General features: G+C 40.4%; 3 protein-coding genes across 4 annotated transcripts in view; 2 read left to right on the forward strand and 1 right to left on the reverse strand.

Moving 5' to 3' along the window:
* LOC131233941 (uncharacterized) overlaps positions 1–6,815 on the reverse strand; it is an 8,019-nt gene extending 1,204 nt beyond the window's left edge. The window contains exons 1-6 of one of the 2 annotated variants that reach the window (XM_058230822.1): positions 6,178–6,417; positions 3,407–3,449; positions 3,238–3,312; positions 2,611–3,157; positions 727–1,112; positions 1–135 (exon numbers count right to left, since the gene is read on the reverse strand). The exon at positions 1–135 is cut by the window's left edge and continues 92 nt beyond it. In XM_058230822.1, coding sequence (XP_058086805.1) covers positions 1–135; positions 727–1,112; positions 2,611–3,157; positions 3,238–3,312; positions 3,407–3,449; positions 6,178–6,275 — 1,284 coding nt within the window. In that variant the 5' untranslated portion in view covers positions 6,276–6,417. Of the gene's footprint in view, positions 136–726; positions 1,113–2,610; positions 3,158–3,237; positions 3,313–3,406; positions 3,450–6,177 lie in introns of both variants that reach the window. The other variant, XM_058230821.1, reaches the window with a different exon arrangement.
* A 3,865-nt stretch (positions 6,816–10,680) lies between these two features.
* Positions 10,681–24,665, forward strand: LOC131233073 (histone acetyltransferase MCC1). Its single transcript, XM_058229659.1, has 6 exons — positions 10,681–10,843; positions 21,881–22,137; positions 22,266–22,410; positions 22,502–22,601; positions 22,683–22,911; positions 24,280–24,665. Exons 2-6 carry the CDS (start codon positions 22,031–22,033, stop codon positions 24,461–24,463), a joined length of 765 nt encoding a protein of 254 aa, XP_058085642.1. The 5' UTR covers positions 10,681–10,843; positions 21,881–22,030; the 3' UTR covers positions 24,464–24,665.
* Positions 24,666–34,503: 9,838 nt separating this feature from the next.
* On the forward strand, positions 34,504–40,445 carry LOC131233708 (uncharacterized). The gene is made up of 2 exons (XM_058230494.1): positions 34,504–36,798; positions 40,252–40,445. Exon 1 carries the CDS (start codon positions 34,504–34,506, stop codon positions 36,763–36,765), a length of 2,262 nt encoding a protein of 753 aa, XP_058086477.1. The 3' UTR covers positions 36,766–36,798; positions 40,252–40,445.
* The last annotated feature ends 23,170 nt before the right edge of the window (positions 40,446–63,615 follow it).

Here is a 63,615-nt window from a genome sequence, read left to right on the forward strand (position 1 = left end):
TCGGGAGATTGCCATCTTGCAAGATGGGCATTGCTTTGCATCACGGAGTATTTCCTTGACGCTTAACATCTCATTAATGATTTCACGCTCTCTGCGTCTTTGGTCACCCTGAAGCTGAGATGAGTTCTGGCGCTCCTGCGATGTCCTTAACATCTCATTAATGCTTGTTAATGCATTCTCCAAAAATTCATTTTAAACGAAGATGGTGATTTGAAGGACGGCTTCTTGATAACAGAGTAAAAACATAAAAACTGGAATTTTATTTTCTGTATAAAGATCCAGTGTGATCAATGAAGTGGGCATACAAGATGTATTATAGGGAGACATGCAGATTGCTGATGCCCTCATTTCCATACACGTGGGGCCCATGATTCAGTGATCCACCATTGAATGATGGCCTGTAACTGTGAAGTGGGGATGCCCCTAGAAATCCATGATTGGGAGACTATGGCCCTTCAACCAGTGGCCAACAAATAGATGGTTAAAACACCACATTCAACAATGAAATGGCCGACATTGAAAAGTTAGGGCCTTCCAATGTTGGAATTCTTTGGGGCATCCTAATCCTGTGGAGCTCCATCAGGCATGGATCAGAAGACCATGGGCCCCATATGACCAGAGCTCGGAGCATAGACAATCTGTACGTTTCTTGAGGCTCGTGACAACCATAAGAAGGTTAATACAATCATTTTTTTTCGAAAAGAATAACAAGATCCAATTTGCTACCTGCAAAATACGAAGCTTTGCCTCTGGTGACATGCACATTACTCCTACATGACGGCGTTCTCTGCAAAGGCTACAAAAGCTGAAGTAGCACTTTGCGCATTGAGCATGGTGGTCTTCATCTTCTAAGCAGGCCGTTTCACACCTGGGGCAATAGACCACATCAGACATCGAATCCAGTGTTCTCTGTAATAACAAGGACTCCCAACGTTCAAATGCTTCATCTCCAAGCAGTAGCTTCAATAACCCTGGGGGAACAAGACCTTCACATTTTGCACCGGGGCATAGCAACTTGTTTACTGAACCTTCCTTTACATGCATGTTTGTGTAAGTCTCCATGCATGTCCGGCAAAAGAAATGCTGGCATGGCAATCTAATGAACTCTGTGCCTGGCAAGAATGAAAGAAATAAGTATTTCAATAGCATGCCAATAATCTTAGTGCTTCCATACATTGTCACGCAGGGATGCAAATGGGTTGGGTCAGGATGAGTTGGGTCAAGGGGGGCCACGGAGCCAACTTGTTTAAGAACCGGGTCAGAATTTTGGACCCAGACAAACCCATTAAAATTCAGGTCGGGTCTGGGTCGGTTCCAAGTAAAAAATAGCCAACCCGTTTATCACATGGGTCGGGTGCGGGGTCAGGTATGGGTCAGTTTTGGATCAGGTGAAGAAATTACAATTGATTTTTCACACGAATAACGTTCTAAACCATCCAGATGGCGGTCATCAAATTTGATGGTAAAGAATAAAATGACGGAAAATCTGAATTCAGTGGGTAAAATCAGATGGTTAGGTTAGCCCAATTAGTGAAATTTTGGTATATTCTCCGTTGACATGCAGCCCATGACTTCCACGTTGAAAGTTGTCACAAGTAGTGGATGGGTAACCATGTTTTAGAAAAATGTGGTGAACCATTCTTGTAGCCAAGACCAAGGGGGACTCCACATGCTTAACTAATTTTCTTTGGATCAAGGTCGGGTCCATTTTAGTATGACCCAAATTGGACCCATTCAAAAATTGGGTTAGCATCGGGTCAGGTCAGGTTGGTTTTGAGAGGATGCAGACCCACCCAATGGCACTAAATTTTGAACCCAAACCCTCCAATTGTAGGTTGGGTCCAATGACCTGTCAGATTGACCAGACCCATTTGTACCCCCATTCTCATTCTATCTTAATGGCTAGAAGAGCAAGAAAGAATAAGTCAATAACCTAATCACTGAATTCCTTGGGAAATCAAAGAGCGAAATGGGGATGGTAAACATTACCCCTGGAAAAGGCAAATACCAATCTAATAAAAGAAGATTTAAGGAATGTCTGGACAAAGGGCTGCCTGTGTGGCAGCCCTCTCCGAGCTCTTTCCAATTTCCTCAATTCCTCCACCCCCCCACTTCTCTCTCTTTGGGTGTGCGAGTAACCAACTTGGAGTTCCGGTAAAATTAGATGGACTCCTCAAAGAATGATACTCTGCCTCTTGCCCATGCACACACTTCAACACAATACATGTGTAGATTAATGTCCACATGATGTTCAGCCTTGCTTGATTTTTTGGGCCAGTGCATGCCAAGAGAGAGGTCCACATCTTGTTGAACAACTTGGGTCTTAAACAAAATTTCAACAGTAGCATGTGTTATGCACCACGCGTCACATGGCTTCCTGCTAGTACAGGGTGAATGGAAAAGAAAATTCTTCACATACAGAACTAAAAATTACGTGGTTAATTGTCTATTGAGTGAAAGAAAGTTCATGCATTTGAAAGACAGTTATGCAGAAATAAAAAAGGCAATCACGATTCTAAACAAGGTTGCAAGGGCTCATTGAAAGTTAGTGTACTTTTACATCATGAAGAAAATGAGACTGAAAGCCACATAGCAGAGAAAGATAGTTACCAGCATACTCGCCAAAACAGATATTGCATTCATGTAGATTTTTACGGAACACTTCGAGGCATTTCTCATCATTGTAACTCATGATCAAGGGAATATCCAAATCTGGAGAGATACTTCCCGTTACTGCACGCCTATCTCCAGTATCTGGAATACCATATGGACCTAGCATCATTTCTTTATCAACTCCAAGGTACGGAAGAGAAGAACTGTGAAGCCAATCTACCCACTGATATAAAACCTCCTGGCCTGGCTGTTCCATCCAAATAGAGTCCAGCATGCGGCAAAGATTGGAAATCCTCAAGGAATCCAACCACTGAATGCAGATAGTGAAATGAGGAGGCAAATGGCTCGGATATGACTGAGGTAGTAAGCAAGTGAACAAAATTGGGGGCAGATACTGAACTTTGAAAGTGTACACAAACTCGTCTGAATCATTGCTTCCTGTCATGGGGTATCTGGAATTTTCTCCAGATTTGAACTTTCCACTGGATGAATGGAGCTTTGCTGATATCGTAAAATCGTCAGGAACTTCAATATGTATGTAGATCTGCCAAAAAACCCGGTATACAGATGTTAAATTGCTTCCATTATATGCTGTATATGAAACTGGTCATGTTATAGATAAACCTGAAAAGATCGTTGACCTCCTTTTCTGTCAAGTATAAAAATGTTGTCCCCATAAATAGCACCCAATGCCAGTAACTACAAACACAGATCAGAGAAGAGTTAGAAGCGGCTGGAATTGATGTATTTGATTGGTACATGAATATAAGGGCCTGTTTGGATTGGGAATTACCACGGTAATGTAATGGAAAAGTGCCATCATTACGATTTTACCACTGAGAAATCAAACGAGGCAATCGTCAGTCAAATGGAAATGTTTTTAGGAGAAACGTAAAGGAATTTGTAATCACTATGCTTTTCCATTGCATTACCGTGGAAATTTTGAATCCGAACAGGCACATCAATGCTTGGATTTGATGTTTTGACATTGAAGTAATGGAAAAATGCCATCATTACGATTTTACCACCGATAAACCAAACACAACAATCCTTGGTCAAATGCAGATGTTTTCTAGAGAAAAGTAAAGGAATTTGTAATCATTGCACTTTTCCATTACATTACTGTGGTGATCTTCAAAATAGGCCCTAACTGAGTTCTTGCCAAGTGCTAGGTCAACTACTACCATCGATGAACGTTTAGAAAGCTGAAGGCAATGTCATGACCAGAAGTTCTACAAGAGAAAAAGAAAATAACAGAGAATATCCAACAAGGGACTTAAATTGGAATTGGAGATGGCAAGGCAGATGGTCCCAACTGAGAAGAATGGGTTTCAGCACGAATGTGTAGCACAGGCAAGATACTTACAATATTCCGTACAATATTCCTCAAGCACTTGCAGCCAGTTTACATAAGACATGTAAACTCGACCACCAAGATGGGGCTATTTCAGTAACCTCTGTCCAATAGATCTGTAGTGAAATAAAAGCGCCAAGGGAAAAGATGATGGACTCTAGACCAATGCGCTCGGTATCACGGATTGAAAGTCAGTTTTGGTGTACTGTATTGTTCACCACTGAGACCTGGTTGTATCACCCCATGTCGCTCTATTTCAGACCTGTCCGTATATGGCGACACATGCTGGTTTCTTCCGACACCTCAAACCGTGATCAGTATAGAATTGGAAGGATATAGTTCCTAGGAAAAAACAGGTGATGACCCATATTATATCCAACAAATCACTAAGTTGAATATGCATTTTGTTCTGAATGTAGTACATAGTGAATGATCCGACAGCAGTTGTCCCTTTGCAAATTGGCAAAAAAATAAAAATAAAAATGAAGGGATTTCTGTTTAACCACAGATCTAGTCTTTCACAAGCAAAGGTAATGTAGCGGGTGTGTCGAGAAAGAGAAGAGATTGCTGTCTTCTTCTCAAGAATAGATAGCCCTTGAATACATGAGGAAAGAGAAAATCTCTAAGAAGGAAAATAAAATGGATATCAATGAATGAAAAGTGCTAATTACAAGAATCTAATGGCCTTATATAGAATAAGAAGATTTCCTGAAACAGCAAAAATTACTAGAATTGATAAAGATACTAAACCCGGCCAAACTCATAAGCAACCCTTAGATAACCAAAACAAAGACTCTGGACAATAATCGGACTTTTAAAACCTTAAATTAGCAAAGAAGAGAACTTACTACAAAATAACAAGTTTTAAATTAAAAGTCTATTTTGGCCCCTAAAATAAGAGAATTTTGCGAAGCCATTTGAAGGTCAATAAACCTTGGGTGATTGGTCAAGGTATAGAGCTTGTCAATAGCTTTCCAATAGTATATTATATGCACGGAATAGATAACTAATCTCAAAGTTATGATTGTCGGAAACTATAGTGCATTAAGGATGTTTTTGCCCAATCAGGGCCCCTCCAACCCGAATTTGTGCAATTCAGGCCATCCACTGAGTCATCCTCCACCCGTCCTATGTGAGAAGGGCACGTCTGGATGTTTAATCACAATGAACTGCAATAAGTAAACTCGATAAAGTGTAAATGGTCAATGTGGAGCTAGTATCACTCCATTCACAATGTGGGAACTAGTCTCCAAGTTACCATCATGATCATTTTAATTCCAACTTGACACCACATGGAAATGCAATTACGCGTTTAGTCATAATCATGAATTAAAATGGCACCACTCCCACTTGGACATTAGCTCCTTACTGAGTTGCATTTACTGCAGTTCAACTAAATTGAGCACCCAACCACCCGGCCCTAGAACTTGCCATTTCATTGGAACAAGAAGATAAATGAAGGAAAATCAAGATGGGCTTTAGAGCTCTGTTAATTGCACATGCGTGTGGGAGCTGTCCACACCCACATGCAAGCCCATGTGTCACAATGTGAGGGGCACATGAGGTTTGAGCTTTTCATCAGGGGAGCTGAACACATTAATGGCTACAAAAAAGTTTAACCATCAATTTACTTTGCATGTTGTGCCCCACCCAAAGATTGAAATTATCTAGTTGTTTAGGCAGAAGATCTAATCATTATTTCCAGCATTAAAGAAAGCTCAGATCTCATGCATGTGATTCATATTTGCACGTGTGCCCGCCTGTGGATGTGTTCGGTTCGACGTGCATGTATAAAAACTCAGATCTCATGCATGTGATTCACATTTGCACGTGTGCCCGCGTGTGGATGCGTTTGGTTCGACATGCATGTATAATTAGCAAACCTCCGAGCTTTATTCCCACTACCTTACAGCTTGCAATTGCACAAATCTTTCCAATCTTCCAACTCATTGAAATGTCATTGCCATATATGAGCAATTACCCAATAATACTACCGAGGACAGTGAATTGAGTGCAAAAATTATTACGAAGCATTGAAGCAGATAGATTCAAATTCTTAATAATTGAGATAACAAAAGATCGCAATTCAATTCATCACATGACCCACCTACCAATGTCTTATTGTCATAACCATGCAAACAAGTTCCCGTTTGGTATTTCACATTGATTGAAAAATCATAAAAAGAAAAGGGAAGCTCAGATAAAAATACCTCATCCTCCTGCAACTGGTCATTGATTCTCCGTTGTTCTTCCGACAATTCAGGTTCTTCAACGCCCAACTTAAGCTCTTCCAATCTACCAACAACATGAACAGTTTCCTTACACGAATCCGAAGCTTCTGCCGGCTGTGTCTGCAAACCCGTTGTGGATTCCAAGAGGTACACCTCACTCAATTTCTCCTCCTCTTTCACTTCCTCGCCACAAGAAGAAGAAATCACTTGGGATTTATCAATTTTGGGAGACTCGACGACTTGGGTCGGTTGATCCGAAGAGAAACCACCAGAGTTGCGACGCTTCGGGGGTGTTTGTGGGGTTTTTTGGATGAACTGAGAGATCGGTATTGTTCTTGAATTGGGTGTGAATTCATGAGGAGAAGAAGGAGAAGAGAGAGATGGAAATGGGTTTTCGAGGTGTGGCTGTGGAAGATCTCTGTCCACATCGAGGGCCTTGACTGTCCAGCTGTCGTCTAGCTGCAGACCCTTTCCTTGCTTTGGTTTTCTGCCCTTTCTAATGGCGGTTTTGGTAGCGTCTGGGCTCTCCATCAATTTCAATCCGGCGGAGAATCAGATTGCTGTTACAGCTTTGGAAGTGAGACGGTGACTGTATCATATGCAAAGAGAAATTCGTCCAAATGGAGGAGTTTCTGACATATTCACCCTCTCTTATTGCTATATTACAAATAACTTCATCTCTTTTCAGTATTGCCAAATAACTCCTTCCCTTTTTATTTACTGCCAATAAATACTCAGCGCTTAATTTCTATTAGACTGAACAATTCACATTAAACTTCATTTTTCACTTTGTAGAAATGGGAGAAATTTTTATTATACTCCTATCAAAAAATAAAAAAAGATTGTCAACAGATGATTTATATCGCATGCCATAAGTTGCTTAATTACCATTAGATGGTTTGGATTATATGACTAATTTAGGGTTTATATGATTTAGATGTTACCTCAAATCAACAATTTTTGGGTGTCTACATGAAAGGGTGATACGAGTTATTATAATAAAAAAAACCCTAAAAATAAGGATCCTTATGATAGTTTACCACCGTTTAGAAAATGGCAGTGATTCATTATCCTGAGATATATATGGCTCCCATGTGTGGCTCTCATGACCATTCAAATTGTTGCCAAACTGTTAACAGATAAGAAACATATTGAAAATTATACTTATCAAGAAATCCTAACCATTAATTTGACTTCTATTCAATGAATGGTTACTAATAAAATTAGCGAGTGGTCCAATAACCCAGTGCAAATAAGATGGTTGATATCATCTTCTCTGGTTTATCTTTTGGGCTACACCCGACTTGAAGCTGCATCAACAATTTAGATGACTTGAATTGCCAGACAATTGTGACATGCATGCAGTTACAATCTTCGAAATGGTGGTGAACCAGCAAAGATACTCAGTTCTCCCACTAGATAGGGGTCTGGGATCTAAAATGTTGCGTATGTTAGATAGATATAAATGATAAAATCTTTTTGAAAAAATAAAATGACAAAAAATAAAACCTAAACCTTTTATAATGAAAGTGTCATTTAAATAGGTAGATAGTTTACTCCCAAAATAAAAAGGTACAACTATCTAAAATAAATTTCAAAATGGAAATAAAAATTCCTATACCAATTAAGAATAAAAAGTCTTTTAAGATAAGATAATGCCTCCAATTATAGCTCCACTAGCTCCAAATCCTTTCATTTTGGCCTTAGCATCAATGACAATTACTGGTACTTCTCTCCTTCATTTGGCATTCTCAACTCCTTGAACATATGCATTAGACTACAAATATGAGTAATGGCTCTTGAGTCCACACACTAGGCGTTGAAGGCGCTGTTGATAAATAAACATTCAATCACTAAAGTTTGAAGATCATCTGATCCTTATCCTTTTTTGCTTGGCCATTTGTGATTTACAATACTTCTTAATTTGGCTAGGTCTATTACAGTAATAATATCATCCTCATAATTAGGCTTTTAGACTTAACTAATCATTTAAGTGCCAGGTGTTTTAGGGTTTGCATTAGGAAGCTTATTCTCCTTGTTCGTAGAATGTGGGGCCCTTTTTTTTTTTTAAAAATAATTTTAATAGTGTTGTGCTTTTTCATAATTTGAACCTTTTGTATATTTTTTCTTTTCATAATTAGTTAGATCATCAGTTGGTGATATTACAATCAAGCTTGTCTATATTATAATTTAAACTAAAAAGTTTTGAATGATGGTGCAAGTGCATTGAGTATGGTATTAATATGAATCTCTCTATCAGAGGTGAGTTGTAAATAGTTGAGTCATCAATAAATCCTATAATTTCGAGACCATATTCTTTCGAAGGGCTTCCCTTTGCCTTTTTTTATTTTTTATTTTTTATACCATTAACCTTTCTAGGTTAATTGATGAGACTGTATAGATTTTCTCCTGTCAAGAATATAACTTATTGCTAATTTATTTGTTTTTTTTTTCTTTGTTCTTTTTTATTACAATTCTTATAAATCTCATTTAATTTTTTATAGAGACAAAATCATTAGGAGCTTGAGATATGGCCTCAACTATGAAGTACTCAATATCCTAAGCCCAGCATGTATTGTTCAACTTAGATCCAAGCTTGGCCCAAGCTCATGATGAGCCAAAATGGTCTAGGCCTAGATGCATATGCTAGGCCAACATAGGCATATTGGGCTGCGTCAGGCCTAGGCCAAGATGGGTCCAATCCCTGCATGTATTGTTAAACCAGACCCAGGTGTATGATGAGTCAAAATAGTCCATCTCAACATGCATATTGGGCTATCGCCTCAGGCCCGCTCGAGCCTGGCACTTGTTGGGGAGAGAGAGTTGCACCCAACTACTTTTTTTATTTTATTTTTGGTGGTCGAACCTTTAACTGTGGGATAAAGGCTCTTTGGCAGAAAGCAGTTGCCACTCTATTCTCACCCACCCCCTAAAAGTTCAAAGCGAGTGGGACCCACATATTAAAAAAAAATAAATGGGGTCCCCCTCTACCAGCCCAGGTTTGAGCGGTACTCTTCCTCCACACGAGCATCTCACACTTGCATTGGACACCTCGGCTCATCATAAGGTGGATCCCGTATGCAGGTGCTGTATGGGGCCACGTCAATCTCACCGTTGGTCCCCACTTATGGCTGAACGGTCTTGATTTCTGGACAATTCCATACAGATGGTGGGACCCACACGGGGAGAAACTAGGAGTCCAGCATCTCAAGACGGTCAAGTTTTATGCATGGGAGGGTTGGTTTGGCGAGTATCCATCGCATCTAACGTAAGGTTAAAATCCACACGTAGTTTTTCTCACACCCTTTGTAATTGTAATGTCAGGGATTCGGATGCGGATTTCTGATAGTCCGCGGACTACTGAAGTGAGCTCGTAATACGCTCCACGTGCCAGTCGTGCCAGATGTAGGGACAGAGATCTTAAGACGAATTGGCCATGGACAAAGTATGAGCTGCCACAAGATCCTACCCGTTCCTTCTGTGAATAGATGAAATCACGAAATGGTCGATGGCCCACTTTCAACTCTATTTTAAATGCTTATATATTTACCGATGGCCCACTTTCAACTCCATTTTACATGCTTGTGCGGTCCACAGGAAGACTAGGATGTACGAACACACAAATGTCAGCTTGATCCACAACTCGTGTGGCTCATGAGAAGTTTTTAATGGTCATTTACCATTGTTTCCTGTGCTATAGTCCACCTGAGATTTGGATCTACTTCATTTTCTGAATCATGCCCTAAAATGAACTGTAAAAACGGATGGACAGTGTGGATGTAAGGAAAATATATCCAGGTAGGCCCCACAGTCAGGGATCCACCGAAGCAGCGTGCGTTCTGGGTTGCCCAGCTAGCGGGACTACGTTTTCACTTCAGTGGTCCGAAGCCTGCGCGACTTTTCCTTTTACGCACCTTTCACTCGGGACGCGGATTTCCTGCGAAAGCCTTTCGCACGAAGTTCCTGCGCAAGGATTCTGGATGGGGCCCACTGTGATGTTTGTTAGAAATCCAACCCGTTCATCCGTTTTTTGAACTCATTTTAGGACAGGAGACCAAAAATTATTAGGATCCAAAACTCAAGTGAGCCATACTAGATGAAACAGTGGGGAAAGGAATTCCTACCGTTGAAACCTTCCCAGGATCTACCTTGATGTTTATATTTCATCCAAACCGCTTATAAGGTCATTTTCACTAAGATGAAGTGAAAAGACAAAGAAATTAAACCGATACAAAACTTTTGTGGTCATATAAATGTTTCAACAGTGGTCACTAAATCCCCACTGTTTCCTCTCGTGTAGCCCACTTGAGTGTTTGATCCTCCTCGTTTTTGGTGGCATATCCTAAAATGAACTCCAAAAACGGATGGACGGAGTGGCTTTCTCACAAACATCGTAGTGGACCCCACACAGAATCTTGCGCAGGAACTTCGTGCGAAAGGCTTTCGCAGGAAATCCGCGTCCTTTCACTCGCGGGAGGGGCATTTTCGCCTGTCACGGAAGGGGAGAGTGAAGCAGCGGTCGCCTCCATAGCGAAAGAACACGCGTGTATACATCTCAAGATCTCTTCCTCAAGAAGAAGAAACCTTGGCATCTGATCCTTCCTTCTACCATTAGCGATCTATCAAATCAAACCATGAAAAACAGGTCCGAGCTTCGATTCCTACCTTCTCAATACGTTTCTCCCTCTCAATCATTCATTTTTTCACAAATAATTGAATTCTGGTGCCATAAATTTCCGTCATTTTAGGACATGTAACTCCGTTGGATTCTATTTCGTTTCTGCTATTGGTTGATGTAGTCTTGTATTTTCCTGATTTGGATTTTCATTTCTGATTTTTCTTCGTTGAATTCGGTGGCTTGGAGTGTGGGTACGATGGACTTGAATTTTGGTAGAGAAACTACGATCATCGATGGCTTTTCGGTGATTGTTTTGATATTTGATTTTTTTTTATTTTTGGTAATTGGAACCCTGGAATTTGGTAATTGCTGTTATTGGTTATTGGATCCTGATATTTTAGAATTGGGATTTCCTTTCTTGGTAGTCACTGAATTTGTTTGTTGATGTAGGCCTTCCATTTTTGTTGTAATTGAAGCTTTGTCGAGAAACCATGATGATAATGTATTGTTTTTTTTTTTTTTTTTGGGTGACTGAAATTATTTAGAGATCGTGGGTGTTGTGGAATTGAATTTGGATCGAGAAGCTATGGTGAGAAATGACTTATCTGGCTTATTTGAGATTTGGGTCTTCCTTTCTGGAAATTGAATCGACCCCAAATTGTTGGGATAAGGCTTAGACGATGATGATGGTGATTTTCGGATATTGAATCATTGATTTTTTTCTTTTTTTTGGGTGCGTTTTATGCGTATGATGAATGTGAATCTAAACTGAGGATGGAAATTGGATTATTTTGAGATCTGGATTCTCTATTTTGGTAGCTGAATTGTCAATTTTTTGGGGGATTTGGAGTTTGAGGGTATGGTGGAAGTGAATTTGTATTGGAGTCTGACAACTATAACTGTTTTGACATTTGGGCCTCTCTTTTTTGGTGATTGGTCATTGAATTTGAACATTTTTGGAGTTTGTGGACACGTCAAGAATGAATCTAGGTCGAGAAAATACAATGATAATGGTTTCCTTCACATTTGGTTTTTTCTTTCTGGTAACCAGAGCAATCAATTCGGAGCTTTTGGGTGTGTTGGAAGTGCATGTTCATCATGAAACTAAGACAAGAATGGTTTAGGGAATGCTGATGTCCCCAAAAATTTTAAGAGATGTGGCACATGCAATCATTGATCCATATCATCAATTCATTCATACCAATGGCAACAAGGTGATGTTGGAAAAATCATGCCAAGTGGATGATTCTAACCATATGATCAGTGGCTAAAAAAATGGAACAAGATTGATCAAGAAGCAAATTGCTCCACTTATCATCCTTTTAACATCTATTTATTAGCTCCCACCATGGATTACTTATGATTCCAAATAACCACTTAGGTTTGATGATTGTAACCATCTGATCAGTCGCTCGTAAAAACTGTATGTTTGTAACAAAATGAAAAATGGCCCACATTCAAAGGCTAAAGGCTATCCAATTCGTATGATTTTTTTCACCATAGCTGGCCCCCCTCCCCTCCCCCCTCTCTCTGGGGTGACTGAATCAGTGACTTTGGTCATTTGGAGTTGAGAACAGTTTGTAGGCCTCTGGCAGGATTGAATCTTGATAATGATATTATGACATTGATGGCTGAAAGTTTGCTGCTTTAGGATCAAAAACAGGTTCAAGCTAACATATGCCTTATGGCATCCGGAGGTGCCATTGCTGCCATTCCATTAAGGCACTTTATTAATGGTCAAGAAGGTATTGAAATCAAAATATTACCTTTCCAAAAGAATTAATGAAAAGATTGTGTGTAATTAAATAAAACCACGACAGATGTTAAATTCTTTTGAGAGTAGGGTTTTTGGATCGTGAAATTATATGGTAAAGCTGGTAGAACCCAGCATCCATAACACACATGGCAGGGATATGTACCAATCAGGACCTCCCATCTATTGTGATCTATCATTGATGTAAAATGGCTCAAAAAGATCATTGGTGGTATGACACTAACCATCTAACCAGTCCTTCAAAGTGACGGTAGAAAACAAACATTTTTAAAGGTCTACATTCAGTGGAGCAAAGTGATGGGTAGGATTTTCTAACAGATGTGATTTTCTATACTACTTGGTGTCCGATAGATGGATGGTTTTGATTAATACATTCCCTTTCAATCCTCTACCATGTTATGATGATTCCCCCTACTAGCCCCACATGAAACCTCTACTAGGGCGGCCATGGGTTGGAAGCTTGCATGTCAATTGGCCTAACTTGCTTTTAAGGCAGGTTTGCTAAGTAGGGCTTGACCTAACTTGCTTTTAAGGCAGGTTTGCTAAGTAGGGCTTGACCTAGAAAATGTGGTTCATTTAAGCAAAATGGTGGTTGGGATTGGGTTGAACCTGGCTTGACCAACTTGCCCATACAAGTTATCATGAGTTGGGCCAGATGTCCAACCCAACCCAAAACCCAAAACAAATTAATAGAAGATAAGTATAGATACATACATATGATATGTATTTATGTATAGAGCAGTGGTCTCTTGCGAGCAGTGTTGTAGGAGGCCTTATGGGTGAGCCAAGTGGGGGTGGGCTCGGGTGGTCCCAACCATGATGTGTACTTGAAATCTCCTCCTACCATCAAATGTGTCAACCCATATTATGCCCAAGGTCAGCAATCAGCCACATCCATGATTTAGGTGGGCCACATGAAAGGGAATAGTTTACAGGGGGATGCCTACCCTCTAGACTATTTTCCTTGGTGTGGCCCACCTTAATCTCCTACCAACCTAATTTTTGGGCCATGTACTTAACGTGTTATGAATCATTTGATGGTCGGAGTGGATTTCACATACACGTCACAACAGGCCTTATAAAAAATCAACAGTGGGCGTCCCTCTGCCAATTGTTTCCTTTGGTGTGACCTACTTGAATCACATGACAACTTGCTTTTTGGGGCCTAGGCCTGGGCCTAGTGTGCGACGACACATCTAATGGTCAAATTGGATTTCACATACGCATCATGGTGGCCCTGTTAAAATCGAGAGTGTGCATTCCTTTCCTAATCGTTTCCCTTGGTGTGGCCCACCTGAGTCACGAACCAACTTGATTTTTGGGCCATGGGCCTGACATAGGTTGACGCATTTGATTGTCAGAGTGAATTTCACGCACAAATCAAAGTGGGGCCCACTGAGCCCACCCCCACTTTGCTCAAAGGTCTCCTTTGGCCCTCCTCGCAGGAGACCGTTTTCCTTTATGTATATATCCACTTATTAGGCTATGCTTGGTATACCTTTAATCCAATATGCCATTTAAACTTGAGTTGGGTCTTACCAAGTTGGCAAGCTTGATCAATTACAATTAAGTGGGTTACTTTGGGTTAGGCTTGGTCTAATGAATTTTAAGTGGGTGTAGTTGGGCCATCGGGTAATGAGTCACCTGTCTGTTTTGGGCCATAGTTTGTGGCATGTATAGTAAACATTTTGTGCTTGAGTTGACCTTGATTTGACCTGAAGTGACCCCATTGCCACCCCTAACCTCCATGCATGCACCTTGTACCAGCATGGCACATTTGTAGAACATCAAAATTATGCATAGTATGGAGCTCCATGTAGATGACCTAGTGAAAAATTTAGGTTGGTCAACTCATCAGGTGCATGACACTTGTTTGTTGAATGATTGCCGTTGGCATTTTTTGGGGACAAGCCATTGTTTATGTATAGGGATCATCTACCTGAGTTGGTTAGTCTAATTCCCATGTGCGTTGTGCCTATGAATGCATGTGAACAGGATGCAATGGGACTAATAATCTTCTAAACAGGACTGGCAAAGGGTTGGGTCAGGGTCAGCCTGAGCTCAACCCATTTACTAAATTGACTATGAATTATTGCCAAACTTGACCCCAACCCATTACCATGAGGCTCGAATTGACCCACTTAAAAGTCAACAAGCCCAAAGCCCACCTAACATGAGCTTTGTAATTGTAATAGGGTTAGGGGTCAGGCTCGATCAATCTGATCTGACTTGACACGATCAATCGTCTATTAATTTGTTTTGCATTTTGGGTTAGGTCATCTGGCCCAGTCCATCAATAAGTTATATGGGCAGGTTGGGCTAGGTTGGGTAGGTTCAATCCGAGCACGGCCATTTACTTAAATGGTCCACATTTTTTAACTCGAGCCCAAACTCTACCATTTAGCTTGGCCCAAACTCACATCAAAAGCAGGTCGAGCTATTTGTCCTACAAGCTGACTTGAACCATTGTGACCCCTACTGCTAAAGAATAAAATGCAATGTAACCAGGTATTACGTGCTAGTTCACCACCCTTTTTAAAGTTGTGGACACTTCTCGACCATAAGCATGGCATGCATGGATAGAAATCCGGACCATCCAAATTGGGGACCCCTTTGTTGTTTGATCATGGCCTGAGATTCCCAATGATTAAATAAGCTCAACCGTTTTATAGCTCTCATTGAATTTGGATTACTGAACCCCTTTTTTTTTTTCCCTAATAATATTCATCATTCGGATGGTTGATCTCATTATCCGCAATATGTTCAATAGAAGAAGTATGCGTCAAACATTTGTATATTAGGTAATGATGGAACTTTGACAAAAATGCACAAATAAAATGAGAGTACACGACACATTAACTTGTTATCGAACTGAGGTTTCCCCTTTGACTTGTGCTTGGCATAGACATTATGCACCACCCTTTTTCACCAGTTGTCACTTAGTCTATGCCAATAGTGGTACTTGGGTTCATGAAGTATGCCAAAACCCAATTGAAAAATGAATTAGTGATATTACTAAAACAATGCAAGAAATTAGGTGATGCAATATACAAAAATTGAAGACTAATAACTTATTAGCTAGGTAATTGTTTGCTCATGAAAAAATTGACGACTAATAAGTAATAACTTATTAGCTAGGTAATTGCGTGCTCATGAGTCTTGTTCCATCCTTGATTGATGATGTTATGTACCCATCTATAGGACCAAGGGGTTGTACCTTGGTGGCCTCTTTCATGATCCACATCGATTCGTACATTGGCCCTATCAACTGCCATGTCTCATTATCCACCACCCTTAGGAATTTATAAATGAATTTTAGAATGACGATTACATCATGAATGTAGTCTTAGAGTGCATTGCTCAAGATAACCGACTCAATCTTGTCTCGATGGACCGGCGCTCGCACCCCATTTTGACCATTCCTTAAGAGTAGAATAGGCCTCTAAGCCTGCCTTTCACTTGCTGATGCTCTCAAAGGTGATGAAACTCATGGTGAACCATGTCGTCCAAGCCGCATTATATTATCATTACACCTTCCTCATTTATGATAACAACCAAGTGTAGTTGTAAATAAAATTCGTCATTCCCAAGCTCAAACTGATAGAGCGTGTTGAATCAATCCCTTTATCTTATAGCCTAGGTCAAATCCTTGGTTGCCCCCCCCGTGGGGCTCCTCACACGAGCGACTTGCCTCCTGCATTAGAGTCTTGAATATGAGACCTCTCGCTTTGATACTACTTTTGATGCGGGACAATTAACCACTTGCTCTAAAAGCTCGAACTGATGGAGTGTGGTGAATCAATCCCTTTATCTCATAACCCAGGTCATGCCCTCTGCCGAATCCCTCTCGTGGGCCCCAATTCACATGGGTCCCTCCTCACACGAGCCACCTGCTTCACACGGGCCCCCAACCTCGAGTGTGCTCTTGCTTCACACAGGCCACCCCACTAGAGCCTGGTGTGAAAATGCCATCCTATTTGAGTGTGCCCCTATATGATATCACTTTTAACGCAGGACAAATAACCTCTTGCTTTAAAAGCTTGAACTGATAGAGCGTGGTGAATCAATCCTTTTATCTCATAGCCCAGGTCAGGCCTTCGGCCGAACCCCCCTAGTGGGCCCCACTTCACATGGGTCCTGTCTCACACGAGCCACCCGCCTCACATGGGCCGCCCACCCCAAGTGTGCCCTCGCTTCACACAGGCCACCCCATTCGAGCCTGGTATGAAAATGCCTCTACATTAGCATGCCTTTCCGTTATTGCTTGGAGCTTCAAATCGATGCAATGGACAAAGCATAGGCGCAATACATGTGGTTTTTCATCAACTCCCTTGTCTTTATGAACACACTCCACTTCCGTGATAATCTTAGATAGGCTGCTCAATCCCTCTTGCATGGTGATTTTCATCAATCCATAAACTGTACCTTACATCCTTAATGTTGTTCGACAAATTGACAGACTTAAGGAAGATGATCCTCTCTTTGCAGTATACCATGATGATGGACAATCCAGTCGGTCTTGTCCATCCATCATATATCAATGTCACCCATACATCTCTCATGATAGCTTCATCAAATTAATATAATCCTGCATCTGGTCATGTAGGTGGCATCCAACATTCAACATTCTCGTGTGGTGTAGGAGGCTTTACACTTTGGCGCAAATGTTGCACTTCATCAATCATGTTTTTGAAATTCTTAGTTGACAAGGATTTGGTTGTAGATGGAGAACATGGAGATAAACAAACTCGTCCTCTCCTTGATGTTCCCCTTACTCGAAAGATCGTTTAGGTGCTTTTGCCTCACCCCCTCACTCCTATACAATGAAGAATCCGTGAGTGGATCCGATACATGAGCAATGTGTGTACGTTGCCTACCCCCTTCCCCCCGGCTTATGCTTGCAGATGCTCCCTAAGGTGATGAAACTTGTGGCAAACCATATTGTCCCAACCACACTATGCTACCATTATACCTTTTCCTCTTTTCTAATAACAACCAAGTGTGTTTAATAGATAAAATTTATGATTGCTATCGCCTTGACAATCACACTTGCCACAACTTGCCTCTTCTGTATTGCCTTGAGCATCAAATCTATGCAATGGACAAAGTATAGGGCAGTGCAGGTTGTAGTTTTTCATCAAATCCTTTGTCTTTATGAACACACTCCAATTGTCTGTGACAATCTGAGTTAGTTTGCTCAGTCCACCTCTTGCATGGTGGTCTTCATTAGTCCATAAATGTACTTTTATGTCCTTAATGTTGTTCGACATGTTGATAGACTTAAGAAAGATGGTCTTCCCTTTGCATACCATAAAAGTGATGATGGATAATCTAGTTGGTCTTGTCCATCTATCACATATAATCTCACATCCAATCATTTAGGTGACATCCAACATTGTCGTGTGATGTAGGAGGCTTTACACATGGGCCCACCTTGAAATTTGAAAAACCTTGCTTCAAATGTATTGCAATGAATTGAAATCATGCATAATTATAGACTTCCAACTATTTTCTTCCTAATCAATACGCAAGAAACAAATTTAAATGCATTTAATTTAACTTTCCTCGCCGGTAGATGTTTCGAAGTTCATGGAAGATACTAGGTTATTTTGGTTGACAAAGTTATTTAACAAAATTGTTAAGGCCGAAGAAAATGCTAGAGGAATAGAGGAAAAGTATCATGGTACTTATTTATAAGAATAAATGAGACATACCGAATTACATTAACTATTATCGTGGGATTAAACTTATGAGCCATACTATGGAACTTTGAGAGGAAGTGATGGAGCAAGGATTTAGGCATGAGACGAATGTATTAGAAAATCAATATGTTTTCATGCTAGGGAGGTCTAGTGCCGAAGCTATATTCATACTTAGACAATTGATGGAGAAATATAAGGAGCAGAGTAAGGATCGCAACATAGTCCTTATTGACTTAGAGAAAGCGTATGTAGGGTCCCTATAAAGTTGATCTGGCAGGTGTTGGGATAGAATGGAGTTTCGAGAGGATATATTGACATGAATAAGCACATGTATGGGGAAGCAGTAGCAAATGAGAGGCTGACCAGTGGAGTGAAGTTCCTAATTACTGTAGGCTTGCACTAGGGGTTAGGATTAAGCCTACACCTTTTTTGCATTGGTTGATAATGACGAGTTATCTCATGGTGTATGTTGTTTGTGGATGATGTAGTTTTGATTGACAATACAAGGCATGGACTAACAAAAAGCTAGATTCATGTACAGATGCATTAGAATCTAAGGGCCTGTTTGATTTTCCATGATACTGGTAAATCCAAGTAAATACGTAATTATTAGTTTTTCACCATCTTTGAAATGTGAGAGTAGTTCCACCTCTAAAATTGATACAAAAGTGTTGACTTAAATCCGTGGACCCCACCATAATGTATATGATATATCCGCACCGTCCATCTATTTTATTAGAACATTTTGATACACGAGCCGAAAAATGAGGTAGATCCAACACTCAAATGGCCCACACGAAAGGAATCGGTGGCCTTAATTCGTCCATCGTTGAAAGTTGTTTTCTTCACTAGGCCTACATTGAGGTTTTTTTTCGTCATCTAACCCATTCATATTATTACACAGACATGGATAAGGGGGAAACACAAATATCAACTTGATTTTAAACTTTTAGGGGCCCCAAGAAGTTTTTAATGGTAGGCATTTGATTCCCATTGTTTCTTGTGGTGTGGTCCACTTGAGCTTTGGATCTACCTCATTTTGTTGCTCATGCCCTAAATTCAGCTGGTATAACAAATGAGCGGTGTGGATAAGTCACATACATCACGATGGGCCATACATTGATTTTGTAAATTTCTCGATTTAAGTGTTAAAACAAGTAAGTTGTCATATCAGCATAGGGAAAGATGCGGTAATTACCTAGGTAAATAATTATTACCCATTTACGTGGTAATTACAGTTAAGCCTAAAAATCAAACAAGCCGTAAAGGATGTAAAATAAGTTAAATTAAAATAGAGTGTATTTAGTGTAATTTTAGTAACAATAGGAGTGGAAATGAGGAATTAATTAAGATTGTTGACCAAAAAATATCCCAATATGACCACTTGCAAATATTGGGTCCATAATTCATGAGTCTGGGGAGGTTGAAAAGGATGTTGATGCAGGATAACTAACCACTTGCTCTAAAAGATCGAATTGATAGAGCATGATGAATCAATCCCTTTATCTCATAGCCCAAGTCAGGCCCTTGGTCGAACCACCCTCGTGGGCCGCACTTCACATGAGCCACCTGCTTTACATGGGCCGCCCACCTCGAGTGTGCCCCTAATTCACACAGGCCATCCCACCCGAGCTCAATGTGAAAATGCCCATGCATTAATCATTCCCGATGAGGAGTCTCAACACGAGACCTCTTGCTCTGATACCACTTTTGATGTAGGACAATTAACCACTTGCTCTAAAAGCTAGTATTGATAAAGCGTGGCGAATCGATCCCTTTATCTAATAGCCCAAGTCAGGCCCTCGGTTGAACCGCTCTCGTCGGCCCCACTTCACATGGGTCTCGCCTCACACAAACCACCCGTCTCACACGGGCCGCCCACCCCGAGTGTGCTCCTGCATTAATCATCCCTGGTTAAGAGTCTCGAACATGAGACCTCCTGCTTTGATACCACTTTTGATGCATGACAACTAACCACTTGCTCTAAAAGCTCGAACTGATAAAGTGTGGCGAATCAATCCCTTTATCTCATAGCCCAAGTTAGGCCCTCGGTCGAACCGCCCTCGTGGGCCCTACTTCACATGGGTCTTGCCTCACACGAGCCACCTGCCTTACACGGGCCGCCCATCCCGAGCGTGCCCCCGCTTCACATATGCCACCCCACTTGAGCCCGGTGTGAAAATTCCCCTGCATTAGATGTCGCCCATAAAATTCAAGCTGGGTGGAGGAAATGGAGATTTGCCTCCAAAGTTTTATGTAATTCTAATGTACTAATCAAATTGAAGAGGAGATATTATGGGGTAGCTATAAGAGGGGCCATACTTATTTTTTTGAAATGTACTAGCCGTACTTTATGGCATAGAATGTTCGCCAGTTAAGGAACCACATGCTAATAGGATGAGTGTAGCTGAAATGTGGATGTTGAAATGGATGAGTGACAAGACGAGAAAGGATAGAATTAGAAATGAATGCATTTGGGGGAACTTAGGAGTCACACCAATAGGTAATAAGATGAGAGAAGGTAGACTTGGATGGTTTGGTCATCTACAATGGAGTGAGTTGGTGCAAGTTGAAGGCTCTAAAAAGGCAAGGGGAAGGCCCAAAAGGATGTGGGTGGAGGTAGTGAGGAAAGACTTGATGACCTATGGTCTAACTAAAGTTATGGCCTTTGATAGAGTGGAATAGCGGAATAAGATTCATGTAGTTGAACCGAATTAGTTGGGATGAGGCGTAGATGATGATGATATTGAATCTAACTTCTCTCGCCAAGTGGATTTTGTCCCATTTTCATTATTGGATCGCGATTTCTCTGCCAAAATCATGTTTTGATGCTAAGGAACTCAATTGGAGTTGTCAAAACACTCTACACATTTTCCCCCAAAAATTTTGAAGTGTCTCTCTCTCTCTCTCTCTCTCTCTCTCTCTCTCTCTATATATATATATATATATATATATATATATACATATATCTTATTTTTAAGGAATTTCAATTAGTATCGTGCATTTAAAATACATTTCATTTATATAAAGGGTCATTGGAATATCGCGATATGTCTCACAATATAAGTGATAACGGCCAATACTATCGTCACAAAGAACCTTGGTTGGTGGAGCCATTACCCACATTTTTGTATGTTTTGTCCCTTGAATGCTGTAATTATTTTCAGTAGCGCAGAATAGGGTTTTTCCTTTTATTTAATTTATTTTTTTTAATTTTTTTTAATTTTTATTATTTTTAATGTCTCTGTGCACAAGCATGCTTAAACCATGAAAACATGTGCTCGTTTCATGCAACTGAAGAAATGAGAGTTTGAGAGGGCTGCACTATGATTCTATGACTTAAGTGTGTTCCCCGAGTGTCATTCTTCATTCCTTTTGATAATAAATGCTGCTTATGCTCTATATCTGCCTTCAGGTTTTGATATCTTGGTTGGTATTGCTAATGGATCAAACCAGTTTTATTTTGCACTGTATATAGTTATCCCATCTTTCAGGTTTTTCTTATGGACACTGCCACTCCTATTTAGGCTTCAGCACCTGGAAAATTCACTTTCCCCTCTTCTTTGTTTTCTTTTCTTTCAATCACAGGGGATTATTTAAGAATAGAAGTGCTACAGTATATTCTGTAGACAACTGCATGACCGTTGTCACGGAAGTGGCATAGATGGAAATAAAAGTCGTCGTGCATGTTCTCCAAATACATCAAACTTTTGTTGGGGATTAGTAGCAGAATTTTCCATGGTAGACTCAACGGCTGCACGTTGTCCAAATATTGTTTATAGGCCTATACGGCCATCTGATCTTGAAGTTCTCGAGCAGATGCACATTGCTTTGTTTCCTATCAGGTTAGATGCAGTATAACTGATACTTTTTCAGTAGTCAAGTGTCCTATGTGAAGCTTTATGGCATCACTCAACTTGAATATGAAATTTGTTGGTTAATGGATGTCTGTGAGTTTCTTTTACATTTGCAGGTACGAGTCCGAATTCTTCCGTAATGTGGTCAATGGCCATGACATTGTCTCTTGGGCTGCTGTTGACAGCAGCAGGCCAGACAGTCAATGTGATGAACTTATCGGATTTGTCACTGCACGCATCATTGCAGCAAAAGAAAGCGAGGTGCATTTCAAGACTGATATTCAGAACACCATATATGCTTAGATTTATTTGCAAGTCTCAAATTCATTGAAGCTCTTTGTTGGCCTGACAGATTGGGGATATGCTGGGATATGATTCTTCAAGGACTGATCAAACACTTGTTTATGTTCTGACACTTGGTGTTGTAGAAGCTTACAGAAATCTTGGAATAGGTACTTCCCTTCTCCTCTATTTTGTTTTTCTGATGATTCCATGCTCCAATTAATGCATATCCATGCTAATTGTACTTGCAGCCAGTTCTCTTATTCGGGAGGTAATCAAATATGCTGCCAGCATGCCTGTTTGCAGAGCGGTTTACTTGCATGTCATTTCTTATAATGATCCCGCTATTCATTTCTATAAGAAGATGCAATTCAAGTGTTTAAGAAGATTATCAAATTTTTATTACATCAAGGGCCGACATTATGATTCATTCTTGTTTGTGTACTATGTAAATGGCGGTCGATCTACTTGCTCTCCGCTGTAAGTAAAATAATCCTTCCCCATTAAATTGTAGCATTTTGATTATCTGTGCCTTTTATTTTGTTTCTTCTAGAGATATAAAATAGAAAACTCTCTACTGAGATGCGGGGTTTATCTGCCTTTGCTGTTTATAGCAAATCAGGAGTCGGGAGTTTGGAAATTTTTTACGGAGTTCTTTCTTTTTTCTCGAGTCAGGGGTCAATACTCTTTTATCTGCTGCTTGTAGGCATTTAACAATTTCTTGTTCCTTTTTTTTTTTTTCCTTGAAAAAGTAAACTTTCATGGACCTCCCTAGACATGAATTTGAAGCATTGCTAGTCTAAGAGTTCTATAAACCTTTAAGGTTACACATGAGCTCTAAGCCATGGGGTCAAAGCGATCTGATCACCTGCATGCAACAGCACCACTAGTTGTGGTACCATACGATCTTTCCCACCAACATCTCACTTGTCATCGGTGCCATAAAAACCATGGGCCCTGCCATGAAGATCACCCTTCTTGAAAGTCAGACTGATCCACTCACTAGGTGGGCCACATCTGTTTGTTAATCCAGACCATTGTTTGTTCATTTTTTCCAATGGTGTGACTCACCTGATGAGCAGACATGCCTGATTTTCGTGCCAGGTGATCCTTGTGGTGGGGCCAACTATTTGTAGGCACTGTTGTCCTGCATGAGTGGCATGTTGTTGGGAAAGAAAAAGGTACACTCTACCACAAGATGTGATATCTTGTAGGTGATCAATTCTCAAGGTCAAACTGTTATGGAATGAGACTATCTTGACCAGGGGAATGGAAGTGATTAAAATAGAGGATGATGCAGGGAAGGACATGATGAGGTCGATCACTGTCTTCCTCAGGGATAAGTACTCTGAATCCATGGAGCTCTTTGGACTCCTCACGGAGTTTCCTCGAATCCACGAGGGATAAAATAGAAATAATTTCTAATAAATTTGAAAATAAATTGATTGATGATAAAAATGAATTACAATCCTTTAAATAATGAGTTGAAACCTAGGATGGAGTTTTAGACTCAAACTCCAACTCAAAACTCCCTAAAAATGTGGCTTACTATAAATAGTAAACTTACTATTTATAGACGGTCATGATTCCTACTAGACTTCATGGTTTTCGGCCAAAAATAATAAGTGTCCAATTTGGCCTAACCATGTTATTCTCCTAATTTTTCTAAGCCCTTTTCATGTTGGGCACAACTCCTACAACTCAAAGGATCAATAATTATGATCGGATTAAAACTTACTATTTATAATAAAATAGTAAGTTTACTTGCTAGAGTTAGAATCACTGATATCATTCTTCTTTTTTCCTTGTTAACTTCTTGCTGATCTGATTGTGGTGTTTGTTATGCAGGGATCTCATGGCAGCACTGGCGACATATGTCAGGAGCCTATTTTCATCTCTGGCTGCAAAGCTGTGGAAGAAGGAAGAGAAAAACGCAGCAAGATGGTCCAAATGCAAAGAAACCAGTTCTCTCTTAATTACCCAGAACAAGCGGATCCACACTGCTGAGAATGCTGCATGCCAATGCGTTTAAGTGCTAATTCCTCTGTGGCTCTGCTATATTCCAGCAGGAACTCTCAGAGGGATTTGTCACAGCCCTTCTACTCTCATTCTGGCTTTCATTGTTGTAGATTTTGCATAACACATGTAAATTAATTTAAAATGTGGTTCCTTTCTGTTGTATTATCTTCAGATCTTTAAAAGGCATGCCCTTGCCTATATAATTTATTTTATGAGATTCAGGGGTTGTTTGGTATTTTAGGTTTGGATTTTTAACTAAAGAATCCAAAACCATGTTTTTCAATTCCAGCATTCGGCAGCCTGGATTTTGATCCTGTGGAATTCGGAAACTGTGTTTGATATCTTGGATTTTCTAAAAGGCCACTTGAGAGAACAGTTCTGACAGTAGGAGAGGGTTGAAAATCTTCCAATTTTTCATCTAAAAGTGGCCTTGTTGAGGATTTAAACACTACAGTCTACAGGCCCAAGTAGCCTTCACATTCCTTTCAGGAATGGGTTTAATGTGTAAGCTCGTACCATGTTCATCATCTGTGCCTTTTCAAACCATTTTCAAGTTGTGAAAAATAGAAGCAGATTGCATGCTGAGTAACCCTATACACAGTACTTTGCTGAGCAAACTCTGTGAGGACCACTGTGGATGTAGGTGTCTTTATCCATGCCGTCCATCCTTTCTACCAGCTCATTTTAGGGTTTGAGCCCAAAATTGAAGCATATCAAAAGCTCAAGTGGACCACACCACAGGAAACATAATGATGTGTGCTGTTGAAACCTTCATAGGGCCCATAGTGACGTTTATTCGATCATCCAATCTGTTACAGTAATATCAGCTTGATCCAAGAATTCTGTCGCCCCAAAAAGGTTTTCAATGGTAGGCATTCAATTCACATGGTTTCTTGTGGTGTTGTCTACTTGGGCTTTGGATATGCTCATGCTCTAATATGCTGGTAGAAAGGATGGATGACGTGATAAGACACATACATCGTATGTTTATAAGGTGTCACAGATACGAATGAAAGGAAAACAGAAATATCAGCTTGATCCAAGACTTCTGTAGCCCCCAATAAGATTTTCAATGTTGGGCATTCAATTCACATTATTTCTTGTGGTGTTGTCCACTTGAGCTTTGGATTTTGAGCTGGTGCCCTAAAATGAACTGGTAGAAAGGATGGATGACGTGGATAAGACACATACATCATGGTGGGCCCCATAAGTTACTCAGTACGCAATCCACTTCCATGAAAAATGCATCAGAAACGTGATTATATTCATATACATTTCTTATAAAATAAATCCACGAGAAAACAACCACAAAGTGAAAAATGCCAAGCCTCACCCACCAAATCCAGCAGAAGAGAGAGAGAGAACTGCTGCTTCCGAAGCTCCACTGTCCTTGACCTAGCAGCGTTCTTAGCCTCTAATGCAGCAAATCTCATCCAGAAGGTTTTCGGGAGCAGATTCGGTCAGGCCGTGACCATGGCCCCACCTTTATCTACATATTGTATATCCACACCGTCCATCCGTTTTATCAACTCATTTCAGGACATGAGACAAAAAATGAAGCAGATCCAAATCTCAGGTGGACCACACTACAGGAAATAATTGTGATTGAATGCACACCCTTACAAACTTCCTAGGGCCCACCGAAATGTTTATTTTCCATCCAACCTTTTCATAAGGTTACACAGACAGGAATAAAGGGAAAAGACAAATATCATCTTGATCTAAAACTCTTGTGGCAAAATAAGTTTTAATGATCAATCACCACTGATTCCTATGGTGTGGTCTACCTGAGATTTGGATCTACTTCATTTTCTGGTTGCTAATGAAAATTATATGGAAAATCAGATGAACGGTGTGGATATATAACATATACATCAAGGTGCCCCCACAGTGACGGCCTGACTGAACTCGCATACCCAACCTGATGCAGACTTGTGTACTGAGTAATTCCGTAGGCTATAGAGTGTACTGGGTAGACTCTGTGGGGCCCACAGAGATGTACATGTCTTATCCATGCTGTCCATCCATTTTATCTCCTGTTTTAGGGCATGAGCCCAGAACGGAAGCATATCCAAAACTCAAGCAGACCACTCCAAAAGAAACAGTGGGAAATGAATACATAATGTCCAAAACTTAGAGGCCACAAAAGTTATGGATCAAGATTATATTTGTGTTTTCCTTCATCAATGTATGCGTAAACTTATTAATAGTTTGGAGAAGGTTTTAACGATAGACATCATTATCCACATTATTTCCTGAGGTGTTGTCTACTTGAGCTTTGGATATGCTTCAATTTTGGGCTCATATCCTAAAGGAGCTGATAAAATGGATGGCTGGTGAGATAAGACAAATACATTATGGTGGGCTCCTAAGAGTTTACTTAGTACACTACAGTATACTGAGTTACTCAGCATGCAATCCGCCTTTACCCTGACCTATTCCGATCCACTCCCATAATTTTTCTGCGTCTCCCAACTCCTTGTGTTATCTCTCAATCGGAGCTGTTATGCCACTCGTAAGTGTTACTAGTTTTGGTTTTGAATTAAAATAATTTAAAATATTGAGGGAGAGATAAAAGGAGGTAGTTCTTTTTTATCTTCTTATATGACCCTTGGTGTTTTTTTTTTTGGTGGGGGAACTTTAGTCTTACATCGAATTGTCTCTAACTTTGAGAAGCCTTTATAAAAAGATTTTATTTTTTTTATTTTTTTTGGCAGATGAGCTCCTGTTTTTTTTCTTTTTCTGCACATGATTCAGGACTCTGTCTGAGACGTTATTGCTAGGATGACTGGCTGCAACAGCACTCTAACAGGATTGATGCTTGACTGGGTGTGTGCTACAAGGCTGATGGTTGATGGCAGTTTGGTTGAGGCTGAAGATTGAGGTGGTATGAAGCATTACAGCCAGCGGGGTGTAGGCATGTGACCATTTGCTATGCAGCAGGGCCAACCAGTTGCATGAGTCCCTCCTATTGATGCTAATCTGGGACAGTTGTGGGTCCCTAACTTCAGCTAAATCCAGATTTTCCTCGCCTGAAAGCAGTTCCCTATCCTCCAGTTTCTTCTTTCCTTTCCTCTTTTTTTTTTTTTCGTTTGCCAATTTGGCGAAATGATAGGTGAGGCCCAAAGTAATTGTGGAGCTCACCAGAAAGTTCAATCTGTACATCCTTGTTTCAAATTAACAAAGATATATGGGGCTAGTCTCCACTTTTTGAAAAAAAAAAATAAAGCCTTTATAAATAGTTCATTTTTTTAGGTTGTGTCGTAAATCATAGAGAGGAATATGTCTAGATACGTGTCACTTGTTAAATTGATTCCACATCAGTTAAAATTCAAATTTTAGAGAAAAAAATCGGATTAAAACATTTGGCTATTAATTTTTATTTTTGATGCAGAGATGAACGTGATGAGGATAACTACTCCGAATCCACGGAGCTTCTCTGGACTCCTCACAGAGACTTCTCGAATCCACGAGGAAAGAAAGCAGAAAATAGAAATAAATTCTAATAAATTCGAAATTAATTAATTGATGCATAAAAACGAGTTCATGAATCAAACTACAACTCAAACTCCTAGAATCCGCGACTTACTATAAATAGTAAACTTACTATTTATAGACGGTCGTGATGTCTACTAGTGCGCAAGGTTTTCGGCCAAAAATAGTAAGTCTCCTATTTGGCTTCACCAAACTGTTCTCCTAATTATTCTAAGCTCTTTTCACGTTGGGCGTAACTCTTAAAGCTCAACGGATGAAGAGTTATAATCAAACTAAAACTTACTATTTATAGTAAAAACGAAATTAAAACAGAGAAACGACCGTCGATACAGGGGTTTTTCGCAATTCCGGGCTGCACAACCCGGCATAGCGGGGTTGGTTGGCTTCAGTAGCTCGTTCTACCCCAAAATCATATATTTTACGTCAGATAACTCATTCCGGATTGCAAAATACGCCTGATTTAAGGTTCGATGGTCTGGATCACTTCTGTCGTCGACCGGGCCTTTTCTGATCCATCTTGGCCATGTAACTGTCCGCGACCCGCTCTACATCAATTTTCCTTGTAATTTCTTGAGATCCCTAGTGGGGGTGGCTAACAGTGGAGTGTGTGTACTGACATGGGTGTGTACTGACAAGCTAACCCAAAAAAAAAGAAAAAGAAAAAAATAACATTATCAAGTCTCTGTTCGAGGGATTTTGATCATGCGTGCAGCTGATCAGAGATATTCAATAAGGTAGAGGGCTAGCTAATCTGTCTTTAAGACGGTAAGTAACGTGTCACAGTTCTCCTGCTTCTGTTATTACTGCTATCTATAATTCACTCATTTTCAATTACTATGTTGATTAGTTATTATTGGATTCAAAGTCATTAGTTTATTATGAATTTCCATGCAATTTATTAAATTTCCAAATAACAATTCCCACCGTTTTGCTCAGTTATAGCCTGTCCTAGTTGTATTATACTAATTACAGCGAGTTGTGCAATTCTCTTGTTTGAGTTGCTCCACCATATGGTGGTTTTTAATTGTTTCTTTTTCTTCTTTTTTCCTTTACTAATTTATTACCTTGGATATAAGAAAAAGAAAAAGAAAAAAGAATATAAGTGTTTTTAAATGAATAGGTTGGATTTTAATTGCCTTAAGGACGTGTTAGATTTTACCCTCTCATCCTTGCTTCCTTCTCTCTTTGCATCCATGTGTAGCTCGCACATGAACCCATTCAACAAAGGCAATGTGAGGCTCTATGATTACCATGTAATATTAAAATGAGTTTTTAATTAGATTAGTGGAATATTTGAAAATTTGAAAATCTGCATGCTTATAAAGCAATTGCTTGAGTTTTAGCCATCTCCAGGATGGGTTGGATTTTATTAGCTCCTGTGTGACAAGCTCACTTTATCTTGTGTTCGCATGTGGCTCACATATACATGAGCCATTCAACAAAGCTTATCTGGGGCCATGCGTAATGATTAATATTGTGTAATATCTATTTATACATCTGTTATGCCGTCTTATGATAAGACATCAACCATGTTGAAAATAATAAAAGTATGGATGGGTTACCCACCATTGATGATCTTCTCTTTTTATTTATGTTTCTATTCAGGTGTAGGCACATTCTTCCTTTCCTTACATGGATTGCACATCCAAGGGATTCCTGCAGCTGTAAGCTCCGTGGGGCCTATTGCCTGTATGTGTTTATATCCACTTTGTTCATCCCCTTCGCCAGCTCATTTTACGACATGAGGCAGATCCGTGCTTATGTGGACCACAAATAGGAAACTATTGAGTATAAACACCTGTACAGATTTTGAATTGTTTCGGTCTGATTTTTTAGGTGTAAGCCTGGCTCACTGACACCTCTATTTGCATGCATACGAGCAGCTGGGTTTGATGAACATAGCGCGGAAAGAGTTTGTTCTTATCCTAGGGAGATAAGGGATAATTAAGAGTGCCGCTAGTCATTTTTGTCTAGGGCAGTACTTAAATGGCGGATTTCAACCGTCTTTCCGGCCTGTTTTGTGGTGGCCCACCCAATCCGCGTCCCTGGTCGATCAATCCACCTAACTAGTTCCACGTTTAAAATTCGTGGAAAATTTCCAACTCTAATCATGCGGGCCCTACTGTATTATTGAGGAGCTTTCCTTGCCCTGAGACGTAGCAGATAAGGAAGTGGATCCAGACTGTCAATTTAGTAGGTCACATTGAATGGATGAATGAAGCCATCAGTTTGCGAAGAGAGGATCATTTTTTAACATGGCCATCAACATAGGACCCATAAGATGGACGATTTGGACACACCACCTTGAATGTTAGACCATTTTTGTTTAAAATATATTTTTTTAAAGCTTTACTTTCCATTGATCAGAAGGCTCCTATACAGAGAAAGGGAGGGCCCCACAAATAGGACGGGCCTCACCAAAAAGAAAATCTCAATCGGGTAGCAACCAGAAACAAAAAAGCTGGCCCGCCTATCATATCTAATCACAAAGGACCTCAAATTTTCATGAGAGAAGGCAATCCTGTTTTATCCATGAGGAAGCAGCCCCTAACTTGCCTGGGGAAATCAGAAGCGTTTCTGAAGAGCTGATTGGTTTTGGACCGACTCCCCTGCTTAGCCAATCCTTCGGCTGGACCGTTGGCTTCTTTAGCAATGCCGCGGTGCATTTAACCATGCATTAGGCTTTCGTTGCATGGTGCCAACAGAGAATCTGGCCCATCCAGACCGTTCATCTAGAAGTTCTAACGGATGAGATGATCAGTGGATGAAGGAAAGTCAAGTCAACATGAATGCGTGTGGGGCCCATCCATGCCGTCCAACCATTTTAACATATATTTTTAAGGCATGAGCCCTAAAAAGAGGCAGATCCAAACTCAAGAAGGCGATACAACAGGAAACAGTAGGGATTAAACGCTTACCGTTGAAAACTTCTCGGGGGCCACGGAAGTTTCTGATCAAGATGATATTTGTGTTTTCCCATCATCCAGGTCTATGTGACCTTATGAACAGATTGGATGGAAAATAGATATCAAGGTGGGTCCTAGTATAGTTTCAATGGTGGCGTCCTTATCACCACTGCTTCCTGTGGTGTGGCCTATTTGAGCCTTGGATCTGGCTCCTTTTTGATATCATAGCTTTAAAATGATTTTTTAGAATGGATGGACGGCGTGGATAAAAACATGCATCACAGTTAAATAACCATTTGTCTTTTATTTGTTTTTTGTGCAAGAACTTTAGTCCTGCATCAAATTGTCTCTAACTTTGAGAAGCCTTTATGAAGAGTTCATTTTTTAAAAAATAAAAATAAAAATTGTGTAATAAATCACAGAGAGAGAAATATATTTAGATTAGTCTCACTTGTTTAAGTAATTCCACATCAGTTAAAATTCGAATTTTAGAGAAAAAAATCGGATTAAAACATTTGGCTATTAATTTTTATTTTCCTTGTACTTTCTTGAGGTAAACAACGTTATCAAGTCTCTGTTCAAGGAATTTTGATCATGTGTGCACCTGATCAGATCTATTCAATAAGGTAGAGGACTATTGTATCCCAAGATCAACAAACTACGACCTGTGCTTCATTTGGTGGTGGGGAATCTGTCTTTAAGACGGTAAGTACCGTATCACAGTTCTCCTGCTTCTGTTATTACTGTTATCTATAATTCACTCCTTTTCAATTACTTTGTTTATTAGTTATTATTGGATTCAAAGTTATTAGTTTATTATGAATTTCCATGCAATTTATTAAATTTCCAAATAACAATTCCCACTGTTTTGCTCAATTATAGCCTGTCCTAGTTGTACTCTTCTAGTTACAGCTAGTTGTGCAATTTTCCGGTTTGACTTGTTCCACCATATGATGGTTTTTTTCTTCTTTTTTCCTTTACTAATATATTACCTCAAATGTCAGAAAAAGAAAAAGAGAATGTGTAAATGTTTATAAGTGAATAGGTTGGATTTTAATTGCCTCAAGGACGTGTTGGATTTTACCCTCTCGTCCTTGGCTCCCTCTCTCTTTGCATCCATGTGTTGCTTGCACATGAGCCCATTCAACAAAGGCAATGTGAGGCTCTATTATGGCCATGTAATATTAAAATGACTTTTTAATTAGATTAGTGAAATGTTTGAAAATTTGAAAATCTGCATACTTATAAAGTAATTGCTTGAGTTTTAGCCACCTCTGGGATGGGTTGGATTTTATTAGCTCATATGTGACAACCTCACTTTCTCTTTTTGTGTTCAAGTCGTCCACCATTAATGATCTTATCTTCCATTTATATTTCTATTTACTTGCAGCCACATTCTTACTTATATGGATTGAACTTGCAAGGGATTCCTGCAGAAGCGCCTTGGAGTTTATTACCTGTATATGTTATATCCACTTTATTCATCCCTTTTGTCAGCTCATTTTAGGACATGAGGCAGATCCCGTGCTCATGTGGACCACAAATAGGAAACTATGAGTATAAACACATGTACGGATTTTGAATTGTTTGGTTCTGATTTTTCAGGCCTGAGCCCGGTTCACCAACACCTCTATTTGCATGCATACGAGCAGCTAGCTGGGTTTGATGAACATAGCCCGTGAAGAGTTTGTTCTTATCCTCGGGATATGAGGGATAATTAAAAGAGCGCCGCTAGTCATTTTCGTCTTGGGCAGTACTTAAATGGATTTCAACCGTCCTTCCTGTTTTGTGGTGGGCTACCCAATCCGCGTCCCTGGTCGGTCAATCCACCTAACTACCTCGCGTTTAAAATTCGTGGAAAATTTCCAACTCTAATCATGCGGGGCCCACTGTATTAGCAAGGAGTTTTCCTCGCCCTGAGACGTAGCAGATAAGGCAGTGGATCCAGACTGTCAATTTAGTAGGTCACATTGAGCGGATGATTAGAGCCATCAGTCTGCGAGGAGAGGATGGACGATCTGGATACACCCCTTGACTGTTAGATCATGCAGAGGTGCATTGAACCATGCATTAGGCTTTCGTTGCATGGTGCCAGCGGAGAATCTGGCCCATCCAGCCCGTTCATCCAGAAGTTCTAACGGATGAAATGATCAGTCGGTGAAGGAAAGTCAAGTCAACATGAATGCGTTTGGAAAAAATACAGACCCTTAGTTGACAAGATGTCAGTCTCCAGTGGAAGCTCCTCGCAACAAGACGTTAGTGTACATTGTGAGTTCCCTACAACAAGACATTAGTCTACAGCCAATCTGGACGGTTGTAAGTCATTCATTGTAGATGGATTACAGCCCAAATTTCCCACTCATCTGAATGATCTTGACCGTCTGATTTGGAGGTTAGACCACTGATCTGTTTAGCCATCTAGCTAGGACGTGGATTATCGTGGCAGGGGCTCTGTGGGGCCCACCGTGATGTATGTATTTTATCCACGCCGTTCATCCATTTTAACATATAGTTTTAATACTTCAAACCCAAAAAGATGCAGATCCAAGCTCAATTGGGCCACACCACAGGAAACAGTAGGGAGTAAACGCTTACCGTTGAAAACTGCTTGGGACCACAGAAGTTTTTGATCAAGATGATATTTGTGTTTTCCCTTCATCCAGGTCTATGTGACCTTATGAACACGCTGGATGGAAAATAAATATCACGGTGGGCCCTAGTATAGTTTCATTGGTAGCCTCATAATCACCACTGCTTCCTGTGGTGTGGCCTCCTTGAGCTTTGGATCTGCTCCTTTTTTATCTAATAGCTTAAAAATGATCTTTTAAAATGGATAGACAGCGTGGATAAAACATATGCATCACGGTTAGCTCCACATAGCCCTTGCCAGGACTGAAAGAGTCCTGACAGGGGTAGGGCTGAAAGTTGGGTGGGTTCAACCCGACCGACCCGACATTGGGTTGGGCTTGGGCAGGATATATCGAGTCCGATCACGGGCTTGGGTTATACAAACACCAACCCGATAAAACTTGGGTCGGGCTTGGGTTGAGGTCTTGGGTTGCCCGACCCAACCCGAACCCGAACAATATATAAGTTATTTATAAATTATAATTGAGTATAGATAGTTTGTGTTGAAGGCATAGGAAATTTCAGTGTTGTCGAGTCTCATCGCTCCACATCATTTCAAATGACTCAAGCTAACAATATATGCTAGATTTCTCTCTCCCAAATAGATTGTGTGCTACACAAGAGTAGTTTTCCTATATTTTAGCTTGTTTGTTTAGGAAAAATGAAGTTTTTTATGATAAATAACAATCGTATATAATTAATAAAATTATAGATACAAATAATAAAATGTGTATTGAAATATGATAGACTAACGTAATAATGAAAATATTAGCATGTATCTGCCCGAACACCCGACTAACCCGACTGAGCTTACTTGGGTTGGGTTGGGTTAGGGTTGAGGTATAGTAACCTTGCGTTGGGCTAGGGTTGAGCACCAACCCGACCAACCCGCTTGACTTTCAGCCCTAGATTGGGGTAGGGTGGAATTGGCGGCGTCCACACGGTTGACGCTAAAGACTAAAAAGTGTTTTTAACGGTAAACCAAGGAAATCGAATGATAGATTACTAGACAAGAAGATAGGAGATGGAGTGTGCAATCGACAGCAGCCATTTCAGTGATCCGATGCCATGGATCGGTGTATATATAACAGCAGCTTCTCTAGTTTGCTCACTTGCCATGGCGGCCGATATCATTAACGGGCTCCGCCTTCGAAAGCTCTGGTTTCCATGCAGATTCTTCTCGCTCAACGCCACTTCCTTGACCCTTCTAACAATCGCGACGAAACTGCCTGTCGATCTTAGCACTCCAATGCCCCGGGCTCAAGATCAGCTCACCAAGCTAAGTGGGACCGTCCTGATTTGCACCGCAATGGCCAACTTCATGCCGTCTTTAGGAACCATGGAAGACTCCCAGGTGATCTTGAACGTCGTTCCTTTGATAATTCTAGTAATCACCATAATTATCAATGTCTGCATTCAGATGAGTACCAAAGTAATTTCTGCCTTCGTAACCGAACACATGATAATCCTGTTTTTCATGCTAATCATGCTCCTGATTCTTTGTTCCTCTGCTTTAACGGTTTCGACCACAAGTCAGTTGCTAAAACAACAGTACGAGTTGAAACACCATCAAGCTTCAGATGGGCCAGATGTGAAAGTTGAGACATCCACCGTTACGAAATTGAAAAATGATGTGAGGAAATATTGGATGATGGCTCATAGCTCTAGTCCTCAGTATGTTCTCAGTCGCTCCTTGATTGGCACCGCTTCGGGAGCTTTCTGTCTCTTGGGTGCTATGGTTCTGACGGAGGCATTCATCGCATCACTATGTCTATTTCCATACTGGTGTGAAGTTCTCGATTGTCCTTCAACTGCTCAATCCCCATACGAGGGGTCGACTAAGCTTGTCTCATTTTCTCAAGTAATTGCAGTAGGGGTAGGAACTATAGCCCCTGCTTGTAGATGTTTTGCCGCCGTCAATTCGAGGCGCTTTCAGATAAAAACATGGAGTGAATTCAAAGGCGAGTTTAAGGTGGAGAGGTACTGGATTCAGAAATTGGTGGAATGGAAAGACAGCCCTTTACATTTCGACATCAAGAGCAGGAGCTGTCTAAGGTTCGTCTATGGCTTTAGAAATCTAATACTGGATGTCTGTCTACAAATGCAAACTGCAATAGTCTTGTTCAGCAAATCTGTTCGATTAGCTTTGATGTTGGTCATGACTGGGCTCAAAATTCTGCTGTCCTGCTTCCTCTCAATCCTACCACGAAGGCAGTTCAAGTCCTCTGGAAGCGTTTCGAATGAGGAAACAGTGTCTTCTTCAAATACAGAGAGAGGCCTGAATGATTTCGTATTACATCTCGAGGGTGAGGACAAATTGGTCCATTTGATCATGAAACAAGGCTGCATCGACACAGAGAAATGGATCCATAAAGGTAGAAAGAACCAATTAAAACATCTCATGGATCTTTTAAGCAAATCAACAATTTCGGAAGGCTACAAGGGAGTTTGCGATTTTGACAGCGACGTAGTTCGCCCGGTAGGTTCGGAGGAAAGTCCTCCCAACTGCTGGGCTCTGCCTTTGGTAACCCTGGTGAGCATAGCCATTGCAATTCCTTGCACGGACCGAGAACTGATCAAACCATTGCTACGTGGGGTAAATGAAGGCCTCCGTTGCGTACGATTCATAGAGAAGAAGCTGGATTTGAAAGGGCTGGAAAGGATTGTGTCAGCAGATATCGTCTGGCTAGGTGTTGATCTTAACCATAAATGGTTCGATGTGGATATTGCCACATTGATCCCTGAAGAGAAGGATCCCAAGAAAATAATCGAACGCCTTGCAGAGATTGGAAAGGATTGTGTTTTGGACTTTGAGAAGACCATGGCGCCTGTGTGGGGAAACAAGAAGAACACTCTTAAGTGGACGGCCAAAGCATTGGCGGGCAATTCTCTGTATAGAATCTGTCAAACCATTCTGGATGACTATGAAAACAAATTTAGGACAGCGGAAGAGTTGTTCGAATGGTTGTGTGTAACTATTTCTGATATATTGGGAGCCTGTCTTACCAATTTACCGCATGCGATATCCATCGAATGCTCTTCCAGTGCCATCGAAGCAAAGGAAGATAGCATTAGGAAAGCAGCTTCTTTTCTTGGCGAAGCTGAAAACATATTGGAAACTCTCGGACAACAAGGGGTTCAAGATCTGGGCATTGATCAATGTGCCTATATCGACGACTGGCGTGCCAGCAAACTGAAGAAGAACACGTCACGCCTCCCTTCTGCTACTTCCAATGACGATATGTCCAACGCTACTTTAGGTGAACTGCGTCTATCTAACGAGTAGGGATCAGAAGCTTTTGATTCGAGGAGATAAAAAGTAAATCATTATTCATGGCTTCGATCTAGTTGATCACCAAATTACGTACTGTAGTTAACCATAGGGTCGTTTGGATGCCGTAAGTTTTATTAGCTGTAAATTGCTTGCAGGCCAGCTTAGTAGGTGTTACCCTTATCTTATAGTATGATATGTTATATATCCATTCACGTCATCTGTTTTTCTATACCAGTCCCAAAAATTAAGCCTATTCAAATCTCAGGTGGATCACACCTATACCTGGGAATCGAGTTGAGTCGGACAAGTTGGGGCGGAACTGATTCATTCCTGTTTTGAAATATACTGGCCCAAACTTGATCTGACTTGGTATGAGTCCAGCATGCCTGACTTGATTTGAATCCGGGTCTGACTTGGAATAATCTAGACTGACTCCGACCAGGTCACAAGTATCAAGTTGGGTTAGGTGCAATGGGCATCCACGGCTAATCACAACTCACCTAGGTGTACTTGCTAGAATTAAATCCCCTCCATCAACTATATGACATCTCAAATCAACCTCACTGCGATAGCCATTGACGCCTATCAAACCATATTCAGTGTGTAGGAGACGCAAATGATGTGCATGCTGGTGTTCATGTGGAATAGGAGAAGCCAGATGATCTTGCGACTCTTTATTCCTGATTTTATTCGTATTTAATTTGTATTGTTATGTATTGTAAAAAACTTAAAACATTGGTTTGTATAAGTTTTCGATCAGCCACTTAATATATTTTGCTATATATATTTGACTTCCCTCTTATACTTGATTTGTTTTTATTTCGCCGAACTGTTCATTCTAATATAGAATAAAAATGTGTACGTGAAATTTGGGCTATCTTTAAAGGTTAATACTCAAGTTTTTGGAAAATAAGTAGTGTACTGGGGTTTCAGGAATCAGGGTGTTACAAATGGTATCAGAGAGGAGTTTAGACTAATCTTGCCTTTGGAAAACAAACTTATACAAACCTTTAATGTCTCAAGTTAGGATGTTGGAATTAGAAATTTAAACTTAAACAAATCCCCTCTAGACTTAGAGAAAGTTTGAGAATACAAAAACTTAAACTTAAGTTCCCTTAAAAATTGTTAGGATAGCTATTTGAACTTATTTAGAATCCCCTTTGGATTAGGGAAAATTGTGAACATAGAGACATAAAATTTTAGGTTTAGTTATTTGAATTTAGAAACTAAATTTAGATACCATGAGAGAATAAACAAACCAATATGGTGTACATTATTTCAAGCAAGAACATTCCTTAAATTAGGCTTCCAAGGAGCATTCTTGAGAATCTAGAATTTGAACTTTTCCCATAATTTTCCTTAGTTAAAATAACATTGTCACAAACACAAAGTGAGTGAAACAAATTTAGGCATCGTGAGAAATTCTTTACCCACCATATTGTACATAAGTACTCCCTAAACTTAAGGAATCATGCCAGAAATTGTAATTTGAATCCCCTAAAATATCTCAGTAGTTAGGAACAATATGTCCCACAAATTCCAGTAATTAGAACTAATTAGAGGTGAAAATAGAAAATTTCATAATATTCCCAAATGTCTAGAGTAATTGAGACCACAAACTGACGGGATCTTGTTTTAAGCAAAGTCTACACGGTATGATCCAAATTCTAAACCCTAACGATTACAACGATCTCAATGTCCTAATCAAGTAGAAGATGGATATTCATCAAGGATTAGGGAAGGATACCGATAAATTTACTGCCCTGATTATCTCGAACATTGAAAACAGAAAAGGTTATCATACTCTGGATAGTCGGGGACTAAAAAATAAAAATAAAAATATTAATAAAGAAATTCTTCCTTAAGTATCAGTTGTTACTCGATATCCGAATAAACTTCTAATACTAATAAATACTATAGGAAAATGAAATGTTGATGAATATATATATATATATATATATATATATATATATATCCTTAGTTTTTAGTAATTACTGAAAGGATTTCTAACCTTTAATGGAACCTATGCAACTTAGTCGATCTGTTGGATTAGAAGTATAAGAGTGGTAATAAAATTTGGCAATAACTTCTTTAAATTCAAGATATGATGGCACACTTGGACTAACGCAAGATAGAGAATACCATTGGGATAGCCCTATTATTTGTACCGTTAATAATTAAGTTGATAATTATCGAATCTCGAGGATGAGATTCTTCTTTAAGGGGGGTAGATTGTAACACCCCATACATTTTCGTACTCGGGTGTTACCATAAATACCTAACTTTTGAGCCGTGCACCTACACTCTGGTCGTCAGGAATAATCTCCCTACATAGATCGAGCCATCTGACTAGCTAATTATAAAATCAATAGTCAAGTTTTCCACCTAGATAGTCTCCAGGACACTTAGGACTATGGATGATCCATTCTGAAGCCAGTCATTGAAATTCATAATCATTTGAGATATAATATTATAGAAGCAGTTGCTAAATTTTCTCTATTGGATTAGAAACTGTTGACTCATGAAAATTTCAAAAGAAAGAAATCCCCCTCTCATTCCTTCGTTTTTCCCCAGCAATAGACGAAGTCCGCTAGTTTGAATTTGGGCCCACCATTAGGTCACGGATCGATGATCCAAACTGTTCATCATGCACGGCCCTCAAATCCGGCTAAAACCATGTTTTTCCCACATGTTGGAAGGCACACACGTGCTTGCAATCACTGACACAAAACGGGTGAGCGTGTGACATTTTCTGAAAATAGAAATTCCATTTCTTAGACGAGCTGACAATCCACATGTGGTTGTCACGGGCAGTCACAACCCTCTATTTCGAGAGATCCTAACCCTCCATGCATTCTGCATTTTAGGGCATCCACAACTGTAAAAGAGCGGAAGGAATCTTTCCAATTTCGTGCTGGTACAATCCCATCCACTCCCGCCTTTAACAACATCCCAAATGCATCCTGGCCCTAGAAACTAGGGCATTCTCAAGCCTCCAGCTTGGAGATCTCACACAAGATCTCCTTGTTGCGAGAAATCCACTGGAGGCAGAAAATATCAGGACCCCATCAATAAGCAAGGATGTGGTAGTGTTTGATGGGTCCCACAATGATAAGTGGACTCACCCAAACCATCCAAACGATGTGGATCATCAGGCGGGGCCCTAGGATGAAAATCGCCATGGTTGGCTGCTCCTCCAACCGATCGAAAAACCCATTTTGTTGGTGGATCCCGTTATGCTGATTAAAGACATCACTTAGGTGGGCCAGAGTCCTAGAAATCCATCCATGCATTTAAACAAGGATACCATTGTGAAATCTATTTTATGTTTTCGCATCTGATAATCTTTGTCTTATTATTATGATAGTTATTGCAAAATATTCCTTATGAATTGTTCCTGATAAACTATGCTTAATTATCTTGATGCTTCGATAAATATTGGGGGTTATACCTTACTGTGATAGCCATTGACGCTTTCAAACCATATTCGGTGTGCAGGAGATGCAGATGATACGCATACTGGTGTTCATGTGGAATAGGAGGAGCCAGATGATCTTGCGACTCTTTATTCCTCATTTCATTCGTATTTAATTTGTACTGTCATGTATTGTAAAAACTTAAGACATTAGTTTGTATAAGTTTTTGGGCAGCCACTTGAATATTTTGTTATATATATTTGGACTTCCTGCTTATATTTGATTTGTTTCTATTTTGCCAAACTGTTCACTCTGATAAAGAAAAAAAATGTGTACATGAAATTTGGGCTATCTTTAAAAGTTAACACTCGGATTGTTCGAAAACGAGTAGTGTACTCGGGTTTCGGGAATCAGGGTGTTACATATTTTTAGTTTGAATACGGAATTACTCTCCTTGGGCCCCTTCCATATTCTTGTACAAGCTGATTATTCAACTGTACAATGACAACTATCTCGTTTGGAAGAATAGCCTGAGAAGTCGATGCTCTTCCTTGATATCCAGTTCCAGATGTTGGACTATTGTTAGATTCAAAGCTTTCGGGGTCGCTTGAACTGGCACATGCTTGACTGGAGGTGGTGCAGTTGGTGTAAAGAGATTGATTTCAACAATTCGAGCACTTCTTCTATTCCTGATTGACAATATTACGCCGGTTAATCAAATACAATGATCCATCAGGCGTGCCAAAAACTGTTAATACTTGGTACAGCCGGTGCACAGTATAAATTTTTGACTGCCAAGTAGTTTTTTCTTTAGGGTCCCACTGGGCATACCAAAAACTGTTTTGTGGTTCTGTTTCCGGCTGTACTTATGTGAGCGTGTCATAATTGAAATTGCGGCTCAATTCAAACCGAACAATTATAATCCCAATGCCAAGATAGGCAGACATACAATGTATGACTGAGATCTGATGAGATCGGTCGCCTATTTAGTCGCTCAATGTGTAAATAGGATCATACGATATTCAAAGGGTGGGTTTGTCCTATGATGATGGGTTGCACCTTTGTCTAATACATCCCCGCTAATATTTTCTAAGAAGTATTTTCAAATCTCCAAATACACCACACGGATTTGTATAAATCACACGAAATCTATTCTCATTGGCTCTTAAGTGGAATGCCGATAATGGAGATGAATGATACTAAAATTAAGCTTGTCCTTTATAGTAGTATGTGATAATATTTGAGTTACAATACTATTAAGAAAATAAAAGTGAGCCTTGCACGCCCAAACAACTTCTATGAATTGCATCTTTATTTGCCAAAGACCCACTTCCAAAAAAGGATGAGGAGAGGCTAGATACCTACTTCTGAGTAGGGCAGCAACATTCTCCTTGAAAGCAGTAGCCATTATGGTAATCGTCAGCAATGCACCTCTTCTTGCATTCTTCGTCACTCGAGCATGTACCGTGCCATTTGCATTCATCTACGGGTACTGTGTTAAAAAAACTACATTAGTTTTCAGGCTTACAACCATAAATGAAAAATTGTAGGTGGCCACAAAAATGAGGCGGGTCACTTAGATACACGTGCAATTAGAAAGATTGACCAGTAGTATCATGTTGAATGTTAGCTTCGGCCATCTCATCTGGCACACCATACATAGGCAAACAAAGAGGAATCACATCATCTGTGACCTACATCTTTACATGGTATATATGCATGAGATTTGATCAGTTGTGACATGTGGGGTCCATGTTTTAGTGATCCAGACTATAATTGGTTGTGTCTTATCATGGATGGATCATGCCTTAAGATCTTCTCAATCAAAAGATCTTAATCTTCATTTGTTTGTGTTATGGGGAAATCCAACTCGACGAGTTAAGTCCGCTACCTACCTTGGAGCTCGGAGGGGAGACCTCGAAAGTGTATGATGGACAAGTGGGGCCGAGTCCACCCTCGGCCTGGGCCGAAGCCAGTCTCGGCTCCTAGCCGCTATCCTTGTTTAATAACTCGACGAAAAGGTCAATCTGCAAACTAGTCATGGGCCAAGGCTTAGAGTTAAGACCACCTTAGTTCAAGACCCAAAGCCGAGGCTGAGGCTACATGTGGACATTCCGAATGCTGAACTAAGAAACTGCCTTACGTTGATACGACCAGACATCTCGCTCGCAGATGCGCTCCTCTAAGACACGATGCACTACACAATCCCTGGATTACGGACGAAATCTCCACGATCACAGTATCCCACTGATTGAGTGAATCGTGCCAAGATTAATGGACGCAGATCACCTAATACGCAGGTATAAATACAAGGGGACCCCATTGCTACAGGTACGCAAGATCTTGCACCCTCTCTCCACATTCAACTTAGACCCAGATTCCCTAGCCTGACTTAGGCATCGGAGGGTCCCCTGACTTAGCCAGGGTCTCCTTTGCTCACCTTTTGTGCAGGACCAGGGTTCGTCGAAGGTTCACCACATAGAGCGGAGGGTGGTCCAGATTTTGACATCAACAGTTTGTATCTAAGGAATGGTCTAAATTGCTAAAACTTGGTTCTCCCAACCAAAGATGGGTGCATATTTGATACTCCATTGGGCGTGAAATTATCCTTATAAACAAATGGAAAAAAAAAAGCCAATAAAATAGGTGCCTACAAACCAGTGATTTAGTAGAGGAAGCAATTACCCATATAAACAAAAATAAATAAATAAATAAATAAAAATAAAATAAAAAACAGTAAAAAAAGGTGACTACAAACCTTTGGGCTGTGATTTAGCAGAGGAAGCAAAGTAGAGAAGAAGAGCAACAATAAATACAAATTTAAAATATTTCATTGCTTTCATACCTGGTATTGCAAGAGCACCTTCTTCAAGTGGAATTCATTGAAGTAAGCCAATCTATTTATAAGAGTTCCTTTCTACACCTAAAATGTAATTTTATAAACAATAACCACACCACTAGCAATACCGCATTATAAACAATAACTACGCCAGCAATACAAAATCTTTATCCTTCTTTGGCAGTGGTATCATTCTATGAATTTCTTTTTTATTATTAAGTTGAACTCGAATCTATAATTTCCATTCGTACGTAAATTTGGACCCTTGATCTGTGGAGCCCCACTGTGGATGGATCGACCCAGATTATCTCCATTATGGGAAATTCTTAGCCCTCTCTCATTGGTTTTGCAAATCGAAGGTTAACAACGGTCCAAATTTGCTAAAAAGAGCTCCAATTAGCATATTCCATTTCAAGTTATAATATTTTGGCTTGGTCCATCCACATTGAGGGCCATCTGATCAATGGTCTAGATCACTGAACCACGGCCACCTAAGTTTTAAATAAGCATCATCAAGACTATGGGGACCATCATAAAAAGAGCCCTATAACAATAGCATCTGGTGTCCATTTTTGAGGCAAATGGTCATGCGCATCATGGACGCGGAACCCACTGCAGTACCTGTTTTACCACAGCACGTAAAATCTGTGGGTCCACCAGTTGTATATGTAAAATCTACTCTGTCCATCATCTGCTATCCTCGATTCTACGCCCTGTTGATAAAAACAAGCCAGATCCACGAGTTAGGTGGACCAGAATACAAAGGGAACAATGCAGATATGATGACAACCATAGGGTTATGTGTGTGGTCATCTTGATGTGTATCTTCCATCAGATCCGTTAATCAGATGTAAATTATCATGATGAAGTACATATACAAAAATCGGCCTGATTCAAACCTCAGGCAGGCCGCATCGCTTGGATTTATCAGTTTTAGGAGTATTTTATTTATTTATTATTATTATTGTTCTCGTTGGTGTGTCCAATAATAGCGTCCTACCCGCCCGTCTCTGGCCTCGAACGGGCAGTTATGTGGGCTGGCCCACCGTGATGTATCTATTTATCCAAGCCGTTCATCTCTTTTCTCAGGTCATTTTAAAGCATGAACAAAAAAATGAGGTTGATCCAACTCTCAAGTAGACCACACCAAATAATAAGCTTGGTTGCATTAAATGCACAAAGCATGAAATGCCAGTTGCATTAAATGCAAGAGTCATCTCTGCTGTGGTCCATTTGAGGGTTGATCTACTTCATTTATGTGTCCATGCATTAAAATGATCTGAGAAAGGGATAGAGGGCATGGATAAACGGATACATCACGGTGGGCCTGCCCACATAACTGCCCTTTCGGGGTTAGAGACGGGTCGGGTAGGACGCAATCCGCGTCCGTCCGAATATTGCTTCCACCTTGCATATACAACATGGTGGACCCCACGGTGTGTTGGATGTTTTTTTAAGCTGAGAAAGCCTTCTTGGAAGTTCCTCTGTTGGGATGATACATGGGCCTACTGTGTGATGTTTGTGAGAAATACACCCGGCCCATCCGTTTTTCAACTTATTTTATGACGTTACAGATAAAAATAAGGCAGCTTCAAAACTCAAGTAAGCCAAATAAGAGGAAAATTTGGGAAGAGAAATTCCCACTGTTGAAACATTATTGGTCTCCACTTTAATATTTATATACCATCTAAACCGTTCATAAGGTCATGCCCACTTGGATAAAGTGAAAATATTTTTAAAAATAGCCCCAAACTCTAGTTGCCGTACAAATGTTTCAACGGTGGTAATTAAATTCCTAATACTTCCTCATGTGTGGCCCACTTAAGTTTTGTATCTTCCTCATTTTTATTGGAATGTCCTAAAATAAGCTCGCAAAACTGATGGACGGAGTGAATTTCTCGCAAACATCACTATAAGCCCCCACCTTGTATCCGCATCCGGTCCCTATTTTTGAAAACCCGAGCGCAGGCTAGCAGTTTTAGACTTTTAGTTAGTGATCTGGACAAAACCTCTAACCGGGTACAGGTGTCTATTGAACGTGACACCGGTTTGCTAGAATACATGATACGTCAGAGGATACATCCATACTTAGCCGTTGGATCCCGTGATTTTGAAGGATCCAATCCGTTTACCGTGAACGAGGGATGCTCGGAAATTTTGTAAAGTAAAATATTTTAATCTTTTAATTATTCGAAAATTATGTGACTGTTCGTATTAAAAAGAAAGAAAAAAAGAGAGAGTTTTTATTTATTTAATTATTTTTGTCTATTTATCCTCTAAGGCGAGGCCCATCATATAAATAATCCAAATCATTGAAAGTTGACCCAAATTCAAAGCTGAAGTGATGCCGTATTGACGTAGGGATGAACGTGATGAGGATAACTACTCCGAATCCACGGAGCTTCTCTGGACTCCTCACAGAGACTTCTCGAATCCACGAGGAAAGAAAGCAGAAAATAGAAATAAATTCTAATAAATTCGAAATTGATTAATTCATGAATAAAAACGAGTTCACAACCCTTTAAATAGGGGTAACAAGCAATGGGAAAGAAATTAGAATCAAACTACAACTCAAACTCTTAGAATCCGCGACTTACTATAAATAGTAAACTTACTATTTATAGACGGTCGTGATGTCTACCAGTGCGCAAGGTTTTCGGCCAAAAATAGTAAGTGTCCTATTTGGCTTTACCAAACCGTTCTCCTAATTATTCTAAGCTCTTTTCACGTTAGGCGCAACTCTTAAAGCCCGACGGATGAAGAGTTATAATCAAACTAAAACTTACTATTTATAGTAAAAATGAAATTAAAACAGGGAAACGACCGTCAATCCAGGGGTTTTTTGCAATTCCGGGCTGCGCAACCCGACATAGCGGGGTTGGCTGGCTAAAGTAGCTCGTTCTACCCCAAAATCATATATTTTACGTCAGATAACTCATTCCGGATTGCAAGATATGACCGATTTAAGGTTCAATGGTTTGGATTACTTCTGTCGTCGACCGGGCCTTTTCTGATCCATCTTGGCCATGTAACTGTCCGCGACCCGCTCTACATCATTCTCCTCCACTTCAAAAGAACTCGTCCTCGAGTTCTTGTCATGCTCTGGTTCATGATACTCGGTCAGGTTCGTGATATTGAAAGTCTGTGAGATTGCCATGTCATCTGGAAGATCAACAATATAAGCGTTGTTATTGATCTTTCGGATGATTGGGACGGGTCCAATCTTCTTATTTTTCAACTTGTTGTACGTCCCGGTCGGAAATCTCTCTTTGTGCAGACGGACCATAACGCGGTCACCCACCTCGAACACTTTTTGTCGGCGATGCTTGTCCGCTTGTTCCTTGTACTTCTCGTTTGAGGCATGTAGCTTGGTTTGCACTTCTACATGGATGCCCATGATCTTGTCTGCCATATGTTCTGCTGCAATGCTCGTGCCTGGGTGCTTGGGTAGAGGGACCAAGTCAAGTGTGTGGCAAGACACTCGTCCGTAGATAATCTGGAACGGTGATCTCCCTGTCGAGCGGTTCACCATATTGTTGAATGCAAACTCTGCTTGAGACAATGACAAATCCCACTGCTTCAGTTTTTCTCCTGAAATACAGTGAAGGAGGTTTCCCAATGTGCGATTCACAACTTCGGTCTGCCCATCAGTTTGTGGGTGGTAAGCACTGCTGAATTGAAGTCGTGTATCGAATCGATTCCATAAAGTCTGCCAAAAGTGGCTAATGAACTTCATGTCATGATCGGAAGTAATAGTCTTGGAGAACCCGTGTAACCGAACGACCTCCCTGAAAAATAAATTCGCCACGTGTGTTGCATCGAGGGTTTTCTTGCATGGGATAAAGTGCACCATCTTTGAGAAACGATCTACCACCACGAACACCGAATCCATGCCGCATTGTGTTCGTGGGAGACCAAGCACGAAGTTCATTAATAAATCCTCCCAAGGACCGTCAGGCACAGGTAATGGGGTGTAGAGGCCCGTATTCTGAGATTGCCCCTTGGAGGTCTGACAAACATGACAACGTTGTACGACTTTTTCCACATCGCGTACTAACTGCGGCTAGTAATACCGCTCTTTCACAAGAGCTCGCGTCTTATCTCGCCCCAGGTGTCCACCAAGGCCACCTCCATGTAGCTCCTGAATAATCTGCTCCCTCAGAGAACTTTGGAGGATGCACAATCGATTCCCTTTGAAGAAAAAATCGTCCTATATATGAAGGTCACTGGGGTGACCTTCTTGACACTTCATGCAAGAATCTTTGAAGTCCTCATCCTCGGCATACAGTTCCTTGAGACAGTCGAAGCCGACTACCTCGTTGCTTATTGTAATTAGTAGTGATGCACGACGGCTAAGTGCATCAGCCACCTTGTTCTGCTGCCCTGACTTGTGCTTCAGAACGAACGTGAATTCCTTTAAAAACGCAACCCATCTAGCATGCACACGATTCATGTTAGTCTGACTATTAATAAACTTTAATGCTTGATGGTCAGTGTACAAAACAAACTCTCTTTGAATTAGATAATACCGCCAATGTCGCAGCGCCTGAACAACTGCGTACAACTCAAGCTCATAAGTCGACCACTTCTTTCAGGCTTCGCTGAACTTCTCGCTATATGAGGCTACCGGCCTGCCTTCCTGTGATAATACTTCTCCAATTCCGACGTATGAAGCGTTACACTCAACTTCAAACAATTTGTCAAAATTAGGAAGCACTAAAACCGGTATTGTAGACAAACGATGCTTGATCTCATGAAAGCTCTTATCAGCTTTATCGGTCCACTGGAACGGTCCTTTTTTCATGCAATCTGTTATAGGCGCGACTATGGTGCTAAAATCTCGCACAAACCGACGATAAAAAGTCGCCAACCCGTGAAAATACCTCACCTCATGAATGTTTGTTGGGATTGGTCATTCCCTAATAGCTTGCACCTTTTCATCGTCCACACGAATGCCTCTGGACATTACAACAAATCCTAGAAACAATAGGCTGTCAGTTAAAAAACTACACTTCTTCAAGTTGAGGTATAACTTGTTAAGTTGTAGGACCTGTAGCACCTACCTGAGATGTTTCCTGTGCTCTGCCTCATCCTGGCTATATATCAATATGTTATCAAAATATACTACCACAAATCGGCCAGTGACGGTTTTAGAACTTGATTCATCAAACGCATAAAAGTACTTGGTGCGTTCGATAGGCCGAAGGGCATAACCAGCCACTCATACAACCCTTCCTTGGTCTTGAATGCCGTTTTCCACTCATCATCGGGTCGAATACGAATCTGATGTTACCCGCTCCTTAGATCTAGTTTAGAGAACACCTTGGCCCCTTCTAACATATCGAGCATGTCGTCCAACCGTGGTATTGGGAACCGATATTTGATGGTAATTTTGTTGATTGCTAGGCTGTCGACACACATGCGCCAGCTTTCATATTTTTTTGGCGTTAATAATGCTGGTACGACACATGGGCTCATGCTTTCTCTCAAGAGACCCTTACGGATCAATTTCTCCACTTGCCCCTGAAGTATCTCACACTCCTTCGGACTTATCAGATAATGAGGGCGATTGGGCAGGCTAGCCCCAGGGACGAGGTCTATGTGATGTTGGATGTCCCGCATGGGGGGCAATCCATCAGGTAAATCCTCAAGCCAGACCTCTTTGAATTCGTTTAGCAACAGTCTTAAACTTGGAGGGATGTTTGAGGGTTCCTCTTCCTCGTCCTTCACTATTACGGCGTATACCTCGCCAGTTTCCTTGGATTCCTCCATGAAATCCCGAATGGTCAAGAGGGAACTCCCCTCCACTTTAGAGGCTTCAGGGTGGTTCTCTGGTGCCATAGGGGAAAGGATTATTTTTCAACTATCCTTGACAAATACGTAGACATTATCTCGTCCCCGATGGGTCACATCTCGGTCCGACTACCAGGGTTGACCGAGTAACATATGACAAGCTTCTATATCGACCATGTCACAAAGTATTTGATCCTTATAATTTTTGCCAATTGAAAACGAGATAGTGCATTGTTCAGTTACCTTGGTCTCATTTATCTTTTTTATCCAGCCAATTGAGTATGGGGAAGGATGTTTCATCGTTGGTAGCCGCAACTTGTCCACCATTACTCTCGAGACGATGTTTTCGCTACTACCACTGTTTATGATCACGTCACAGACCTTTCCGTTGACGGTGTACCGAGTACGAAATATATTGTGTCGCTGTGGATGTAATTCCTTTCGTGGGACATACAGTAATCGCCTCACAACTAGAAATTTGCCACGATCCTCGCCCGTCACTTCATCGCCACCTGCTATTTCTTCAGTGGTTTGTTCATGTTCATCAAAGCGATGGTCTTCTTCTGTGGCCTCATCTTCAGTGCCCCCTTCGTTTATAGTCAAGTGCGTTGCGGGACGTTGAGGACAAGTGTTTGATAAGTGGCCTGCTTGGCCACAGCGGTAACAATTGTTCGACCTTGGCCGAGTATAAGAATTTGGAATCCTACTCGGACCTGCTGTTGTGGGTGCTACACGTTGAGGTCTAGATGAGCCGCTCCCCGTATCACGGTTTGCGGTTGTAGAAAGTTGAGGTACTGGATCTTTTCCTTGTGGCAGCACTGGATCCTGCGTGGGACCCGTCATGGGGGTCGATTTGAAGGATATGGACGAGCAGGAACTCTTGCAAGTTATGTTTCTGCCCTACCCGCCAATTGAACTGCTTCATCCACAGTCCCGACTGGGTACATCTGAACTCGGTCCTGAATTATCGGTCGCAACCCACCTATAAATCGTGCCACCTTTTGTGACTCAGATCCTGACAGATCGTTTCGTGTAGCCAACCGTTGGAATTCTTCAGTGTAATCTGTGACAGTTCGATTTCCTTGTCTGCAATTTTGATATTGCTGGAATAATATCTGCTCATAATCACTGGGGAGAAATCGTGATCGAAGAAGACGTCTCATCCGTGGCCATGATGAGATGGGCGCCTTGTTCTGGCGAGCTCGTGAGAGTTGTAATTGTTCCCACCATGCAGAAGCACCAGATTTTAATTTAAACGCTACTAATTTTATCCTTTTATGATCTGGTACGTCCATATAATCAAAAGATCTCTCTACCTTGGCTAGCCAATCAAGAAAATCTTCTATACGTAATAAACCGTTAAAACTAGGAAGTTCAGCCTTACCTCGATAGTCTCTTTTAGCATGATCTAGATGATCACCTCCATGGATTGGTCGTCGAGCAAAACCCTCATTAAGGTCCTTGTCGCTAGAACTTGAATCATCTGGTGTAGCCCTACGGTTTGCCACTGGTAGTGCTTTACGAAAATCGGGGTTATGTCGTACAGCAACCATGAGTGGTGGAGCACCGCCTAGGGCTTGGGGCGGAAGTAGCGCATCCGCAAGACGGTCGAGAGTTGCTTGCAGCCCTTGCATGGTCAACTGACTCTCCCGGTGGAAAGCTTCCATTCTTTCCGAAAGATAACGAATCCCTGGATCACCGTCCACAGGATTTTGATTCATACCTTCGTTGTTTGCCATCGGCCAGAGGAAAATTCTCGCTTTGATACCAATTGACGCAAGGATGAATGTGATGAGGATAACTACTCTGAATCCACGGAGCTTCTCTGGACTCCTCACAGAGACTTCTCGAATCCACGAGGAAAGAAAGCAGAAAATAGAAATAAATTCTAATAAATTCGAAATTGATTAATTTATGAATAAAAACGAGTTCACAACCCTTTAAATAGGGGTAATAAGCAATGAGAAAGAAATTAGAATCAAACTACAACTCAAACTCTTAGAATCCGCGACTTACTATAAATCGTAAACTTACTATTTATAGACGGTCGTGATGTCTACTAGTGCGCAAGGTTTTCGGCCAAAAATAGTAAGTGTCCTATTTGGCTTCACCAAACCGTTCTCCTAATTATTCTAAGCACTTTTCACGATAGGCGCAACTCCTAAAGCCCGACGGATGAAGAGTTATAATCAAACTAAAACTTACTATTTATAGTAAAAACGAAATTAAAACAAGGAAACAACCGTCAATCCAAGGGTTTTTCGCAATTCTGGGCTGCGCAACCCGGCATAGCGGGTTGGTTGGCTAAAGTAGCTCGTTCTACCCCAAAATCATATATTTTACGTTAGATAACTCATTCTGGATTGCAAGATACGACCGATTTAAGGTTCAATGGTCTGGATCACTTCTATCGTCGACCGGGCCTTTTCTGATCCATCTTGGCCATGTAACTATCCGCGACCCGCTCTACATCACGTATCCATACCCGTTGATTTTTAAATGAAACTCACATGCATAGGCAATCACATCTACAATCAGCCATAGATGTGCTAGAGTAGTACACTGGAAATATTAGGCCGCCAAATCTAACATTTACAAGCACTGTCCGTCGGCTTTACCATGTCGTTCTATTATGCAAGCCCAAAAATGAAGTGGACCACACCACAGGAAGTAGCATTGGTAGTGACACGTACCATTGAAGCCTTCCTAAAGCCTACCATGATAGATAAGTGCCATCCAACCTGTTCATAAGGTTACATAGGCCAGAATGAAGGGAAAACAAAGATCAGCTCATCCTAAAACTTCTAAAGCCCCCTGGAAGCTTTCAACAGTAAGAGTTTAATCTTCACTCAAGTTTTGGATCTAACTCAGGTTTTTTTTTTCTTATACAATGAAACCACAGGGGCAAAGTTGATAGACGCGTGGGTAATATATATCCATGCATCATGGTGGCCCCTCATGAGATTTGGATATACTTGATTTTTGGACTCTTATCCTGTTGAAGTCTTGCAAAACAGATAGACGAGGGTGGATTTGTCGGGCTCTACAGTATCCGTGCACAAGAACATCGGTGTCACAGGCAATCCGTCACTGTTGCTTTTGTAATCTTCTGGTCGTATGGTTACTGGGCTTTCTTTCTTAATATAAATATGAAGCCGGTTCCTTGAGAAGGCATTGTGGAATAAGCATATTCTATTATAAGATGCATGTGGGCCCACTGCAGATATTGCATTCAATCTTTCACAAGGTCTTCCCACATTGAAAATTGGACGCCCAAAAAAAAATACTTCAGTTGTTATCAATTATTTTTTACGGTGTGACCCACTTAATAATTAGAAGAGGCCTGGTTTTTGGAACATCCTATCATCGTATTCAGCTCCCTTCATATGTAGATTAGATGAAATGCACACAACAACATGAGGAACCCGATGTAGGTATAAGCAGGTGAACAAGAAAACTCAAATGAGAGGAGCTGACTCACTCGTAGAGGAGCCGGCCTCACTATATGAATGTTACCTGTTACTCAAGAAACAAGAAAACTCAAATTAGAGACTAGAATCAACAGAGACCAGACGATGACAATACTGGGAGGAGAAACAGTATGTCTGTTCGACGAAACAAGATACAGTGAGCCGATGCCATGGATCGGCTTGTACGTCATAGCAACTTCTATAGCTTGAGTTCTTGCCATGAAAGGTGATGTCATTTCCAGGTTCTGCAATCGAAAACTCTGGATACCATGCAGATTCTTCTCGCTCAATGCCACTTCCTTGATCCTTATATCAATTGCGACAAAGTTGCCTGTCGATCTGAATACTCCAATGCCTCATGTTCGGGATCAGTTCGCCAAACTCAGTGGCACCGTCTTGATTTGCATGACGATGGCCAATTTCATGCCGTCTTTAGGAATCATGGAAGACTCGCAGGTGATCTTGAACGTCATTCCTTTGGTAATTCTAGTAATCACCATATTCATCAATGTCTGCATTCAGATGAGTACCAAAGTAATTTTTGCCTTCTCAACCGAACACATCCTAATCCTGTTTTTCATGCTAATCATGCTCCTGATTTTTTGTTCCTCCGCTTTAGCGGTTTCAACCACAAAACAATTGCTCAGACAACAATACGAGCTGAAATATCAGCAAGCATCTGATGACAGGGCTGAGACATCAACGGTTATAAAGTTGAGAAACGATGTAAAGAAATGTTGGATGATGGCTCATTGTTGTAGTCCTCAGCACGTTCTGAGTCGCTCTACAATGTGCACTGCCTCTGGAGCTTTCTGTCTCTTGGGTATTCTTGTTTTAACCTGGGCCTTCACCAGATCATCTTGGATAAACGTTTGTTCCCATGACCATTCTGATTATAAGTGGTCGACTTTGTTTGTTTCTCTTTGTCAAATTTCTGCAGTATGGGTTGGAACTATAGCCCCTGCTTGGAGATGGTTCAACGTCATCAATTCGAGGTGCCTTGAGATAAAATCATGGAGTGAATTCAAAGGCGAGTTTAAGGTTGAGAGGTATTGGATCCAGAGATTGAGGGAATGGAAAGACTGCCGCCTATCTTTTGACATTGGGAACAGGCGATATCGAAAGTTCGTTGATGGCTCAAGAAATCTAGTCCTCAATGTCTGTCTATGTCTGCAAATTGCTATAGTTTTAACAAGCAAATCTGTACGACTAGTATCTATACTGGCCGTCAGCTTGCTCAAAAAGACGCTATTCTGCTTCCCCTGCATCATTCCACCGAGGTTGTTAAAGAGATACAGAAGTGTTTCAAATGAAGAAATGAGGTCTTCTGGTACAGAGATAGACCCGAGAGATTTCGTATTACATCTCGAGGGTGAAGAAAAATTGATCCAGTTGATTATGAAACAAGGCTATGTGGACACAGAAATGGATCTGCAGAGGTAGAAAGAACCGACTAATATATCTTACGGATCTTTTGAAGAAATGTACAATTTCAGAAGGCTTCAAGGGAGTAGGTGAATTTGACAGTGATCGAGTTTCCTCAGTAGGTTCAGAGGAACCTCCTCCTAACTGCTGGGCTCTGACTTTGGTAACCCTCACAAGCATAGCCTTGCACTTCCTTGCATTGGCCAAGATCTGATCGAATCAGTGCTACTTTGGGTAAATGAAGGCTTTCGATATGTGAGACTAGTAGAGAAGAAGCTGGATTTGAAAGGGCCAGTAAACATGATCGACGCAGCAGATACAGTCTGGCTAGGTATTGATCTTTACCATCGATGGCTAGATGTGGATCTTGCTGTATTGGCCCGTGAAGAAAAGGATGCCAAGAAGATAATCGAACACCTTGCAGAGATTGGAAAGAATTGCATTCTAGAGTCTGGAAAGAGCGCGGAGACTCTGGGTGAAAACACAAAAAGCACTTTGAAGTGGCCAGCCAAGGCATTGGCGGGCAATTCTCTATATGGAATCTGCCAAACCATTCTGGAAGACTATGAAAACAAATTTGGGACGGTGGAAGAACTGTTAGAATGGTTGTCCATAACAATTTCTGATATATTAGGTGCTTGTCTTACCAATTTAATTACCGCGTGTGATATCCATGGAATGCTTTTCCAGTGCGATCGAAGCAAAGGAAGACAGCATCAGGAAAGCAGCTTCTCTTCTTGGTGAAGCTGAAAACATACTGGATATTCTTGGACACCAAGCGATTCAAGATCTGGGCATTGATCAATTTGCCTACATCAGTGACTGGCGTGCGAGCAAGCTGAAGAAGGAGAACCCATTGGGCGTCCCTTCGGCCACTTCCTATGGCGATATGTCTAGCGCTACTTCAGGTGAAGTGCGTTTATCTATTGAGTAGGGATCAGATGCTTTTAATTCAAGGAGATAAAGGTAAGTCATTATTTATGGTTTCAATCTAGTTGATCACCAAATCTAGACATGACCCGACCCATAGATCATATCTAGATCCTTAAATTAATCTACATGTATTGGGTTAGAATAAATACTAAATAGAATAAAGTGTGATTGTATCGAGTCTCAATTCAAACCAATATCATGGTTGGATGCAAAAGCTAATTGCATTGCAAAATTAAGTTTAAGCAAAATGGCAAAAAGTATTAGCAATGATTCACGGTATTCGCAACCACGAAGTAGCATTCAAATTGCAAATAACTTTGTTTTGGTCCAATTTACGAGTAACCATCAACAGTTCCGATAATCCTATGTCTGCCATGTGAGGTGAATGAACTGTGTAGAATTTATATGGAGATGTGTATTATCATTTCTCTGTATCTTCCATATTATTGTCGTCCAATTTTTAATAACATCACGATATTCTTGCTGAAAAAGGATGAAACGATAGTTATCTGGATATTTTCAAAACATGGCCCTGACCAATATTTCGTTATTTTAATGTGACATATTATACCTTTCTACGGTAAAAACGTTTAGAAGTAAAAATAATACGTCTTACAACTATGTATTTACATTTTCAAATTATTTATTTATTGTTAATTAAGGTTTCAATATTTTACCTTCAGCAAAGTTTCCTAATAAATTTAGGAGAAAAAAACATCAAAATCTGAAAATCTTCTGAGAAATACTCATACAGAGAAATTGCCATGACCGAGATTTGTCACTAATTTGGAGCTGTATATGGGCTGAACTCCGGCGGGCGAAATCGATTTTTTGAGTAGGACCGGTTGAACAGTTAAAATACAAGTTGAACTGATGTAGAGCGGGTTGCTGACAGTTTCATGGCCAAGATAGCTCAGAACAGGTCAAATTGCAAGCGGAAGTGATCCGGACCATCAGGACCTTAAATCGGGCTTTGCTCGCAATCCAGAATGAGTTATTTGGCGTATCATATATGATTTTGGGTTAGGATGAGCTACATTATCCACCCAACCCTACTATGCCAGGTCGTGCACACTGAATTTGCAAAATATCATCAAATCGACGGTCAAATTCCTGTTTTATTTTCGTTTTTAGTATTTATAGTAAGTTTTAGTTTGAGTATAACGCTTCATCCATTCGACTTTAGGAGTTGCGTCCAACATGAAAAGTGCTTAGAATAATTAGGAGAACATCATAGTTCGGCCAAATAGGACACTTACTATTTTTTGTTGAAAACCATGCGCACTAGTAGACATCATGACCGTCTATAAATTGTAAGTTTACTATTTATAGTAGGTCACGATTTATAGGAGTTTTAGTTGTAGTTTTATTATGAAATTAACTTCTATCGTGGCTTACTATCCCTATTTAAATGGTTATGAACTTGTTTATTTCATTCATCAATTAAATTACGAATTTTTAGAATTTATTTTCTATTTCTCCTACTTTTTCATTGTAGATTCGAGGAGCCTATGTGAGGAGTCCAGATAACTTCCTTGGAATTAGAGTAGTTATCCTTGATGAACACAGTAATCGGCCTCATCACATTCACACCTGCATCATGGACCCAAGGCCGGCTCGTTGACAGCCTTAGTTACTATGTTCCACGTGAGTCCATTAGGTGCCACGCACCCAGTATAACCGCAATGAAGCACGTGCGCGTCATGTGCGCTCACACCATCACACGGCGCTTTTTGATTAACTGCATGTCGTTGCCGGGACAAGGTGTCACCTGGACGCCAACCGCATCCGTTGCAGCACTCTTGCAGATATTATGGCCGTAAGCACCTCCGCACCTGAGATGAGCTGATCACGGCACGTTAAGGAACTCAGTACGTTGCCGCTAGTCACGTGGAGTTATTTGCTGCGGAGGAGGAATAGGTGCGGCCCTTACCGTGTGGCCAACCTTGTTATATGTATTTTATATCCGCACAGTCCATCCGTTGTTCCATATTATTTTAAGTCATGAGTTCAAACGGATGAACAGATGATATAAAATATATACATTAAGGTGGGCCCCACGGTAAGGGCGGCACCATCCTGGGTGGGCCTGGGGTCGCACCTTAACCGCTTCCGTTTCCTGCGCAGCACGCAGATTTGGTGCTACCCCGCCTGTTCCGAGATCCACAAAGACTGAGGCTCTGAGGGGCCAACATGATGATGAGTTTTATCCACACCGTCCATCCATTTTTTTTCCTATCATTTTAGGGCATAAGCACAAAAAATGAGGCAGATTCAAGGCTCGAGTGGAACACACCATAGGAAACAACAGTGCTAATGACTCTTACCATTGAAACCTTTTTAGAGCCCACTGTGATGTTTATTTTCTATCCAATCTATTCACAGAATCAGATAGATCGGAAGGAAGTGAAAACACAAGTATCAACTGGATCTAAAACTTATGTGGCCCCATGAGGTTTCCAATGGTAGGAGTTTATTCCTCCTAATGTGGTTGATTTGAGCCTTGGATTTATCTCATTTTTTGTCTGATACTATAAAATGACATGGAAAAAAAAAATGGATGAAGGGTATGGAAAAAGCCCATACATCACAGTGGCCCCTAACAGGCCCAGCCTGTGCGGATATCGGGACAGGGGGGGTATCACCCAATCCGCATCAGAAAAAGATTCTGTCTGCTAAACTTCCACAATTACGCGCGGGGTGTTCAACACGTTGATCGCACATTCGCACCATCCGTACTGCCCCAGTTCAAAAATCGGACGACACTAACTATCCTGATGTGTGTATCTAAAATGGACGGTAAAGATTGGAGAGGTGTGTCGATGTAGAGCAGGTATGTGAGATCCAGTCAGTGTACCATCCATCTCTCTTTACACTCATCAGCTGGGCCAAACATTGTCATTGAATACGCCACAATATCAGTGATTTTCTTCCCAACCCTCCAATCTTCAGCTTTCGGATGTGGATTGAGCTTATTTACGAGCCAGGGAATGTTCACAGATGACCCGGCCTAATTTTGGGTGTGATGTTGTAGACGTGCGAGGGCAGGCAGGTACATGTGTCACGATTCACCTTCCCAAAACTTTTCGCATGCATGCCTGGTTCATCTTATTCAAGAGCACCCCCTCATGATCTATCCATCTTATGAGTGGCGCAAGTTACAAAACCAGCCTCGATGCACAGATACTTTGATCAATTACAAGGCATCATCATGGGATTTCGACAAAAAAAAATTGTGAAAAAGATTTATGAAGCCAATTCGAAGATGAATTCTTTTTACGGAGTGAAGATTGATGCAGCCTTTGTTATATAAAAAAGTTGGTACACCAACACCAAAAATCACTATATTATATTAATAAAATTTTTATTTTATATATGTAGTAATCTTTTCCTGTAATAGGGTATTTTAAAATTGTTTTTTACGTACAAGTTTTGCATTTGTGAGATGAGTGATTCCTTTCTTGTTAGTGAGTCTCCGACCTATATTTTGTTGGGTGAGTGATTAATTTTCTGCCTTTAGATGAATGAGTCCTCCACCATTTCTTGTTGGGTGAGTGATTCTCTAATTCCTTATGTAAATGAATCTTCAAATTATCTCATTTTCTTTTTTTCATTACGCTTATATACTCTTAATTTAAATTATAGCAATAAATTTCTTTTTTCCTTATCTTTATTGTATTTCTTTACATCAAGTGGTCATCTTCACACAACTACTCACCTCAACCTAGTCACTGTGAGTTGTGTTGAGTCGACTAAGTAATTGATTAGGCTAAGAAATCTTTCCAAATAGGGACAAGTCCGTACCATAAACAAATTCCCTAGATGCTCGCTTGAAATCCTGAAACCTTTGTCATCTACACTGATGGGTTTCTGACAGGTACTTGGAACTTGAACACATCTGGGTCTGGGTGTTGAAGAACTAGACAAACCCAAAAGGACCTGGCCTAACAAGGCTTAAACCCAATTAGCCTAATACGAATGCCATAGGATTCAATCTAAACCTATTTCGGTCTGGGCCTGGCAAGACCTAAACCCAGTTAGCCTGGTACAATTAATGCTATAGGATCCAATCTAAACCCAACTTGTTGACAGACCTTATTTGGACTTTTGGGCATCCACTTCACCTGACTTCTGAGACATGCTTTCAACAGTCGGAAGCACCTGATGAGCAGCAAGCAAGCTTGCCTTTTAGTATTTGTAAGCATGATATATATTGCGGCCAGAGGAACTATAGCTGCGACAGTACAGATAAGCTATTCCTACCGTATACATGACACGTAATGTGCAAATCTGAACCACTCAATAGTTTGAACTATGTTCATAAAAATAAATTAAAAAATCCAATTAATTGGAGAAATCTTTTACTAATGGGCATCTTTTTTGTTGAATTTGCACCTTTTCTAAGTTTTTAAATTTACAGTCCAATAGCTGTCCACCAATTGACCAGTTAAGATCATATTTTCGGTGCATGTTTTTGGGCAACAATCCAACCAAAGCATGTCCCAGTATTTGACAGTTCGGATTTGAGGCACAGCATCTTGAACAGTGTTACAACTCACCTGTATCTAAGCTAGAGCGTGAATCTGAAGAATCAAAATTGTGGGCCCATTGCTAATGGTGGATAATAATAATTCCAAAACTGCAATGAAGATATAGATGATCAAACTGTAGGATTGATTGCCATCATATGGACGGTGAAAATGAATATAACATGCCTGACTAAATGAACTGTGAAGATGAATATGAAGGGCTCGTATTTAATGTGCAAATGTCCACTGATAGGAGGTAGGAATGTCCAGTCCATCCGACATTGGATGTACACTGTATATGCAATAGAGGGTGGCAAGTCTTAAATAGGCCTCGTTGGGAAGCACATTGCTTCTGCACTCTTCTGTCTGTATGCTTACTAGACTTTCTAAGCATAAATATGAAGCAGGTTACCGTAGAAGGCATGTGAAATAAGCATATTCATGATAAGCTGCGTGTGGGGCCCACTGCTGATCACCCTACCCTGAAAGTTAGATGCCCAAAAAAATAGGCCAATTCAATAATTGTGTGAGCCATCACGTACGTGAGGTTTATGGATATGGTTATCAATTCTTAAATGTGGCTCATCTAATAAATGGAGTGGCCTGATTTTCAGAGCATCGGAAGCAGGGATGGACGTGATGAGGTCGATCACCGTCTTCTTCAGGGATAAGTACTCTGAATTCATGGAGCGTCTTTGAACTCTTCACAAAGATTTCTCAAATTCATAAAGAAAATAAGAAAATATAAATAATTCTAATAAATTCAAAAATAGCTTAATTATGTTAAAAACGAATTTATGATATTTAAATAGTGATACTAAATCTAAGAAGAAGTTTCAGAATCAAACTCCATGGGATGCCGTGTTAGAATGTTGGAAAATTTTTTATTGGATACATCGAAAATATAAAAAATAGAAAAATAAATTATCACTAGGCTGAATCACGTATAAAATACGCTGTCCTTAAAGCGTGATTCGCCCCCTTATCAACTGCTGATGGGTTACAGGCGAATTGCTCCTAAGATAAGACAAGCCTTATCTGCATCCAGCGTGCAGCAATCACGATAGGTCCACTATGGAACAGTTTTAACGCAATAGATTTCTTCTGGCAGACTTAAACGATGAAGACGCAACAATATTCTAAAATGGAGCTATGGACTGTATCTGATTTGATGGGAGAGATGGTGTATTGAGATGATGAAATCAGACTGGAATGGTCCAGTTTATATAGGCCTCAGGTTTAGACCCGTTGCTGTGTGGTATTCAATGGTCCAGAACGTTTGAAAAATATTTCTGGCCGTTGTCCATTAATCCCAGACGTTTCTGGTCATTATATCTGTAGATCTGACCGTTGGATCATCTTGGCCCGTCCGTTTTCGGACCGTTGTGGCTTTTAAGGTAGCTATACATTTATAGAAACGGCTAGACGTTTCGGATTTAAGATCTAACCGTTCTCAGTCACCTATAAAACCCAGGCTCATTTCCAACTTTCCAAATCCACACCGCCCTAAGGCTCTAACCAGACCCATCGCACTGTCTCGCGTCGGTTCGCGTAAGGTCACGAGAGAGCGACCACTCTGCGACACGAGCGAAGTGCAAAGTGCACCATTTAGCGCCACTATAGCCACACTGCCTCACTGCCCATGCCCTCGCCCTCGTCCTCGCCCACGCCCGTGCCCGAGCCCGAGCCCGAGCGTGCCGCACGCGCGTGCGTGCCACGCAACCCGTGTTTCATCTCCTCCAAAAAGCTCCAAGTAAGAATACCCTTCTCAACATCTCATATAAATCACAAAACTATTCTTTACATTTTGGTGTGAGACAAATCACACACACCGCACTTTTTAATTCAAAAAATGCAAAAAGTATTTTGGCGGAAAAATCCCGAAATTTTGAAAAAATTTGAATTTGAATTTTTATTATTTTTAAAACTACTGTTTTTCAACAATCCTCCATTGGTTTTTAAAACAATGAAAACTCTGCCAGAATAATAACAGTTATTATATATAAAGAAAGATATCTTACGATTTGAATCTTTCCTTAGTGTAAGCATTTTAAAGTTATTTCAAAATTTCTGGTTGCCATAGTATTGAACCAGTTATTCCTTTATGATATAATCGAAAATACCACACACATAATAGCTCATGCATTAGATGTTTCTTTATAATCTCGTTTAGCACTTTTAATGGCCATATGCTTATCCTGTTTCATGAACAATCCCGAGATAACTCTAAGTCTCATGAGAAGCGGCATCACTTCTACGTTCACATAAGTGAAATCCTTCCAGTGTTTCCATTAAAAACACTTGTCCTGTTTGACTGGACTTCATTAAGAGTTTTAATACTCATCTCTCCTTTGTAACGGCTAGCACTATCATCTTGGATGAGGTTTTTTATTTATTTAGTGCTGAAAATTTTCACTTATCAGTGAATTGTTGTTACCCATTAAACCCAATTTTAGAGGTTTTCTAATTTAGGGTTAGGTTTCTTTCACTGGTGAAACTTTAAGTAAAGAGTTTCAACCTCATTCCTCTAGATGTTGTCCTTACTACCTTTCTCGTTAGAGGTTTAGTAAAAAGATCAGCCAAGTTATTACTTGACTTTACATATGAGATTGCAATGATTCCATCTTGAATCAGTTGTCTTACATAGTCATATCGCAAACTTATGTGTCTGAACTTCCCATTATAGGTACCGCTATAGGCTCTTGCTAGAGTGGCTTCACTATTACAATGAAGTGAAACAGCCGGTATAGGCTTCGTATAGAATGAGATTTCTAAAAGAAGATCCGTTAACCACTCAGCCTTTTTGCCTATAGCAGCTAAAACTATGAACTAAGATTCCATAGTTGAGTGCGTTATGTAAGTTTGTTTCTTAGATCCCCAAGATACAGCTGCACCTCTTAGGGCGAATATCCACCCTGTAGTGGACTTGTTGTCCCCTGCATTCGATATCCAACTTGCATCGGTATATCCTTCCAACACTGCTGAAAATTCTTAGTAAAATAGTCCTAGTTCTTTGGTTTCTTTAAGATAACCTATAACTCTATTAATTGTTTTCCAGTGTTCAACACTTGGATTACTCGTAAACCTACTTAGTTTACTCATAGCGTATGCTATATCCGGTCTTGTGCATTGCATTGCATATATAAGACTACCTATAGCACTAGCATACTCTAGTTGTGCAACTGCTCTTCCATTATTTTCTTTTAACTTGATACTTGGATCAAACGGGGTCTTTGCCTCTTTAATTTTCAAATGACTAAACTTGTTTATTATTTTCTCAATATAATGTGACTAACATAATGCAAAACCCCTACTATGTTTTTTAACTTTGATACCTAATATGGTATCCACTTGTCTAAGATCCTTCATTTTGAAAACTGAAGAGAGAAACTTTTTGGTTTCAGTTACACCTTCCATTTTCTTACTGATTATTAACATATCATCTACATACAAGCATATGATTATAACATAATCATTACATACTTTTGAATATATGCATTTATCAGCAATATTGTGTTCAAAACCATAAGACAGAACTTTAGAATTAAATTTATCATGCCACTGTTTTAGTGCTTGATTTAATCCATACAAAGACTTAACAAGTCTACATACTTTTCTTTCATTTCCTGGTAGAACAAACCCTTCTGGTTGCTCCATGTAAACCTTCTCATCGAGATCACCATTCAAGAATACTGTCTTCATGTCCATTTGATGGATATGAAGATGATGTATGGATGCAAGAGTGAATAAGATCCTAATCGATGTTATTCGAGCTACTGGAGAATAAGTGTCAAAATAATCAATTCCTTCTTTCTATCGAAAACCCTTAGCAACTAATCTTATCTTAAAGGTTTGAATTGTACCATCTGTGTGATATTTTTTCTTAAATACCCACTTACAACCTATCGGTTTAGAACCTGGAGGTAGATCTACTAATTCCCATGTTTGGTTAGACATTATAGAATCCATTTCATCATTAATGGCTTCTTTCCAAAAAGTGAAGTTTCTTGAAGACATAGCTTCATTAAAGGTTTTAGGTTCATCTTCTATAGTCAAAACCATAAGTATTTTCTTAATCACTTTCTCTCTATCACCCTCAACTAGATGAAAAGAGAGTCGTTGAGAGTGTATTTGATCAGGATCAAGACTCTTTTCTACTCTCGCTCTTTGACTCCTACGAGGTTTACTAAGAGTTTTCTCTTCTATTTGTGCTTCTTTATAGTTTCATTAGGACATTGAATCTCAACATTCTTTTTCTCCGTGAATACAGAATTCTCAAAGAACTCTACATCTCTAGACTCTATGATTACATTAGTATCTAAGTCTAGAAGTTTATAGGCCTTACTATGTTGTGCATATCCTACAAGGACGCACTTGATAGCTCTTGGTCCTAATTTAGTTCTTTTAGGTTCCGAAGTTCTGCAATATGCAAGACACCCCTACACTCTAAGATACCC

This window comes from Magnolia sinica, chromosome 18 (genome assembly GCF_029962835.1).
Source record: "Magnolia sinica isolate HGM2019 chromosome 18, MsV1, whole genome shotgun sequence".
NCBI classification, from domain to species: Eukaryota; Viridiplantae; Streptophyta; class Magnoliopsida; order Magnoliales; family Magnoliaceae; genus Magnolia; species Magnolia sinica.

Coding starts and splice junctions, on each gene's coding strand:
- LOC131233073 (XM_058229659.1), top strand. CDS start 22,031: ATGGTAGACTCAACGGCTGCACGTTGTCCAAATATTGTTTATAGGCCT. Junction 22,138..22,265: donor ATTGCTTTGTTTCCTATCAG/GTTAGATGCAGT, acceptor TTACATTTGCAG/GTACGAGTCCGAATTCTTCC. Junction 22,912..24,279: donor CGATCTACTTGCTCTCCGCT/GTAAGTAAAATA, acceptor TTTGTTATGCAG/GGATCTCATGGCAGCACTGG.
- LOC131233708 (XM_058230494.1), top strand. CDS start 34,504: ATGGAGTGTGCAATCGACAGCAGCCATTTCAGTGATCCGATGCCATGG.